The sequence below is a fragment of the Apteryx mantelli genome, chromosome 2 (assembly GCF_036417845.1).
Source record: "Apteryx mantelli isolate bAptMan1 chromosome 2, bAptMan1.hap1, whole genome shotgun sequence".
Taxonomy (NCBI): Eukaryota; Metazoa; Chordata; class Aves; order Apterygiformes; family Apterygidae; genus Apteryx; species Apteryx mantelli.
The window spans coordinates 134,794,131-134,866,219 of record NC_089979.1 but is presented as its reverse complement, the minus strand read 5'-3'; the positions used below and the strand labels follow the sequence as shown (position 1 = coordinate 134,866,219).

At 39.2% G+C, this 72,089-nt stretch overlaps 1 protein-coding gene across 3 annotated transcripts; it reads left to right on the top strand.

The window, feature by feature from the left end:
- Positions 1-11,708: 11,708 nt before the first annotated feature.
- On the top strand, positions 11,709-47,928 carry ABCB5 (ATP binding cassette subfamily B member 5). Of its 3 annotated transcripts, XM_067291609.1 has the most exons (29): positions 11,729-11,768; positions 12,915-12,983; positions 14,148-14,235; positions 14,330-14,378; positions 15,404-15,557; positions 15,986-16,052; positions 16,280-16,471; positions 17,573-17,744; positions 18,925-19,049; positions 21,451-21,628; positions 22,652-22,765; positions 23,731-23,841; positions 25,402-25,527; positions 26,861-27,064; positions 28,486-28,656; positions 30,735-30,896; positions 31,397-31,636; positions 33,680-33,826; positions 34,833-34,937; positions 35,759-35,836; positions 37,013-37,096; positions 39,105-39,308; positions 40,093-40,193; positions 41,562-41,702; positions 42,182-42,338; positions 44,005-44,202; positions 45,121-45,327; positions 46,365-46,511; positions 47,050-47,928. In XM_067291609.1, the coding sequence occupies exons 2-29, from the start codon at positions 12,935-12,937 to the stop codon at positions 47,245-47,247; spliced, it is 3,969 nt and encodes a 1,322-aa protein (XP_067147710.1). In that variant the 5' UTR covers positions 11,729-11,768; positions 12,915-12,934; the 3' UTR covers positions 47,248-47,928. The 3 variants fall into 3 exon arrangements, with proteins under 3 accessions (XP_067147711.1, XP_067147712.1, XP_067147710.1); XM_067291610.1 differs by lacking the exons at positions 44,005-44,202; positions 45,121-45,327; positions 46,365-46,511; positions 47,050-47,928 and adding an exon at positions 41,783-41,862 and having other exon boundaries at positions 11,709-11,768; positions 42,182-42,308; XM_067291611.1 differs by lacking the exons at positions 41,562-41,702; positions 44,005-44,202; positions 45,121-45,327; positions 46,365-46,511; positions 47,050-47,928 and adding an exon at positions 41,772-41,862 and having other exon boundaries at positions 11,709-11,768; positions 42,182-42,332.
- The last annotated feature ends 24,161 nt before the right edge of the window (positions 47,929-72,089 follow it).

The window sequence follows — 72,089 nt, the reverse complement described above, 5'->3', positions numbered from 1 at the left end:
CTTTTCTGTCTGTAAAACTTCAGGAATTTCACACTTTCTTTTTATTCTCAAACAGCTTCTATGGATCACGAAAGCTAATTTCATAAATCCTATTTCATAAATAGAGAAATACTAAATAAGTTCAATAAAATACTTTTTTACATGCCGGAAAAAAATCAAGATTGGTTTGACCAAGATCATTCAAGTCAATGGTAACAGAGTTAAAACAAACAAATCCTAGCTTTCTAGATCATCTCACCTTTAATAATTTTTTTCTAAGTAGAACACTAGTCCAAAGATTCAGAGTAAAGTCCCCATTGTTATAAGCCCAGGAGAGTGATATAATTACAGGAATAAGAGATAACAAAATGAAGGTTTCATGTGGAATATCAGTATAATTCTCCACTTTCCAGAATCAAGGTTGAATCAATCTCTTCAGTGCTTGATTTGCCCCTCACATGAATCCAGTGGCTCCTGGTGCAAGAATTTCACTCTAGTTTAGTTCAGGGTATGCACAAAAGAGCGGCTGATAATGTAATATCACTATTTAATTTTCACAGTCATGTTATAGCCTCTTCTGTACACAAGACTTCAAATGCTATGCTTAAGGAAGCTATTTTGAATCTCCATTCTGCAATATTTTTAGGTAATAGGTAATACTTTTGGAAGGTAATATCCTAAAGAGTATGAAATTATTATAGCCATTCTGAGAATATTATTTAATACAAAAATATATTTGAAAAGTCCTTGCCTTGTCATAGCTACAAAAAAATTAATCTGCCTGCAAACAAATATTTTAAACACCCTTTGAAAACTTTCCTGAAAGCAATGTTCAACACCAGGTGCTCTTCCTATTGAAATTCATGGGACAGATTCCTTCTTCAGGGAGATGACAACCACAGGGAAATAACCTGGGCTCTATCCAATGCCATAGAAATATTGAGGCTGTCAGGGTAGCAGTGTTTTAGAAATACTTTCTGACTTTTCCCTACTACTTCTCATGAATAAGGAATTTTGAAACTAAAACACTTACCACTTATCATTTCCACCATCACTGGGATACTTAGGAACAAAGCTAAGGAAACCAAGATATCTGTCTCTCCTTGACTCTCTACTCAACTTGTAATCCTTTCTTGCCAGTTACTGTGGCAGTATTATGCTATGTTGGCGTAGATAAAGTAGTTCACTATTATTTTTGTTGTCTCATATTAAATGGGTGTTAAGGCGTAAGTTAAGTCTTGCCCCTAATACTGCAGTCTTGCTTCTCCACAGAAGGCATTTTAATGAGGATATCAGTAAGAGCAGAACTGTACTGAACATGGTAACATTCCTGGCTTTAAAAATATATAAAATAGATCATCGAAGCAGGAAATGTAATAAATATGATTAAAAATGTGTATTCTAAGTAGTCTCTTTTCATGTGTATGACCACAAACAAACTACATGACTTTTCTGTATGTAAATACTCAAATCACTAAATGCAAGTCCCTAGTGTTTACCAAATAGTCAGTCACCACATTTTTCCATGTTATTCTTTACTGTAAACTCTTAAAATATTTTTAAAACATATGTTGGCAAACAAGGTGAAAAATCAGAGGGAAACAATCACAGTATCACAGCTTTTTACAATGCAAGGTTTAAGCAAGTCAGATGTTCTTTTTTGAATGAGTGAGCCTTGTAGAGAGTCTCAAGAAGCAAGAAGCACACAGCTATCCTAAGGTCAACCTAATTTTTAGGTCGCCAGAAAAATGTCAGCCAAGACTATTGTGATTCCAGTACACCATTTTGAGAGGACACTAGAGCTGAATGGATTCCGAATTTGGTTTAACAAATAACATGCTTACTGAAAGTTTTGATTATCCTTTCACCTGGAAAAAAAATGGGTTGATATTTGCAAACGTGTTGTGATGCTTCCCTTACACTCAAGGTGGGATATAGTTCCCAGATGCAGACAGATCATTTTGGGTGTCTGCATGTAAAGAAGGTGTCTAAGCTCCCATTACAGTCAATTAAGACCTAGTCACTGTAGTCAGTGAAATACTAGGAGTGAAGATACTGGGCCAACCCACCCTAAAGTTGAGGCCTACAGTATTGACTAGATTCCTATGGACTGTAACAAGAATTTGGACACATAGTTTATACTCAGGCATCAACACGAAGTCTTGTAAACATAGGTATCTGAGTCTGTCAGCTGAATCCCATTTCCAATGTCAGGCTGCAGAAAAGCCAAGTGCAGTCCCTTAATTCTTCTGAGATAATTTTAATCCCTTTCCATTAGCAAGGAGATTTTGCTATCACCAGGTGTTTAATCTTGCTTGTAAAACTGCTTCATGCCATGTAGATAATTAAGCACTAATTGGACGAAAAACTGGAACCGAAGAGCCTGCTGGCTACTGGAATGTCCCACCAGCAAGACTGCGTTCCCTCTCCCCTGCTGTAACATTGCCTGTGTCCTGGCGCTTGTGTACTCACCTTTTCTGTAAGAGACTCAGAGACAAACCCATGATGCAAATCCAGCAGAACATGAATTTAAACATTGTGTGTCCCACAGTGTCAAAGTGCTTTGACTTCTGAGCTGCCAGTGGAGAAGGCCTTTTCTTCCTCTCTCTCTCTGAAGTTTTTGCCACTTCAGTAAGTTTTGGCTTTGTCCTGTTCTATGGCAGAATTTTTATGCACTTTGGGGGATGGGAGGATTCTTCCCTGTTGGACTTTAGTTAAAGGTATCATAAGCTCATGCTGGAGAACTGGGCCAGAAGAGAGAGGATAATAGCTTTCCTGATTAAGAAAAAAATCTCCCAACTATCAGGAGAAATAACTGGGGTTCTGAGCCCTAGATTCATTTTCTACCAGATTTAGAGGTAGGGAAATGTTGCTATTCCACAGCACTATGGTAGAAATGGGCCTAGAGGTAGAAGAGTGAAGGATAAATATTCAGATTGTGCCTTCTTATTGGGTATAGGGTAGCATCCAACAGGTTAAAAAAAATCCTGACACATTCACATTCATACTGTCTGTATGCTCCACCCAATTGCTGTTTTGGACATACGGTATGATTTTTTGGGTAATTCTTTAAAAGATTTGTGAATGACATCACAAGAGGAAGTGCACAGTGCATATTGACTTCAAGGATATTTAGTAATGAGTTGTGCAGTTGGGTTCTTCCAATTATTTACATAAGTATCTAAGTATCTGTTCATCAAAACAGCACAAATAGATCCCAGTGAATGACATAGATTGTTATAAGGACCAATAGGACGGAAAAATACCATTTTTTCCCTTTTGTTGACCTAAACAATTTGTATCCATTAATAAATCAAAATGTTTGAATAACATCAGTTTTAAAATATAAGTGCTTATTTTTCTTTGAGTACACTTTTGGTATAACTGATCTCAGATAGTCACTTTTAAAAAATGTCTATTTTACTATCATTCTGCAATGAAGCTAAAGACCCTTAAAAACAAAATATTGCTTCTCTGAATATAAAAGTTGATTATAGGCCAGTTAATTAATTGACATGCTACCTGAATTCATGCCTGTACTAAGTCATTCATTAGAAAATTATGAGACTGTTCAGGAGCTCCAGATAGTTTTGGCAGTATAGCCCAGATCATTTGTCATGCTTTTGAAAAGGATAAAGAAGAATTGAAAAATACATGGCACCAGTTCCAGTTATTCCTCAGTGTTCCTACCCTTTCTTTCATAGTCACAGGCACAGTAGAGGAAGGTTAATATATTTCCAAAGTTACTGTGTTATAGACTAATCTCTACTGGCAGGTTGTCACTAAGTAGAAAAACCTAGTACTTTCCTGAATCTTTAAGAGCTACTCAGGAATATTCTTTTGTGTTCCTTGGAGTTACTATTACCTTCTTAAAAGGAAATATCTTTCCATTGACCTTGCTGATGTCCACATTAATTCAGATCCAATCAGAATTTCATTAGATTCTGGTTATCTGTTTAAAAAGTAGTACAACAGCAGCAAAGTTTGGTGAAAGCCTAAGCATGGTTGTGCAGTGATGCATATAAAAGTGTAAAGTTACGTAACTTGTTTAATAGTGCAATTACAGTTAGAGCTAAAAGTTCAGCACTTCATTAAAATAGTACAGACAATTCTAATCTAGGGTTATGTCAACAGGATGTAAAACAGGGTGGAAACAATAAAATGATCTTTGTCTCAGTAGCCCCTTTAGTTGCCCAAGCACTCTACAGTCCACGCGCAGGGTTTCTCTCACTCTTGCAAGAGTAAATCGTTACTGGTACATTAAAGATGCCACTGGACAATGCTCCTTATCTGTCAGCTGAAGGACTGGCCCAGGAGCTTAAGGAAAAAGGTGGTAGTTTTAGATCCCAATCTGCAGAGTACACAGATAACATTAGTAACTAAGGTCTGCGAATACTAACGCTTCTCATATGGAAGGAGCAAGAAGTAGGAAAAAGAGACTACAGTGATAACTGTGGTGCTGAGCATCTACTGCATGGTATGCAAAGGAGTGCATATTTCAAAGATGCTAGTGTCTTCCTTTTAAACGCTGGGGTTTGACTAAGTCTGTTTTGGGACAAGGAGTTCTTGTTCTGTCTCTGATCACAAGCTATCTATAAATCAGACAAATATAATACTTTGTTCTTCCTCTTGCCGTGTCAATCTGTTCCATTTCATCTGAATTTGGTTCCATGGAAACTAACATAAGGATTAGCAACCATAAACACAGCAGTCTAAAAAAACAGTAACCAAACTTTGGCAGGAATCCTACTGTTGTCTGAAGTGCCAAAACATTTTTCCTCAGCAGAGAGAAAGGCCAAGGACATGTGAATAGGCTATCACGAAAAAAAAGCCAGCTATCCCAAGGGAAAACAATACTGTGATGACATAATGCAACTTTATGAACAGAGGTAACATCTTCCCTGACCCGAGATTTAACCCAGGTTTACAATCAGGCTAATTTCTTCTGGTGATTGACAGTAGTTTGTGCACCATTGCACTAGGCAGCTGCCTTCATAAGTTTACCCCATCTCCCCTATTTCAAGCTAATTCATCTTTAATCCTAGGATGTCCTTTCCTATTCATGCTTTCTTGCTTAGGTACCACATAACTTAGAGGTGACTATGAGGTATAATGTCAGGGGACAGCTAGGATTTTCCACACTCAAGGCATGGAAGAAGGATTGGGAACGTCTAAGGAAGGGGTCAATGTGGATTTGGAGAGAGAAAAGTGATGATATCTGTTGCATGAACAGATTCTGCAGCTCTCAGGAGAGGGGGCAACCACAGCGTGGAGCAGAGCACAGTGAAGGAGTTTGTAGCAAGAGATTTAGGAGTGGCTATGACTGTGACCTGCATGGTGTCAGCTCCAGCTCAGTCCTGTGATAGCCAACGCCTTCGTCAGTCAGTAGCCATCATATATATTATCAAAATAGAGGGCTCATTTTTTATTAGTCTGAAGAGTTTTATTTTAATTAAGGTTAAATTTCTTACATGCATCTTTAAATGATACAGAGAGCTTCTGTTGTGAAGCACTTGGGGTATGTAATGTAAATTTACCTTCTGTCCCTGCTTTTTGAACATTCCTTTTTCTAGATTAGATAGTATCAAAGGAAGGTCATTGTCCAGGAGCATCTTTACAAGATAAGGAACTCAAAAAATGATCTAATCTTTCACCAAGCCTCAGGGGAAAATCATTGATACAAAACCTTTCCTTGTAGATGATTGCTTGATTTGACTTGGAAGAAAATCAATAATCTAGACTCCAACAACCTCTCTCAGTAATCTGCTCCAATGCTTAAATGCTAATAACATTTTCCTAATATCTACCTTTTTTCTTTCTTACTGCAGTTCAGCACCACAGCAGATATGTAAGACACTGTATTATATTGTTTTTGCAGCAATCTCTTATTTTTTTAAAAACCATTTGCATGTTTTCCTCCACACCCAGTTCCTTCAGTCTTTTCTTGTAGCTCATATCTTCTACTCCTTTTTAATTTTGTTTTCTTCCATAGTTCCTTTCACCCACATCTTCCTTGAAATAAAACAACCAAAACCAGACATAGCACTCCAGCTGAGGACTTAAAAATGCTGTGCAGAGCAAACATTACTCCCTGTTTCACATATGACTTGATTTTGCTTTTGTGCTTTTGTGAATTTTGCTTTTTTTCACAGCAGTTTGATACTGCTGGCTCCTGTTTAGTTTGCCATTCAGTGCATCTCCTAGATGCTCTTCTCAGAAAAGCTGCCTAGAAAGTCATTCCCAACCTCTACTTATTGATTGTTTATTTCTACACAAGAGTAGTATCCTGTGCTTCTGTGTGAAAGAATGGCGTCTTATCTGAGTTTGTCAATATTCCTGTCCCATTGACCACAGTGTCACTATGTCCTTAGGTCAAATTACTAAGGATAATAAGAACATTTCTTACACTTTTAGAACATTTTCCTCTCCAGTTTCAGGTCACTAAAGAGTTTCTTACTTTGCAGAGCTGGTCTTTTTACCATACTTATCTTTTTTTTATACTGGGGTAATTTGCGTTTCACTCCATAACAAGTTTGTATGAACTGCCAACTCTTTATTTCCTTTTGCCCTTGGAGTGCTTTTCTATGAATAACAATAATCTTCCCATATTCAAATCTCTTTTCTTTATTCTGCTGTTGTTCCCCTCTCTTTTCTAAATCATTAACTCTATAATTTCACTCTCTTTCATCAAAGTTTTCTTCCTTTATCACATTCTACTTCTCAGGATGAAATGTAGAAAGCTAGTCTCTAGCTAACTAGATCTCTTGAAACAAGATATTGTCCCTAGCACAGTCCAAGAATTAAAGAGACATTTTTTCCTCGTGTCTTTTGCCCAACAGATGTCTAGTCTAGGCAGTTATGGTCTCTCTAGTCCTTTCTTTTAGCTAGCATCATCTTCCTAATACTCCTGATCTGAGGAAGCAAATACAGCTGGTTTGTCTGTCTCCTTCTACACTGTGGGCCTCAGGACAAATAACTTTCTTATACAAGGCATTTCCTCCTCCCTTTCTCTGCTCCCTGTCTTCCCAAGGAAGGTGTATAACTTGACATTCCAGCACAGTGAATTATCTCTATAGGTCTTTATCAGGCCAAGTAAGTGACATCATTTTGATAATGCATGAAGTCTTCCTGTTTATTTAGGTATATAAAGTGTTCATCAGAATGACTAGCTTCTGTGTTTCCTATGATTTTACTACTTATATCACTTAATTAATTTAAAAAGTGATTTTTTTTTATAGAAAGCAACAAACCACATCAACTTGATTTTTTTTTCCTGAGGAAAGAAGAATTATCATAATTACCTGAGAAATCTGTAAATTCTCTGTATTTATCTGTTAAGTCCCTCCTAAAACAGACCTACAAACTTTACAAGAAAGAATAAAGTGCACTTCCGTGTTTTTCCTCTTTTGAGCAAGCATGAAATACAGATAACCTGTTAAACCATTTCAGCCTCAATAAATTCTTGCAAGCTGTTCTAGCTGGAAGAAATTATGCTGAAATAGATCTCTGTGATATAACTCTGTTTAGTTAAAAGAATCAGGTATGTTCCCACTCCCTGATTTCAGGAAAACCACAAATAGCTGGTTTTGTTGGTCACAGCATCGTGACTTTTGGACAACATAACTAAAACTCAAGTCTCAAGTCTCTCCCAGAAAGTTCAAGATGAACTGCAACCTATTTATTGCCTCTATCTACTTTATTTTTTCTGCCTCCAATCTTCACTTCTACCCAGACTTTCCATGCCCCCTCGCCATCCATTGCATCCAATCCCTGACAGCTTTGCAGTTGTCAGTGCTGTAGTGGCATATATGACTTTGTCTTGGTTTGGAGAATTACAGCCTTTAGGTAGCTGCTCCCCATAAAGAAACTAGAAAATTTCTTTACTTCTAGTTTGCAAGTGTGATGAATATCCCCAAACCTTTCAGCTTAGTACTTCGAAGCAACTTAGGAGCACATGCGCTTACAGCTCTGCCTCACGCAGTGCTTCTCTGCATGAAGCAAAGCAAAAGGCGTCACAATCTTTTCTCAAGCCTGATAGACAAGTGCATATAGTCCTCTTTAATAGGCATTGCAGAACCTTTTATAGGGATGCAAACAGCCTGAAGTAATTGAAGTGAAGAATACATCAGCAGGTGAGCCTTTCCTTTTGTATTTAAAATCAGTCAACTGACCTAACCAAGGGTGTTATCAAGCTTACCTTAGTAAATAGAATTTACCCCACTCTTGTTCCCCCAGCTGGCCCCAAGTAATCAATATAACTTCTTAGTGTATTCAGTAAGAACTTAGGATGATAATGAGCTACCAAAACATGACCCTATTTTACAGTGGGGCTGCACATACTATCACATGACTCCAACTACTACAGATAGTTAATAATATTACTATTGAGCTTGAGTACAATACCTGTGTTGCTGTACTGTCATAGAGATGCAGGAGCTGACTGTAACAACAAGTGAATGAGTCTACAGGGTTAGAGTCCTGTAAGTATCAATATTGCATTTTTGGTCTGACTTCTGACAGAAAAATGTTGAAACAAAGGTTGTTTTTTTTTCAAGTAGTTCTGACAAGCATTTTCTGGCTGAATGACAGTTGTGACAAGGATACAAAAGTTGCAAAGCAACTAACACACCAAATAAGAGTAAGGGAAGATACAGCTCTTTTATAGCTCCTTCCTGTTAGCTAGCCCTCAGCTGCATGGGGAGGTACATGATTTCCACTGATCAGCTGCAATTAGGGTAATGAGCCAAGCATTACACTGGACTCCCCAGGTGTGATTCACTGGTGTAGGCTGGCTGTCTCACCCACGTTCTTCAGTTCTGTTGTGACAGTCAAAAAGCAATAAATGGCTATGACACTGGTAAAATACAATACATCTTTATATTCGACTGTTATCTTGAGGTGATGTTCCAGTAAAACTGGGTGTTTACTACTTTCACATACCACACAAGGTATTCTCTTCAGTGCTAATGCTTTGTAGGGGAAAGGGGTTCTCCCCATCTCCAGATTTTTTTTTTTTAATTACACTGGTTATGACTAATACTTCTTTTAAGTAGGTATCTTTTCTAGTTTGGTCAGCTACGGCTGCTGTTAATTAATCCAACTTGACTGTGTTTAATTAATTTTGCCTTTCCAGTCACTGTCTGGTTCTGGGAAGATCAAGCAAATACATGAAGGTATGTGTGAATATTGTCTATTTGGAATAAAAAATATATTTTTCAGATGCAGCATTTTCCTAAGTTAAGAAAATATTTTTGGATAAAACAGGAAATAACACTGCATCTCCAAATCATGCCTATTTTACCATAATGGCCTCCAAAAAATTTTAAGGGCACTACTGCAAGCTATCATTTCTTCTATTGTTCCTGTACCTTTTGGCTATTGTTTGGAGTCCTCCTTGTTTGACATGTACATGTTTTAGTCCACAGCTTGCCACTTCTGCAAAAATGTTAGATCATGCTAATTTGTTATTTTTGATTTAAGTACAGCACAGTTAGCAGTAATTAGACTTCAGTGGTGGGAAGGAGGGGCTTTATATTTTTTCAGTAGGCTGGGTCAGGTATCTTTTCTAGAAAATTCCTTCTTTCTCCTTCCCTTTCTTTAGTTTTTTGTTTGCTTTTTGGTGGGGAGATGCTCATTAACCTGCATTTAGTTTAACATGTCATCCAAAGGAACAAAAGGAAGAAATGGACGGGAAGGGGGGAAGTAGAAAACAACTTTCTTCTCAGGACTCCATTCTTTTCTCTTCTGTGTTATCAGGTGCGATTGCCCTACCCATCTCGTATATCCTTTTTGGACTGCCTTTTCTATGCAGAGGAACTCAGAGGCTGTTTCTTACCCGGTGTGCAGTGACTATAGCGATGATCTGCATCTTATTTGCATTTTAGTGCTACAGCGTGAATGAATGATAATGACACTGTGAAAAGTGGAACTGCCTGCATTTCAGGGGTATCAGTAGCTGCTAGTGATCCCGAGACAGGCTTCTGGGTACCCAGCAGCTCTGAAAATTGGCCCAAGAGAGTTTCAGGTTCGTTCTACTTTCCTCCTTCCATTCTGCTATCTATGTGCTCCCTCAACCCCACACCTATCAAAAAATCCATGTCAGGCATTTAATGTCTTTTTTAGGGGGATGACCATAAAACTTGTCAATTATTTTAGATGAGGTGGTACATTCTTCTGAAACCTACAGCTAATAATGTATTTTAACAAAAATTGAGATATGGTGAAGGTTTGCTCTTTCTCCCATTGAAATGGATTTAAAAAAAAGCTCTCGTCTTCAGGGAAGAAAATACCGCATGCCACTGTGACTTTTGGGATTGGGCCAGCTAATTATTGCATCTCACCATTCTTTCCCTTCTGCTAAAATCTGTATATGTGGATTTGTCACATGTGCAGAAGCTGAAGCTTTTCATAAATGCTCTGGAACAGAGAACGCACCTACTAATGTGCATTATGCAGGCTTTAAGATAATGGAGCTTAACTCTCTGAATCTGTAATATAAACAGTAATGGATAATGAGACAAGAAAGTACTAAAAAAGTAATAACAGGCCTGACATGCAAAAGTTTGGATTCAGGTGAACGTAAAGGGTCCCAGTGGGCAGAAGACGATGATGGTGAATCCTGTAAATTGTTTTCAAGGGACTGTAACCAATATATAAAATGTAACCTGAATCTTGTAGAGAATAAAGGAAAAGCTTAAATTAGACTCAGTCCTGAGCTTGTTACTCAAGAAAAACTTGAGCTATTCAACTGACTAGTTTAATTGACTGGGATTCAGCTTTTGGTAAAAGAATGGCATTTGGGTGAATGGGAAAATAAGTAGGAGCTTATTTTTCACAAACAGTAAAGCATTGTTAGAAACAAATGATACAGATTCCAATATGTGCAGGTGGGCAAGCTGCAGGTAAGGTGGGAGAAGTGTTATTTTTAGAGCCGTGGAGAAAATCTGATTTGTTTACCTGATTTCTTTTGGGAGGGGGGAGGAGGGACCCTTTGAGCTCACTCAAAAAAAAGAAACATTCTTATTTTTGTCAAAATGAACCCCCCCACAAATGGCCAGGAGGGGTGGGAATTAAATAAATGTGTTGTTTAGCTGTTATGCAGTACTTTCTCTTAAAAAAATAAATAAATAAATTCAGCGAGCTTTGATTTCAATGTCATTTAGAAGTGAGAACTGAAAACACTTCTTTTTAAAAAAATCTTAGTTCGTAGCTGAAATTCACCAAATTCGGTGTGTCCTTGCAGATAGCTCTCACCAACTTGAACTTTTCACTGGACAACTGACTCTTCTTTAAACATCGCCTCACCGCTGTTTATTGGAATAAACGGTTCCCTTTGCGAGTTCCCCTGCGAGGGGCGAACCTTCAGGTGCTTTTCCAAACTAAAAATTCCTCTAGCTTCACTAACGGTGAGAATCACCTTGGAAAAAAGCTGCTTTCTGATAACTGAGCCGAGTGGTTCCCGGCGTGGGGTTTGCCAGGCCGGGCACCTGCAGGCTGCTCCTCAGGAGGCTGCACAGCCCAAGGGTGTGCCGACACCACGACCCACCTCCGCGGGCCCCTTCTCGGAAGGGAGCCCCCGAGCGGGGACTGCGCGGCTCCGGGGGCGGCGGCCGCGCGGGGCAAGGTGCGGAGCGGGCGGCGCCGTGAAACCCTGCCCGCGGGGCGGCGGAGGCAGGCGCCGGCGCTGCCGCGCAGGTGGCGGCCGCGGGGCTGCGGAGGGAGGCGCCGGCGCTGCCGCGCAGGTGGCGGCCGCGGAGCTGCGGGAGCCGCGCTGCGCCGCGGAGGCGGCCGTGAGTAAGGGCCGCGCGGGGCCGGGGCGGGCCGGGACCCTCCGCGCCCCTCCGCGCCCCTCCGCGCCCCGGGCTCCGCCGATGTCGCAAGTTGTGCGGAACCCTTTGCCTTTTCTCTCGCTGCTTGCTTTGGGCTGTTCCCGCTTTGCTGCTGCCCCTCACTCTAGCAAACCTGAACGCGCGCTTTTGGGGAGTGACGGTGGGCAGAGAGGGAAGGGTTATGACTTAAACTTCTCCCCTTTATTTTTCTATTAAGGGTAATGAGGTGTCTTGTAATAAGGCTGCGGCAAATGACAGCAGGTGAATTTTAGCCTCATAAGGGTTGCCCTTCTACCAATATATCCATCATGTCCCACATGTCCTAAATCCCACAGTTTCCTAAATTTATGGGCACAGCATACATTTTAAAGATAAAATGGAATAATAAGAGAAAAACACAATAGAAATATATCAAAAAGGATGACGGAAAAAAAAATACAGATTTTTCAGGCATGTGTTCACTTGCTTAGAAGTTATGTCAGGCTGATTATATATCTCGTTGTAATTATTATTTTAGCCTACCTCAGTGACTCAAATTCATTTTTTAAAAAACTTATATACGTGGTATATCAAGGAGCAAAGCCTAGGGAAACTTGGAATGTCAGTCATTTACTGTCTCAGAATATCACTTAGTTGGCGCATGGCATAATGCGTATGTGTATCTTTAGTCTTTATCTTGATCATGATCACATTATAACTGCTCAGTAAGTTTTAATCAAACACAGATGACTGAGGGAAATCTTCTATTCTGTATTGTACAGATTATCCAGGATGATCTATTATGAATGATCTAGATGATTTAATATTTATGATATAACATAAAAGACTACTTAAGTAGGTAACTGCGTTAGGTGGTAGTGTTCTAGTTTGTATTGTATTTAATATCTCCATACAAAAGTAGTGTTTTACCATGCTGTTCTAAATTTCTTTTAGTCATTCTATGTCAGTAGGGACAATATTGATACTAAAATGTACTGAGTTATGAAAAAATAATTTTCACGTGAACTCTTTACTTATCAACCATTTCCAAAAGTGGTGTTGTGGGAGTTTTTGTTATTTTGTATGCAGGTTTTGCCTAACGTGACTTTCATCTTTATATCTTATAAGTATACAACAAAGGAAAAACAATGAGGAATGATTTTGTAAATCATGCAGAAAAGGACCTCTCTGATGCTGGTAAGCTACGTGCATGAAAATGGTGTGTGTGTTTGAGGAATATATTTCACAGCTTCCAATCTAAAGGTGCATTATAAATCCTGCTTGATTGCTGTAGTGATTTTATAGGAGACAGCACATTAGCAGGGTCTGAATATGTGTATTCTATAGCAATTTGCTGGGCGCATCCTATTTTTTCCTTCATATTCTTCCAGTTCAGTACGTTTCTAGTGAGTTTAAAATAACTAAAGCCACCACCCAGAAAATGTGCGTGCATAAGAGTCATTCCACTGAGTTCAACTACACTGATTCACATGAGTAATGTTATGTAGGTGGTACTGACCTGGGCATGCAAATAAGTTGAGCCCAATAAGGTAGACACACATTATCGCCTTTGAATGGTTATTTAAACAAATCTTTATAGACTGCCTGACAAAGGTACATAAAAACAGTATATGGAAAATTCTATTCACAGTGAGTCAGTAGTTACAGTTAAGGTCAAAGCAGATTGGGAATGGCTACTGTGTTGAGACCATTTCTCCCTGTGTGATTCGCAGCTGGCTCCCTGTTGTGATTTTGTTCATCAGTTTCTTTATCCACTTGTTACATCTCATCTTATGCTGTTATAATCATAAGCTATTTTGGTTGAGATTCCTCTTTTGTACAGATTTCTAAAGCCTTTAGTACAAAGGAGCTGGGCTCTGTGGCAGCTACTGCAATACAAAGAGATAATAAAGATGGCCATTACAGGCAAAGACACAATTCTGCAGTTAACTCACATGCATTTAGTGTTACCTACAGCAATTATAATCTTTACTATAAGCAATTCCACTTACATGGGTAGGGCTTCTCCTCTTGTTTGCATTGAATTTTGTAGGTCTTTGTAGAAATATTGTTTAATTCTTGCTTTTAGTCTTTGATACCTTTTCTGTACAAATGTATTTTAATGGTGAAAATGAAGGTTGTTTTCATCACAAAAATGGGACTGGGCACTTTTTCTGGAGAGGAGCAGATGAACTGAAGAGAAAGGAATTTTCAAGAAAAATTAACTGGGCTGTTTCAAGAATATGAGAAAAAACAGTCTTTAAGCTTTAAACTGCAAAAGAACAAGCAGGGAAAGATGTAAGAAAATGGTACAAAAGACTGGATGTTATGTTAAAACAAAGTCTGCTTTTTGTTCCACAGAACCTGCAAGCAAGGGATATGACAACCCTTCTTTCCAACATGATGAAAATCTTCAACAAAGTGACCAGTTAAAGACCAAGAAAAAAAAGTAGGGGTTCTCTGAACTTAACGGATCGGCTGCTGGTTTTTATTGCTTTGCTAAAAGGAGCTTATCTTAATTTAGTCTTTTGTATTTCCTTTAGGAAGGAAAATGAGAAGTCAGAGAGAAAGGTGGTTGGCATTTTTGAACTGGTTAGTGTCCAGTTTGATGGTCTGCTTTACATTTCCTTTTCTTTATCTGTCATTGTGAATTGTTTATGTATGTATAACAGTTAATAGGCAGTCAAAAACTGGAGAAGTCACCTGGGACCCATGAAATGCTAGGTCCTCTTTAAAATTTGGACTGTTATGTCAAGTTCCCACCAGAGTGTATTGGTAGTACTTGAAGCAGTTCAGTGTTAGTGCTGTTGCAGAATGAAGCTCACCCATGTTGAGCTTGATCTAGGATATATACACTGCACAGGCCCTTGCCTTAGCTCCATTTATAAAGGATTTATCCTGTGCTTGATCTCTGAGAGATTTACTGTCTGTGGTATGTTTTTATGTCAGTTTTCTACAACAGCTATTCCCCAATAACTATGTGTGGACATGCTTATTGTGGACTGAGAGAACTTTTATTCCTTTCTGGTTTATTCTATGACCATTACACTTTGGAAGTGGGTTAGGACGCTTAGGAATAACATGTTCTGATTTCAGATTAGCCACATCCAGGAATAGCTATTGCACTTCAAATTCACATCATTTTTTAAATCAAACAAATGTTCAAAGATAGACAAGTCTTAAGAAACAATCGCTGATGCAAACAATTTCTACTGATAGATATAAGCGAGGTGCTGGTTGATAACTCTTGTTTACATTTCAAAAGCATTATCTTAGTAAATATGTAACTTGGTGGAATGCAATATGTAATAAATTGTACAGAGAAGATCATCACTTAAAAACATATAGGACACACACTTTTCTTTTCCTGTTAAGTGAGGAAATAACCATGTGTCCTGTCAAAATCCCACAACAACCTTACTGAATATTGATTTAAAGATGTATGTGACCTATTACAAAATTCTTCTTATGTTCTGTTTACCTACAGTTTTAGTATTGTTGCTTCTTAGAACATATATGTAAAAACAAAGTGTGTCCTGGAAATATGCTGTACTGTACCAAGTATGTGAATTGTCAGACATAACTTCGCTCTATTTTTTTCTTTAATGTTCACATAGTTTTGCTATGCTGATTGGGTGGATATACTTTTGATGATAGTTGGTTTGATAGCAGCTGCTGCAAATGGTACTGGATTACCACTTATGATCGTTGTCTTTGGAGACATGACAAATAGTTTTGTGCTAAGCGGCCTGCAATCAAGTGCATCAGAAAGTAAGTGAATAGACTTCTCTACACATCAGTTATGTTTTACTACAGGGGCTAAGATATTCCCCAGACTGAGTGATGGTGCGCTTCTGAAAAAGTGTGTGATGAGCAAAATTCATCCCTGTGCAAATTACTAGATCATTTAAATCAACTTTTGATGTCTTGGACAGGACAGAAGCAGTCCTTTGTCTGTGGTCTTTATGAAAGAATTTCAGCATTGGTGGGATAGTAGGGAGCATGGCCACCTTTTGTATTATCAGTTATTGGGCAGTGCTGTGCCCTTATAGCAATAAGGTCAGGAAAGATGAATCTGTATTTGCCTAGTGTCTGACCCCATTTGCTAAATACAGAACATTCAAAAAATGATGACCCTAGACTGCCGTGATTTATTTTCTACGTATATTGTATAATTAATAGTTAATTTTTTTTTGCAGATACTTCAGTAAATGGGTCCAGTTGTCCATCAATTCCAGGGGTAGATATAGAAGTTGAAATGGCAAAGTAAGAATTTTTGTAATTATTCTGTTAACAATAGAATGTTTTTTTTCTTTATTATCCTTTTGAGCAGAAGCCAAATTTTGCCTTCTCAGAAGGGCTTCACAATAATGCATCACAGGCTTTGGTATTTACCTTAGTGGAGTAAATAAAGACTAACTGCAGCTTTGTAGAGGTCACTTCTCTCACAGGATACAGAGTGATTATAAGGCCTTTTTGTTCCCTTATCTCAGATTTGCTTACTACTATGTTGGAATTGGCTGTGCTGTGTTGATACTGAGCACCATCCAAGTGTGGACATTTTTGATTGCTGCTACAAGGCAGACAGCAAGGATCCGGCAAAAGTTCTTTTTTGCAGTACTTCATCAGGAGATGGCTTGGTTCGATACTACCCAGATTGGAACGCTGAACACCAGACTGACAGAGTGAGGGCTCTATTTATTTTTGGCCCCCTAAATGTGATGTCTAAAAGAAAATTGCCATTTGTCTTCTGTGGAATTACCTATAGAGAGTTTTGAAGAAAACTTTGAACTGAAGTGTGAAATACTGCAGCTCTCTGAGGGAGGAATTCATTATCCTTTTCCACTTCATTTGTGCAGTTTCTGTGATATATGCGTTGGAAGGGTTTATGCTGTGAAACGCTATATTCTACCTGTCTGACATTGGCTTTGCAATATTTATGAAGTACGTGGCAGATAGTACTAGATAAACAGCTCTGCTGTCTCCAACTAGTTTACAAACACTGAAAACTCTGACACTTTATTGAATGGGTATGAACTCACATTTATATCCAGCCAGATCTCAGTCTGGACTCAATCCAAAGTCAGTTGAAGACTTTTGGAGCTTTTCCATAGACTTCAATGAGTTTGGGGGTGAGGACTGCATACCCCAGGATGCAGTAGAGACTACATAGATGAACACAGATTTTTCTGGGTTTTAAGACAGCTTTGGACAGAACTGTAGCCTGAAAGCTGTAAGAGAGGCTTAAATGAAACCACTCACAACTCTAATATCTGCAGTTCCTGGGGAGAGACAAAGGGGAAGGAAAATGGTATGAAAAACAGAGGTTCTTCCAAATAACAATCTTCTGATAGAATAGAGATAAGCCTTTACCTGAGGATGTGAGCAAAATTAAGCATATAAAATGCATCAGAGAGCAGAGGAAGAAGCCGTTTAGAGGGGGTCATGGGAGGTGAGAGGGTTGTTTGGCTGTTTACTTGTATTATTCCATTTGGATACTGGATAAGGAAACTAGGTCATTTGTGACCTAGTGACAGGACATAGAAACAGCAGAGAATGATGGAAAGTACAGAAAATGAGTCCCAGAAAATAGGAGGTTTCCACTGTACTTTGGCCACACAAGAGACTAATGGTACCATTCAGTAGCTGTGGTTAGAAATTTTCTGTGCCAGTTATGAAATGGCAAAACTTCTTACATTAGGCCACACATCATGAAACCGGAGAATGGGGGAAGGTTTAAAATAAGAAGCGCTCCAATTAACAAATCTTTTTTTTTTCTTTTTAAGTGACATCAACACCATCCATGAAGGCATCGGAGACAAAATCTGTATATTTGTACAATTTTTTGCCACATTTCTGGCAGGGATTATTATAGGATTCATCCACGGCTGGAAGCTGACATTAGTTATTTTGTCAGTCAGCCCTCTGCTTGCTGCATCAGCAGCAGTTTGGTCAACTGTAAGTGTGCGGGACTAATAAAGAAAGCAAACCAGAAAAACATCACAATTCTTCTCATACATAGGAAAGGGGAAGAGAAAGGAAAAAACTTAGCATGGGCTCTAAGTTGGGAGGCTGGTCCCGTGGTTACTTTATCGTTTCTTCCCCTCCCCCTGTCGCTTTGTTGCACAAAAAAAACCCATGAACATGTCCTTGCTCATGTTCCTGTTCCTTCAGTCCACCTACTCTACCTTTGTGCCATGTAGCAGGAGGATAACCTGCATTAGAGCATCTTCCTCATGCAGAGTATTGCCTGAGGAAGGCCAGACATGCGCTCATACCCCTCACCCTTCCCTGTTAACACAAATGCATTTCAAGCTCTTTCTGCCAGTGTGTGCATGATACTATATTTCTTGCAAATAATTTACCAAGTTTCATGCCATGTACAGAGTTGACACTGGGACATATATACAGCTACCACAGAATGGAGTAATACAAATCAGTGAAATAGCTGGAGAGGTTTCCTTTACAGATAGGGAGAGATTTTTCTCTTGTCGATCTGTTGTAGTCACACTAATGGGCACTGCTTGTATTCCTTATCTATAATATTGTTTTTTTTCCCCTTGAAGCATTGCAAATATGTAAGGAAAAAGAGAATTAGAAGCCATAATGTAATGAGCTTGCTTACTTTAATGTCTATTATTGTTCTAGTTTATGAGCACCTCAGCTTGCAATATTTCTATGTTCTGAGCACCATTATGTAAAAAAGTACTGTTTATCCTATTGTATGGAGAACAGAACTACTTAAACTGCCTGTTAAAGTCATCTCTAAAGAGCAGTTTCCTAACGCCTTCATGGGGAGCCCAAGGGGCAGCCCCCAGAGCAGCTATGGCACACCTCCCTGACCATGCAAAATGCTACGTCTGACACGTATCACGGTGTAGTTCAGAGGCTGTCCTCAGCCTGGGGGGAAAGTGGGTAAGTCATGAAGCTGCTTTTATATTTGTGTAGTCTTTCACTGTGATTTGGACACAATCAAAAAAGCTAGAGAGTTTGGGGAAGTTCATGGCAGATGGAGGAGTTGATCCCAACTTTCCTAAAATTTATTCTTGTGCCTTGACCATTGATCACTCTTCTTCACTGGTGCAGTGTGCATATCCTTTTGATAGGCTGCAATAAAATCTGTTTTCCAACTTTCCAGCTCCTGGCGTCACTTACCGCTAAAGAGCTGTCTGCTTATGCTAAAGCAGGGGCTGTGGCAGAAGAAATCTTGACAGCTGTGAAGACTGTTGTGGCTTTCAATGGACAAAAAAAGGCAATAGCAAAGTAAGTTTTTGAATTAATAATAATTCTGCTTAATATATGCAAAAGAAGTTTGGGTGTAGGGTATCGGAGGGGGGTGGGAGAAGGGGGTGACAGATTCTCCTTGGAGTCAGTTTATTCTTCTTTAAGTGAACAGCTCACCTGAAAATAAAGATGTGTAAATAGACCAAGTCCATGAACATAAACTATTCAGTTTTATCACTGCAGCATAATCCCAAATTTCTCTTCTGAAAGAGATTTGGAGTTGAATTCAGAAATCAAAACTATGGAAGGGTTACTTTTCTCTAGTACTCGAGTACAGCAAAACGTGATTAATTGCTTAACTTCTAGAACATGTGCACTGCTGTTCTGATCTTTGATTAATGAGCTTATATTTAAGCTTCACTGGATAAAGGCCTTAAGTAAAATCGCATCATTGGCTTTTATTACTTTAATGCTTTGCAAATAACACTTGTAGTTGACCTAATCCAGTGTTGGCCCTAGTCACATGTAGAAGGTGAGTCACCTGGTGTGAGTTGGATATGGCAGGCCAGAACTTCGTTCACATATTTGCCAAATAACCCAACAAGCAAGCAAAGGAAAACATTCGGTGCATAGATACAGGGCATCACTAGTGCCATCCAGATGGGGAATACAAAGACCTGGTCTACAGGATCCATAAATCTCTTCTCTCTTTTTCAGCTGTCATGTTTGCTCTGCCCTTGTGCAAATTTTCTTAAATGATGTTAGCTCTAGCGCCAGGTCCTACAGTCTGCTTCTGTATTTTTCTGCTTCTAAGAACTGAGGTCTGGCTATCTTATGGTACTGGACTCAGCTTACTGGGTTTTGTCCTTAAATTGCAACAGTTTTGAGACCCTCTTTTTTTTTCCAGAGTCTAAACCCTTTCCTCTTACATGATGAAGGCAAAAACCCCTAAGCTGGCCTAGATCAGTTATGCCCCCACCAACACTAGGGTCTAAGTGTCCTATGATAGGATCTCCTTCAAACTACTTTTCTCTTTTCTTGAGTTCTAGAGACAAAATAACTGATATCCAGGTAACTTCATACCATTAAGACATTTTCCTTCCTCCACTGTTGACCAGTCAGACTCTTCCACAGCTCTGCTTCCTTCTAATGTGGAACAGGTGGCTCTCCTGGGTGGCTTTCCTGGGAACATCACTACCCAGGGACTGAGTAGGGCATTTTGCAAACTGTGGGTTGTGAATCTTACGTAGCTCTTGAAAGGTGGTCTCAAGGAGTTAGGAAAAGCAACCATAGTGATTCATTGTACAGTGTCCCCACTGGCTGCAAATGTTTACACTTGCCAGAGACCTTAAGTCATCTGTTTCTTGGAGAGGCTCGGTGCTTCCACTGTAGCTGAGTGATCAATTATACTTGTAACCCATGCTTAAATCCAATTCTCATTCCCCATTCTTGAAGGATCTATGATGCTGCTGATTTGGGGTAGGGGTTGGTCTTAAGAAGACAACCAAGCCAAAACATTTCAATATATTTGAGTAGCAAATACAGTATCAGTAGAATGCAGCAACTTACATAACCAAAATTAGTTTGCATCATTTTAAGATTCCTTCCCAGCTGACTAAACTTGACCCTTCACTTCAGGTCTTCCTCCTATGGGGAATTTGTGTGCATAAAATGTGCGTTAGGAAGAAACTACAAGTTGCTGAGTCGTGCCACTGACAAGTAAAATGATATATATGATCCCTAGGTTATACTTGCCATAAAGAGCTCGAGAAAGTGAAAGCTATTAGCTGGAAACTAGAGATGAATTAACTTGAACTATCCTTAGAAAAAATAATTCTTTCACTGAACTCATCAGTCTTTATACTGGTCTTATGTGTCCACTTACTTGCTATATTGTCATGCTAATCAGTAAATTAACCTAAGAAAGACTTATTACTTCCAGAATGGTCAGCAAGAGAACAACTCTGGTAGTCAGCAGGAGCTCTGGCTTCTATTCATTTATCTGGTTTCATCCATAGTGCCTTTCTCTTTTTTTTTTCAAAAATTTGGAGGACTAAATCTTACATTTCATAGGTGATGTTGATAAACCCTTTTCAAGATTTCCTTTCAGAACTAAGAAAAACAAATTACTCAACGGTGGTGTCTTGTCTTTCATTATGAAAATAAAGTCATTGTACTCAGTTGTTTTCTAACTTTGTCCTTCACAGTGGCAATTCAGTTGTAAATGACAGCTTTAGATGTTTTCAGAATAGGACAGAGCAGATTTATTCAAAAGAATTATATTACTGCTAGCCTTCTGTCAAAAATATTCTGAATGCTAGGTTAGAATCTGGTTAATTGCTTTTATGGCAGAAAAACCTTTTAATTAAAAAAGGTATTGGGAAATGTCAGAGTGGCATGTGGTACCTGACAAATTAATGGTTTCCTCATCCATTTTCAGATATGATGCTAACCTGGAGTTGGCTAAAAGTGTTGGAGTGAAAAAATCTATTACCACCAACACATCTCTGGGTGTTTCACAATTTCTGATCTTTGGATCCTATGCTCTTGCATTTTGGTATGGAACCAAACTCACTGTGGAGGAGAAAGAAAATTATGACATTGGTCGTGTGTTAATTGTAAGTACAGCAGTGCAGCCTTGAAAAATGCTCTGTAATTTCAAGCAAATACTATGTTATACAAGCAGTCTATATAATTATCCCTACTTTCCCCTCAGCCACAAAGTGCATACTAAACTAGCTGTTAGAGACTTGCTTGGTATAAAAGAACTGAGAGGAGGGCATTTGTCTTACCTAACTTTTGCTATTAAAAGTTAGGCATCTAGTTTGAACAGGGCACCTGAATTTCCACTATAATCAATATCAAGACAAAAGTACCTGCAGAGTAGGACTTTTCCCACTTCTCTTAGACACTATTGTAGGGCAGGATGAACAACCTAGAGCTTCTGTCTAGGCAACAAAGACAACTAATTTGGACTGCTGACAAAATTCTAGTGAGCTCATAAGATTAAATGAATCCCACTGGTGGGATGAGTGTGTACTCTGAAGTCCTCAAGAACTCATTTGGCCATGATGTCTTTTTTGTGAGTGTTGTTGTTCTTCACTTGCAAGTAACATTACATTGCAATGTTAGCAATGTGTCTAGGTTGCTGTAGGTTTGGAGGTGTTTGGCTGTCTTCTTCAAAAGTTTGGCTACATGCTTAACTTTCAGGCTTTGAGTGACTTCTGATGAGTTCTCCTCAGTGCGGTTCCTCACAGCAAATGAAGCTAATTGCGTACGTTGGTCCCACAGTTGGGATTTCAGTTAGGAAACTCTGGACTATGTTTTGGGAGCCTTGTACCTTTGGGAACATCTGGAAAGCAACAGAGAAAGATATTTGTTCTTATTCCAGATGATACAGAAAGCAAAAGCATCAAAAGGAAAAACCATTCATGCCACAAAAACACGTATCAGTAGTTACTATTCATGGCTGAAAAACCTGGAGTGGGCAGGAGCTACTATAAAATTCACCTTTCACTTTTACATTTGGTTTTCTTGGAAAAGGTGCACTAGAATGTCGTGGGCATTGACTTGGAAATGACTGAGGCACTGGCAGATCTGTAATCACCACTAATCTCATGGCTTCTCTCTGTCTGATGCAGGTCTTCTTCTCTGTGCTCGTCGGTGCCTTCTCGCTGGGACAGGCGGCTCCCAATCTGGAGAGTGTGGCTAATGCGCGTGGGGCTGCCTATGAAGTGTACAGAATTATCAGTAAGGTACTTAGAAATGAAGCTTTTCAACTAGGTTTACATTTTCCACCTTTGTTCTTGAGGGATGTAACAAAAAAATCCCCCAGCTCCCCAAACCATGAACCCTAAAGATGCCTACCGCTGAAACCAATAGTAAGATATCTCCATTCATATCATGGAAACTGCTTCTTTTTTTGTTATAATAAATTTTGGGAATCCTGGGATGTGTATCTGAGACTTGTGAATGAGGTCTTTCCCTAATATTAGATGTGCAGCTATATAGGGAAAGTAGTAAGGCCCTGCACCATTTTTTTTTAATGTATATATGTACAATTTCAGCTGAGCTGTTCTTTTTTTTATTTGAGCATTAATAGTGCTATAGAAAGCCATAATAATACAAAGTTACAGTGATGATGTTGCTATGAAAGAATATTTCCACATTATTATTGTCTTGGCCTTACTGTTTTATGTAGCAATTGGTTATCTATGTATATGAAATGTTTTAAACAAATAGTACTAGAAAGCTAATATAGAAATGGCTCCATTTTTCCCCTTGCTCTGAGTATGGAACCCTCCTATATGTGTAACTGAGGTCCACATGGGATAGTACAGTTACTTAAGTTATACACTTCCAGATTTTCTTCTAAAAATTTTGTTGCATTTGAGAATGTGCTGTATTTGTAAAATTAGAATTCACACATTTAATTGTTCCCCTGTATTCATCTTCAAAAAAAACATAAATCCTTAGGTCAGCTGGATATGCCTAATAATTCCATGCCATTTTTATTATGTTTTTAAAGCCAAAAGGCTTTGTAAGAACAACACTTCAATGACATGCAGCATCCCCCAAGTAAAATGCAACAGCTCTGCAACGATGTGCTGCAATGTAAACCAGCAGCTAAGAGTGTAAAGTAGAGAACAGTGTATCCAGCTGAAATAGCAGTTCCAAAAGTAGTAATGAGCAATTCATTTAAAAAAAAATCTCTTTCCAGAAACGGCTTATAGATAGCAGCTCTCAGGAAGGCTACAAACCAGACAAGCTCGTAGGAGAAATTGAGTTCAGAAACATCCATTTCAATTACCCATCCAGACCTGATGTTAAAGTAAGTGTTCATTGTATTTGTATCTAGTGTAATGAAATTCTGCAGCCTATGTCTGTTTTCTTTCTTTAATCCTTTTGTTATTGTTGCTCTTCAATGCTTTCTCAGCTCAGAAATCAGAGGTGACAGGGCAGAGCTCTTCTTCCTTCCTCTTAAAGAGCTCTCCAGGAGATGAGCTATGTTGTGGGTCTGCAGGCCAAATGGGAGGGAAATAAGAAATATTTTGTCATCCCTCCCAAATCTACTGAGTCAGCAGCTCTCCCTGCTAATAGTATCAAATAATATTAATAAAGCCATAAAGAATCAGCAAAAATGTGTGGAAGTTATCCACAATCTCCCAAGCAATTAATGCAATACAGTGTAATCTCCACTGCCTAAACTACACCAGATCAAATATAGCTACTGTCAGTGTTAATCTTTCAACACCTTTCCTGATAACAGAGAGTTAGAAACAGCCTATAGGTGGGTGTGACTATTGGCATGTGAAGAATTTATGGTATCCGGAACATAGTTCTTGTCTGATATGTGGACGCCAGGATATCAGCATCCTGGAGATGTGAAGCTCACTGGATGTAACATAGGGAGAGAAGCGCAATATTGCAACTATTTTAATCTCTCATTGCGAAAACATGTGTAGGCAAAATTGTAAATCAGCCTGGTATAAACAAAAAGAGTTCCCATAGCAGCAAAATATTTTGGCAACTGCACAGTATTACTCGTATATGAAAAGGATGTCTTTTGAGGTAAAATGTTCCTAAATGTGAAAATGGCAACAAAAATACTGTTATCTGTAACTATTATTCCCAAGGTTGCTCAGGCTGTTAACAATAAGGGTTGGGATTTCTTAAGGACCTTCAGCAGGTCCTTTAAGCAGGTAAGGACAAGCAGTTACCTTGTCAAAACAACCATTTGTAGACTAAAGATGGAACAAACCAAGCTTGTTTCTCTGCAATAATGTTTAACACCTTTGAAATATTTTTTTCTGTGAGATTCATAACTGTTATGTCATTTTCTAAGCATTGAAAAACAAATGAGGATGGCAGCAGAACATATGACCCTGAGTCTGCTACAGTATCACACAAATAGGAGAAAATGAACCATCAAGTTTAGAGTACTGTGGCTGTGTCTATATTCGTTGATTTGAGTGTTCTGGGGAATTTTCCCAGGCACTGGAATGCAACGGTCTATGCAGGGAAGCTGTTAAAATGTTTCTTGGCATGAACTTGGCCTGTTCCAGCCATCAATCTTCTCAAATAATTCCCAGGCTTGGTTTGGTAGCCAGAATGATCCAGGTACCATTCCCAAAAGGCAGGTTGCCTACTGCCATCCTGTTTTGGAGGCTAATACACTTCACAAGCATAGTGTAGGCTGTTCCATATCAGTGCCCCAGAATATTTCCAAGTACATTTAATTTATTACTATTGCCATATCCTGTCAGATGACACCCCACACTACTGTCTTGCTTATTGCTACAATTATCTTGACAGACTGTTTTTTAATCAGTCTACCTATTTAAGTAACTTCAAATTTGTCAAACTGAAATATAAATATTTTTTTTTCCAGATTCTCAAAGGTCTAAACTTGAAAGTTCAAACCGGGAAGACCATTGCTCTAGTTGGTGCCAGTGGTTGTGGAAAAAGCACTGCCATTCAGTTGCTACAGAGATTCTATGATCCCGTCCAAGGAGAAGTAAGTTCCTACAAATTAATTATAAAAACTGAGAGCTATTAGGATAAGCCTGAATTTCCCATGTTGACTGAACTTTGATTATTGATTGAATTCGAGCACATCTCTGCATAGTTTTGTAATTCCACCATTTAAACTTCAAATGAACTGTCTTTTTCTGATGATCTGACTTTTTCTTTATTATGCTCCTCCTCCTTGCAGTAGCTTGCCAGAAGTAGTAAATACCACAAATCTTTCAATAGATGTAAAGATATGAAATTAAAGTTCTTCTTATTAACAACTGGCTTCTAATAGTCTGTAAACTTTGACTTACCTTCTCTCTCTCTCGCTCTCTCTCTCGCTCGCTCTCTCTCTCGCTCTCTCTCTCTCTTAAAAAAAAAAAAAAAAGCATAATCCAACAGTGCTCTGCTACGTTTTTCTTCCTTTTCATTGAACATAAACAAAAATCTAGAGTTTTTCCTATTTTAAATAATTGCTTTCTTGGCTCATTTTTCTGAACCTGCTAGCCCACAGCAAAACTTTGCATCATTATACATTGTATGTCTGCTTTATTGCCACTAAACACTAGATCTCATCAGTAAATGGTGAGTGTTTCTCATGAGAAATTTTCAAAGGAAAATATATATATTTAAGGAAAATGTTATTTTTGTATTAAACGATATCTAAAGAATGCTACTTAATAATTATTACTCTTTGTTGGAACTAGGTAAGTATTTCAAGTATTAGAGAATAAACTACTACTATATAATGTATCTAGGTAGCTATCAATTATCAACGCAGTTGTTTCTTAGTTATTGTTTCCATGGCTGTACGTGCTTCAGTTTGCTGTTTTTCTGCTGTGCCAATATAAATGTTCATAGGACCATGTGGCAAATGATCTGGCTTAAAAATAATCTCCCTCATTCTTTTTGGTGGACTTGGACTGTTTCTTCAATCTGATGTAAAGCGCAGCCACAGAGTGTGTAGCCACAACTGAGAGGACAGTGAGCTGTGGCACAGGGGCATGAAAATAGGGAGAAAAGTAATCAGGAAAGAAGATGGAAATCTCTTAATCCAGCTTTGTTTTCAGACAACATGTTTATTGAACAAACCTTGATGTCTTCCCTGTTTATACTGCTCCTGTCTATTTTCTAGTTCATGCAGTAGATGGAAAAACTACAAAAACTTCTCCTTCAATTTAGTTTTCTACTAAAGAGAACAATAAAAAAAAATACTTATCATTTTTGTCCTTGCAGCTGATACCTAAGTCAGGTAATAATCATTTATCTATTTCAATTGATTTATTATAAATAGAATTCATTTCCTCATCATCTTTGACATATGCTTTTTCTCTCAGGTTACCTTAGATGGACAGGATATTCGGACACTTAATGTAAAGTGGCTAAGAGAAAATATTGGTATTGTGAGCCAGGAGCCCGTTTTGTTTGCAACAACAATAGCTGAGAATATTCGCTATGGCAGAGAAGATATTTCTGATGTTGAAATTGAGCAAGCAGCTAAAGAAGCCAATGCTTTTGATTTTATATCAAGACTGCCTGATGTGAGTTCATAAACTTTTTTAGTATAAGAACCAAAGGTCTGTTTAGGCCAGTGTCCTTTTTATGACAGAGAGAGCATGGGAAATCAAGCTATAGTGTAACTTCCCAAAATATTCTTATAGCCTCCAGCAGCTTTCGGTTCAGGCACTTTCTGGGCCAGATATCATGCCTTTGTGTGGCTGACCTCAATGGATTTGTTCCTATGTCTGGAAGAAATGTAGATGCTTTAACTCGGGAGAACAAAAGCTGCATGGCTGTATTAGCATTCCCGCTGAACTCGCAGTGTGGGAAGAGTCAGGCTTTTAACGAGAAGATCCAGAAATCCAAAGCTCTGCATGGGGAGCCATCTGTGCAGTTCGATAGGAAATGGGGAAATAGGGAAGTATGCCCTGAACCCAGGCTATTTCTGGGAACCTAATCTAGATTGAAGAGAGTCATCTCCTTCCACCTGGGACTCACTGCTATGAATACTCTCCTAGTAGTAGATGCATTAACTCCTTTCTTTCAGGGAAAAAAAAAAACAAAAAAAAACAAGATCAGTCACTCAAAACACATCATCAAGAATGAATGATGGTATGTCTCTCCCTTTTGTTCCTTCAGTTAAAAAAAGGTGAAAAAGTGCCCACTGTGGTTTTGATTTCAAATTCTTCCGCTATCGGAGAGAACTCAACCCCTATCTCTCAGGAGTATGCCGTTTCTAGCACAAAAAAAGCCTATTCCAAGATGGGGAAAGTTCACGATATCCTTTTCTAAAGCCATTGTGCTTGCATGGAGACATGACAAGATTTTCCTGGATTAGAGGGAGACACAGGAAAGTGGGATTGGACTCCATAGACTGAAGGATGAGAGCCAGGAATTCAAGTCTTTCCTCTCAGGAGTGGTTATTAGATCACATTTGCTGCTTAAACAGCTGTAATATAGTGTAGCTTGGGACTTGCTCCTTTGGACTAGTGACCAGGTCAGCAGGATCCAAGTTGTGTTACCAGGGAGGTGTCCTGGGATCAGAGGAGGCAATATTAGAGGTCCTGGTGCAACAGGATATGACTTGGATCCCTATAGTCTCAGTCCTGTTGAAAAGCTAGGTAGTCTTGAGCAAATGTAGAGATGCCTTTTACAGGATTGGCTTCAGAATACCCAGGGTTTGGAGCACTCTGAGAGCAAACAGTAGTGATCAAGACTATAAAGTTCAAATTTAGGCATGTAAAGTATGTAATGGGGGTAGGAGAGCTTAGCTAATGGCTAGCTGGACAGGTGTAATTGCATGTTTGCTCTGCCCATGCTTAGATCAGCCAGATAAACTACCTCTTGTCTAGAAGCTGAGTATGCGCACAGCATTGTACACATTGTCTGTCACATTGGCAGAGAAGTGTGGAGTTTGTTTGAGACATTCCACAACTTTTATTTTATTTTCTCTTTTTCTCAGAAATTTAACACCATGGTAGGGGAAAGAGGGGCTCAGCTGAGTGGAGGACAGAAACAGCGAATAGCTATTGCCCGTGCCCTGGCAAGGAATCCTAAGATTCTTCTTCTGGATGAAGCTACATCTGCATTAGATACTCAGAGTGAATCCATAGTGCAAGCAGCTCTTGATAAGGTATGAATTTTGTTATTAAAGCTACCAATCACCATGAAAAAGCACATCGCAACAGCACTTGAGAAAAATTAACATGCAGTTTTCAGTGCAGCTTTCTGTTAGGATCAAGGACACTGGAAAATAAAATTTGGATGGATGTTTCAATTTCAGTGTTATAATAGTAAATTTATAATAATCAAACAAAATTCCACTTGGGAATCACATCTATTTCTCTTTAAGCATCATTACTAATTATCAAGACATTTACACTCATATGTAAGTATAACTTAGGTCTCCTGCTCTTCTTTCCTCAAATCACAATTGTTCATTTGCTGGTGAAGTATGGGTAGCACATCATCAAGGCAAGGCATGAGGACTGAATGGCCTTTCAAGATAAATTAATAGAAACATACAGTATGTATGATATTCCTCGTACTGGTTCTTCATTGAACAGTCACTTCATAATCTTCAGGCAGCTCTTGGAAATTAGCCATTTTCTTTTTCACAAATAGAGACTGAATGTAACTCAGACCCTTCACTGAACTAAAAGCTAAGTTAGTTACCCACACTAAGTCTCTGCCTCCCGTTTATTACCAGCACCACAGCTTTAGGGTGGATGCTACTGTGGAGCAGAGCTGTCAGAGCTCATACCAGTGCTTCTGTCCCTCCAGCTCATGGTTTCTTCCTTAGCATGGTCCTCCTACATCAGCAGTTTCCACTCAGATGAAGTGGAGCCTGGAGCCTTTGATTAACCAAGAACTACACGATTGGTCTGGAGTGTTGTATCACATATCTAATCTGTATTTTAATGTATTTTTTAAAAAGCTTAGTGAAAAATCCTACCTTTAATTTCAGTAGTCATGAATACAGATTTATGAGTCACAAGTATGTCTCAAGGGAAATATATAGCTTATCACCTTCATCACCAGTCAGTTTAAATCTATGAGGCCAAATGTAGCTGTCAGTTATACTCACAGGACTACACTGATATTTTTAGTATTGAGGTAACATGGATCCAAAGATAATATTCTTCTAATTTGTATATAAATGATATATTATTGCTGCAAAGTAAGGCACTAAAAAGGTTGCCACTTCAACCATAATTTAGACTTTGTCTGCATGTACCCTATCCTTTAATCCCATGATCAAATAATAACTTTTTCCAGAAGTTTATTGTTTCATTTAGTGCATAACATAGAGGGAGAGCACTGCACAGGGACTGTTCTGTATGCTCTATCCTCATCCTGCAGGCTCCTGGACTGCAGAACTCTCATTTATTGCAAGGGATTTCAGTTTTCTCTTCCTGCTCCCAAGCCAATGTCTGCTCCAGGCTTCAGGGAGGAGGGCAGTCATGATTTTTTCCAGCAGTCACAAGCTGGCGCATGCTCAGTCACTCAGTGAGGCCTGTGTGTGTCACTGGTCTGTATGTGGGAACTGGCAAGGGATGGAGCATGTAACCTGCTGACTGAGACTTTGGAGGCTCTAGCTGCCAAATACTGGCAAAGCCCTACTGAGAGCATATCAGCTGATGATTTGAGACACGGTTAATTTAGAAGAACTTGGAGAGAGTTTTAGGGTCACATTTCTGACCCAGATGTGCTCCACTCCTTTACACCTTCCTGCTAAGTCTTATCAGAAGTCATGCTAATGTTATGCTACCAAAAATGTGCACAGAAATTATGTAAATAACATGTATTTTTAGCCTTATTTTGAGAAATATCTAAGAATTTTCATTGCATTTCCCTCCCACACGTGTAGATGTACAAACACTTTATGCACAACTTTAGCTTGAAGAGTTCAAGTTCAGTTAAAAAAAAAGTCAAGTAACCTTAATTATGGGCTTTAATATCTTCATTGCCTATCTAATAAGATTAATCTGATTTTCTCTTCCTGAATTCAGTAATTGGAAGTGTCCTTAGACTGATAAGAAAGAGACATGAAACCAGGGAAAAGAGTGGTGATTTTTAGAAGGGAGGGTTTTATTTTTATATATATCTCTCTCTATATATATAAAATAAATACCTAAAAATAACTTTGTTTTGGTTTTGTTATTTACATGCACATTTTAATGTAAATTGCTTTCATTATTTTTCTAAAAGGCTCGGAATGGGCGTACCACCATTGTGATTGCTCACAGACTGTCTACTGTCAGGACTGCTGACACTATTGCTGCGCTTGAGAAAGGTGTTGTGGTTGAACAAGGTACACATAGTGAACTCATGTTGCAGAAGGGAGTCTACTATTCTCTTGTAATGCAGCAGGTAATGACAAACAATTGATTTTTTTACCATTGCTTAATGAAGTTATATGTGTAATATCTTAAGGCACAGGCTGACATGTGTTACATGCTGACATGTGCTTTCTTTCTGTAGTTCCTGCATGTTGTCCAGCTGAAAGCTGGTCGATCCGTCTAGTCTAAGACATGGGCACAGGCTTGGATACTTGTTTTTCAGCTGCAATAGTTTCATGTTGACATGATCTAATATGTCAAAAACATAATTGACTAGCAGACACAGACTACAGAATTATGACATAATCACAGAATTAATAGATTCCAGATCCCACTTACACAGAGTACTTAAAAAAAAAGGAAGATTTAAAAAAAGAAAGAGCCAAATTCTCCACAACTTCTACCATTTCAGAACTAATGAAGCAACTGTACTCACATGATTGAAGTAGCAATATTCATGAGAAACAAGTTTCATTCTTCCTTCTCTCCACTCAAAATGTCTTGCGATTTTGTATCCTGAATTGTCACTAGGGTTGTAGCATCAATGTTCAAGATGATGGGACATCAGAAGAAGATGAAGAGACAGGAGTCGAGGAATATGAGAAAAATGACAGAAATGATCTTGTGCAGGAATTGACTGGTCAAGTTGACTTTGAGGATCTGGGGATCTTTAAGAAAGGCAGCATTCGTAGAAGATTCAGCAGATATAAGAGCAGGAGGTGCTCTTCTAAGAAGAAATCCTCTGAAAAAAAGAAAAAAAAGGACCTGGAGGTTGGTACTAAAATTTTACTTCTGAGGTTTAGTGATAGCTTGTAAGCATAATCACAAAGCACATTATTTTAATTATTTTTAGATAGCTGACAGCCATGCATGTAACCTTTACTCTGGTGCTATTATAGGGAGTACAAGCTATGGTGAGTATTTACCCTCAGGAATATAGGGGAAATATGTACATTTTACATATCAAAAATCACATTTGGACACTATTGACACAAAATGTGGGAAAATATGTGCTGTTGGAGATTTATTATAATCAGTTAAATAAATGCTAAGTCTCAAGTTCTGTCATACCTTATAAAATTAGGTGTATTAATTTCAGTGTCCTTGGCAAGTTCTAATTCTGTCTAGTTAAAATAATAATTGTGAGATTTCATTTGCAGTATTCTTTACTTCCTGATGTGAAGTGTTGCACAAACTTGTGGATAATATAATCCCCAGGGTGTGCACACCAAGTTTTAAGTCACTTTGGGATATCAAATTTCATATACAAGAAATGGAAAAAAAGGTACCAAAAACCCTGAATTTTTGAAGTGTAACCTAAATAAAAGAACCACCTCTCTCTGTCTCAATGTACATATCAATATATCTATATCTCTACAGTTCTGGAAATTCTTATTTATTCAAATAAAACACTTTCACTGAACAGAAGGACGAAAAAGTCAGGTTTTAGAGGTAGAACTTTGTTTTTTCAAAGTTGAGCAAAACTTGTTCAGTGCAATCAATAGGAGAACACTCCTAGTGGATTCTGGGTTATGCTTTGTCTAGAAAGCTCAGCATAACTTAGTTTTGATTTATCACATTTTGTACTATTTGAACTGCATGTAACAATTCCTAGCATTTTTTTTGTATCAAATGTATTGGAAAAAGAGTTGCCAATTTTTTTTATTATTATTATTTTTTTAACCTGACTTCAGGACCTTCAATTTGAAGAAACAAAATGCATATTCTGAAGTAAAAACTTGGATCTTTTGAAATCTATGGAAATTAGGATTTCATCTGTAATACAGCATCTGCTTATTTAGCATACTTTTGGAAGCCATGGTGTCCTTTGTATCTATCTATGTTTCTTTTCACTAGAATATGGTTTCCAGCTAATATGTGATGCAAACAGTACACAGGAATTGGGTGCATTTGTATTATCACAAAAAAAGTGTGACTTTAAAACATACTTTTTGTCCATTTATTATTACTGTGTTCAAACTTAAGGCCTTAGAGGAAGTGAGTGTACATACTCATGGCTTAGTATTCATCACATTGGCAGAAAAATTAAGAAATCGAGCATCTAGCTGTTGTAATTTTTTATTCAAAAAGTTCAACCCACTTTTATGGTTGAAGCTCAATGACCTGATGCATCTGAAGCACCGGGTAAGATAACCAGGAGTCAAGAGCAATAATCCCATCTAATATTTTGTCTCTTTTCCAATGTTTTCATTTTTTGCTTTTCCAGATCTTACCCAGTGGAGGCATAGACATATGAGTAAATCAGTAAAACACAACAGAGTATTTGTGTATCTTCAAAGGAGATGCAGGCTAAATCACTGTTACATATGCCTCTTTCATGCTTCTGATAATGATGCATAGGCTGTATTTTGTAAAAGAAAAAGACATCTATACCCAGTTGTATTACTGCCAACCCACTAGCATTTAGCTGAAGCTGAACCAGAGGGATCTTTTCTGCACTCTAGACAGTGAGACTTTTAGTTCTTTATAATGATTCAAGTGTTAAAGTTGCCATTCATGGTGACCAGTCCTATCTGACTTTCAATGAACTGTACTGACCCTTCTCCCCTCATGACTTAGCCTTTTGTTAAATTTTTGTCTCCAGATTTATACAGTGCAATTGAAGTCCTAGGACATGAAACAGCAAAGCTGCAGATCTCCAGCATGTTTGCTCATTCAGAGAGTGCACATAGAGGGCTTTCAGTAGTTTACTAAGACAGTTCACTATTCAATGCCCAATTAACTCCTCCTCTGTGGGGATTTTCGTGTTCTGCAGCTTTCTGAGGAAAACTTGCAAACTTCCTTTTCTTCTAGGAAGAAAATCTCCCTGCTGTGTCATACTTCAGAATCCTGGCTCTAAACAAACCTGAATGGCTGTATGTAGTACTGGGAGTGATTGCTGCTGCCATTTCAGGTGGGGTCCATCCTGCATTTGCTGTTATATTTGGAAAAATCATTGGGGTAAGTTCTGCAAATGGACATTGGATTCCTGAGCTTCCTTCATCCCAGCCAGTTCCCTCCATGGGAGACTCTGGGTGGGATCCACTCATGTAAACTGGCCCCCTTCAGGTGTCTCAGACATCCAACAGCATATAGAAGGCCACCAGATGCCTATGTTTAGACAACAGAATTACATGGGGATGGGGAAAGGTGTCGAAGGTTACCATCTCTGCAGTCTAAAGGCTGGGTTTTTTCCATCAGTCCAGGCAGTCTGGATCAGAACTTCTCTTCAGTTGTAATATTTTGTTTATTTTCCATCCCCATACTTCATGTAAAGCAAATATCTTTCTTCTAGTCCTCAGGTTAGTCTTAAAAATACACCACTGAAACAAACCAAGTGAATGTGCCACTTGCCTGTACTTGCCCTAGACCTTTTGTGTATTAAACCTTAAAGTCTTTCAAGATGCCTTATGTTGTCAGTGCCATTCAGAACCATTGGACTTCATAAACGATTTCTCCTTTGTTTTCCGCATCATTACAAGGAGCAAGGAGTCTCCTGTGGGATTCCTATACCAAACTGTTCCTATACCATACTGCGCAATGCTGAAGTAGGATGATGGGGTATCATCTGGGAGAAGAAAGGAGACTGGAGGGAAAGCTTGAAGGAAGATGACAGGATTTCCAGGCAGCTCAAAGGGATATGGCTTTGTCTGGTGGAGAGACAGATTCCAAAGAAAAAGAGATAAAAGCTGTTGAACTGACTGTCTAGAGGCAGAGCCCCGTGGAATTGCAGCTGATCAGCAGAGGAAATGACAAATAGTTGGAGGTGGGGGAATGAGCTAACACGATGTAGGTTAAATGGAAAGCTGGACTTCCTTCTGGCCCACAACAGTGAGCTGAGTGCAGACTGAGCTCAGGATCCTGGAGACTGCTACAAGAAACTGCAGTAGAGTAGTTTCATGAGATGAAGATTGGTTGTCTGACAGTCATTGTCTATGTGCTAATTCTTGTGTTTTTTCTTACATAGGCTTTCCAAGAAACAGATCCAGAAAAAAGAAATAAGAACACTTTGGTGCTTTCTCTAATGTTTCTTTTACTTGGAGTGATCACCTTAGCAACATACGTAGTCCAAGTAAGTGTCACTACACTGAAATGCCAGAAGCCCTTAACTTCCCACCAGGCTGCAGGTATAACTGCTATCAGTTTGGCATAAGGAGCAAGACAGAGCTTGCAAAACCATGTGTAAGTGCCAGGGTTCTTTCTGACATATGTGATTTTTATCCATGTGTTTACTTAAACACATATGCTCATATTCTCTGTAAATTTAAATAAGCATGCCTCCATTGAAGACAATGATGGGTTCAACATGACTGAAATCAAAGTTGAGGGCCTGGCCATAAAAGGTATAATTAAAACTTACATGTCCCATTGACAGTCTATAGACTTTTCCCAAGGAGAGTTACTGAATGGCTAGTATAGAATAGAGACTTGTAGATGGTCTTTTTCATACCTTCCAACAAAGTCCACAATTTTCTGTCCTCTTATTAATGTTCTGTGGCTTGCAGGAAATGATTACTGTACATTGATGGCCATATCCCCAAATCCATTGGTATGATTGATGCTGGTGGACACCTCTGGTAGTAGTATGAGTAGGGAGGCCAACAGCTGATTGGGTCTTGTGGTTGATTTATCTTTTGACGTTGTTGAGGCATGTCGAAAAAAAGGCATTACAATGAAGCTCCTACTTTCTTTGTCATGTTGCTCCTTTTCTGTTGGAAAACAGAGTTTCGGGTTCCAGGAACTTGAATGGTATGTTCCCAAGTTTTACAAATGCACAGAGGGTTGCAAGAGACTTCTTGGTGTCATTGCTTTTATTGTGTGTTTTTTCTAATCTGATGCTTTAGCTCAGTGTATAAAATGTGACTGTTACTCCCTGCTCCTCTCCACCCACAGGGATTCATGTTTGGAAAGTCTGGGGAAATACTAACAATGAGACTGCGCTCTTTGTCCTTCAGAGCATTGCTGCAGCAGGTATGAGTTATGCAGCTAGGATATCATGAGAGCCAGATGGCTTTTTCAGACTGTTACAAGATATATATTTGGTTTCAGTTGTGTGGTCTGGAGAAAAGACAAACAAAAAGCTGTCTTTTCTACTAGTGGCTTAGAAAAGAATACTGCTTTTCTGGAAGTCTCCTATCCCATGTGCAATTTAGCTCAATGCTGCCACTGAAAATAGTCTAATTTTGAAGGAGTATCATTGCACATGTGCACATTTCTGACATGCTAACATGCACATGGTTGACAAGAATCTGGGTGAGCAAAAACAGCTGCAAGGAGGACCAAATAAATTTAATCTGCACTTGCTTGGGTGGTCATGATGCAGGTATGTAATACATAGATTTAAGTCTAATCTGTTTAGCTGTTCAGGTTTAAATCTATATATTACAGTCCATAGCAAACAGACTATCTGGTAACTTTTTTAAAGAAATCAAATTGCGCTACTACATTAAGAATTACTTGTGAGAAGAGAAAAGTTCTTAAATTCAACCCTTTCTGTTAATGGATTCGTGAGATTTCACACAATTGATTGTTACTTGCATAGGAGTTTTGAGGGTGAATCACTTGGCACCCCCCCACACACACTGAGAACAACTGACAAGGACCTGTATGTTCATGGAAACATCTGAAAGGCCTAGAAGAGGGAAAATTATAAGCGATTGAAAAAAACAACTCCCATAAACTTTGGAGGTAAAAGGGCCTGATTCCATTCTGTATGGACAAATATAGATCAGAAATTCCTCCTCTGTAGTTAATGGAGCAGATAACTGCTGTGAGAAGAAAAGAGTTACCTCTCTTCAGGCCCAAGGAAGGACTGGATAAAAGGGGTTTATAACAAAAATTTTTAAATAGATACATTCTAAAGTACATTACAGCTGATAGCACCTTGTTTGTGAACAATTACATGTTCAGAACAGAATACCACTCTTTAAGCTTTTTCTTTTAGTTTACTTGGAAGATATTTACTACAGAGGAAGACTATTGTAGTTTATTGTAGTTAGTGCTGTCATTGACTTGCACTTCCATTTCCTCGTGTGCTAGATGAGCTGGAAGTATTTGTTCATTTTGCTAATGATCCTGATACTGAAATATAAGAAGAACATGTAATTTTTTGAAACAAAAAATTAGTAACTGCATCTTCTCTTGCAGGAGGTTGGATGGTACGATGATCAAAAAAATGCTATTGGTGTTCTGTTAACCCGGCTTGCTACAGATGCTTCCCAAGTCAAAGGGGTATGAAGATTCTTTTTTGTATGTTTATTTTTTTCATATTTTTCCTACAAATATTAATTGAAATTTGCAAGGGACACTGAGATTATTTCAGAAAACAAGGTAGTAAATCTACCCCACAGACTGGCAGATGCATTTAAATAGCATGCTGTTGACATCTTAGAAATGGCTTCCCAGCTGATAATTTATGAGGACTATCAAAAATTCAGCAGATGTTCGTATACCTTTCATTCCCTTGCTGCAAGTCTTTAAGCTAAGTATATAATAACAACTGTGAACTCTTTCACCACGCAAAATAAAATCTGTATACGTGCTGGGGAACACATTCAGTAGAGCCCACAATTTTACACCCTACAATGGGGTAAAGACTTTGGTGCCTCGAGAGCCTCCCCTGAGAGACGTGAAGAGGTTACAACTGCAGATGATGCAGCCCCTTACCAGCCTTAATGAACAGAATTCTTCTTCCCATCCCCATCAAATGTGCTTCTCACACAAGCAGGCCAAACAGGAAGAAATGACTTGTCATTAATAAAGAGCACTAGGGAGGATGATGCCCAAGGGATGGGATGACTCAAGGCACTGGCATGGGAGAGGCGGCCAGTGGAAACCCAGCAGGAGAATATGGCAAATTCTGCAGAATTCCACCTACTCCTCACCTCATCAGCAGTCCTTGAAAATCTGCCAGGCTGCGAAAAGAAAAAAAAAAAGCCTCTCTGTTCTTTCCCTTCTCCCTGCAAAAAAAATCACTGCAGGATTCATAGGGGAAAAAAAAAGTTTACTAGTTTTAAGAAGACTTTCAGTTTCCTTCAAACTTGTAAACCAAAAATTTACATTTTTCAGCCTCAGTAGATTTTGTTCCTCACTCCTCCTTATGCACCAATACTGGGAGAATAATCTTTGCCCGAACTTAGTCATTTGCATCTTTTAAAATTCCAGTTTGTTTCAGTGTTACTGAACTATATCACCCTGTCAGCACAGAAGTAGAAAGGAGGGGTACAGAGAAGGTCCCCTATTTGTAAAGGCAAACTAAGGGCAGGAATTGCTTTCCAAAGCTGTTCCATTCTCTGCAGCTCTACAAAGTGTCAGTAGGTAGGTGCCCTGCCACGTGCTGGCTGAAGTTTCCAGATCATGTTTATGTGCAGCCCCTAGAACATATGGCAGCAATTCACCTTGGCATTGGTTTAGTTATTACTATTTTAAGTTGTGTTGAACAAGAAAAGTTTTTTCAGGACAGGAAAATCTTTGGCAAAAAAGGGAAGAATTTTACATTGCACCCAGGGATTTTCATTTTTTCCACCAAACCAGATTTTGGAAGATGGACTATTTCCACAGGGCTTTTTGCACGCCTTTTCTTCTGCAGTCCTGAGAGCCCACCTGCATCCTGGATGCCAATCATCTCTAGTTAGAAGTTCTTGATGAAAAGTTTATACAAGCAGGGAGGAGACAGTTCTTTTTAATGCGCTCACCTTTCCCACATGGTAGCCCTGCTGAGATGAAGCATTTCTGCAGGGTGGAACCAAGGTTCTTCCAAGCATTCAGTCCCAGAGGCAGCTGTGTGAGGACCTGAGGATGAGTAGTTTCCATTACGGTTAGTGGGAAAGGTCGGTGGATGGCTGTTGTTAGAATGAAGCCCTCCTCATCTGCTGCTGGGCTCCCGACAGCCAAGCTGCCCCAGAACAAAGGGCCCCAGAACAGTATTGCCAGCCAGCATGGCCACAGGCTTCTTCCTGTGCTTTACGTAGCAAAGGAAGTCCAGGTATATATTTAATTAAACATCTGCTGTTACTGACCTTTTAGACTTCTTTAACCTCGCTTGAAGGTCTGAATGCTGGCAGATAAGAGAAATGTCTAAGAACAGTTACTTAAATATATGCCTATTGTCATGACCATACATGATTATGTTTTCCAGCTGAAATTCTGGCCTTCAGTAAGCAGTGATTTCAAATGATGATATAATTAACAAAAAGAAAATCTAATGATGGATGTTTTTGTGTTTCTGGGATTTTTTTAGGCAACTGGAACTCGACTTGGACTGATGACTATGACTGTCTGTACCCTTCTGACTGCCATCGTTATTGCTTTTGTATATGGCTGGCACTTAACTTTGCTTATCCTGGCCTGCATTCCTTTCGTTATTGCTGCAAATGCAGTAAATGTTAGCTCTGTCTCTGGTCATGCAGCAAAAGATCAAAAAGCTTTGGAAGAGGCTGGAAGAGTAAGTTCTCCAATTTTAACTACAGGGTTATGGTGTGAGATCATTTTTAAGGACAACATTGTAGCTTTTTTACAGCTGACTCAATTATCCAAGATAAATGAAAGGGGGAGAGGAAAGGACAGGGTGGGGGAAGAAGGGAATGTTTATATATCCCCAAGAAAAGCAAAACATAGATAACACAAAACATCTGTAAATTGGACTATAAAAATGCATTTGAAAGCTTCCATACCAGGTTTCTGTAGAGGAAAGGGACAGCTAAAACAGCAGCAGCTCAAGTGCTGGTGCACTTTAGGCCTAGTGCAAGCGGTGTAGCTCTGCACTGCTCCATGCTGCAGCCAGGCGTGTAGCTGGGCTGAGTCCTGACAGCTATTTTCTGCTTCCATCATAACATGCAAAGCAGTAGCATGCTCGGGAGCTGTAGGGTGCTGCCTTCATTTACTTGATAGTGCTCTTCTGGGACACAGGGATAGTCCATGCCATTAATCCGGGCTTAATTCATAGGGACCGCAACCTATGGGACAGGGTGTGATGTTCCCTGTGTCCGAACCCAAGGTTCAGAACTGGAATACATTGTCAGCTTCACCCTCACCTTGCTTTGTGACCTTGGGGTGAATAATTTCATTGTTCTGTGCAACTTACCTGATAATAGACCTCAGTCTCTTTTCTGAAGTAAAGACTTTCCAGTTCAAAATAGTAAATGTTAGAGAAGAGAAGCATTTAGGAGTGATTTTGTAGATTTCAGTTATAAGGGGTTACCTCTTATCTGTTTTATCTCCCAATTTAGATTTCAACAGAATCAGTTGAAAATATAAGAACCATAGCTTCACTGACCAGAGAAGATGTGTTTTATGAAAGATACGTTACAAGTTTGACCAGTCCATATAGGTGGGATTTTTTTCTTTAATAATTCTTTTTTGTACTTATTGAATATCCCAGATTTATTATAAATATAATTCCTTTAAATTATCCAATACCTGTATGACTGTGAAGGATATCGATAGCCTTTTAAATAGGTTTGAAATTTGTTTACTTGGTGTGTTTTAGTGCACTTGCTGAGATGTTTGTAGAATGAAAAAATGTCATTTGCATGACTTGCCTTTTCATTATACAAGCACTTCATATACTGTATTCTCCATGTATGTTACAGAATATTGTGTTTGCTTGTGTATATACATAAAATATGGGACTTCAGTTCACTCTGTTTTAGTATAGTGGAATAATGTGATATAACTCAGGAACTGACAGTAAATCCTGTACCACACCCTTCATAACATAAACCAGTTTTATTCCAAAAATATGAATTTTGTTTCAAGGTCATGTTTACCTTGTTTGGCCTGCTACATCTCAACTGACATCTTTGTCTCAGGTGAACCTCACTCTAATAACCATAAATGTCAGGTTTTTCTGGTCCCATTTTGTTTAAATAAAATAGTCTAAAATCTGATTTGTTTCTTTCCTCCCTAGTGGGAGGAAACAGAAGGGCTTGAAAATAAGGCATTGTATAATCTGTTCTCAGCCAAAACAGTGTTAAAAATTAATATTGGGTGAACTAGCAATATCCAGGATATGACCTGGATGCTTCCTGGATGTCAAAGGCTCCTGATTTACAGCTTGGACTAGTAAGGAGACTTCTGTTTCCTCAGAGCATCCTAAACCATGAGGGCAGAGTCAGTTCTCTTAAGTCTGATTCAGTGTGTAGACAATTATCTACACAAAATGAAATTTCTCCAGAAGGATGGATTGAGAAATAGAGGCTAATTCTAAATCCCAGTGGGAATACCCAGCATAATGTCCCTGCTCCAGTTCGGGGATGAGAAGGCTCTGCTCGGACAAGAAGACGAAGACCTGGCAGAAGCCCTCAGGCAGCTCTTAGGCTGGGCTGAAGCTTGTCTGTTTTCTTAGTCAGCTGGGTCATATGTGGTAGTTATTAAAATGTTTTTTTAACTGCTCCAGTGACCTGTCCTAGCTTAGAACAGACGGAGGAAGAGATTCAAGATGACATAACAGAGGATGAAGGTTCTCACTGCTGTAATTTTCTGTCCTAAGGGCAGTTCCAGGTCACCATGCAGGGTGCTTTTAGGGTCAGGCAGTGTTTTTTCTGCGAGTGCATGCATGTTTTAGGTTGTTTTGTGTTTTGGTGGGTGAGCGGTATTGCTTGAAATCTTTAACCCAGAAATCTGGCCATCCCTCAGCCAGTGTCTGCTGTTTCTGTTTTACAAGTTATTATTTATAGAAAGTCTCTTCTTTTATCAGAGGTTCTCTGACAAAAGCCCCTTTCTATGGATTTACGTATGGAGTAGCTCAGTGTGCAAACTACTTTATTAACGCAGCAATCTTCAGATTTGGGGCATGGCTCATTGCCCATTGTATGACCAGCTTTGAAAATATGTTCATGTGAGTATATTTTATGAAGGTAAAGATTGATACATGGGAGAGTGGCTTCAATGCATGCTAATTGTTTAGTCTAATTACAGAACTAATGGAGCACAGAGATTCAGGAATTCGCAGTCTGGTTGGGAGTTCAGTTTGGGCAGAAGGGCTGTTTCTGGGACAGGTGCGTATTCAGGCAGTGAAGCAGCGAGCGTGTTGCCATGCTCAGTGCATTTATTGTGGAGAAACTTTCACTATTTGGCATTTCTTCCAGGCTGAGGATTTTGCACAGAGAAGTGACGTGACATTACTTATCTATAAAGTACTCATAGGAATAAACAGCAAGTTCTAATCCTGTATGAAATATTTCTGGGAGAGGAGCATTAGAAATGTCACAGTCTGAAGATGAAGGAAACTTATTATTTTGAGGGTTTGTTTTATAATTGAGGAGAATAATATATTGTTTCACCTGAAGTGAGTGATGCTCTTTCTTTCACTTTTAGAGTTTTTTCTTCAGTCATATTTGCAGCTATGAATGTTGGTCAGTCTGCTTCCCTGGCACCAGATTATGGCAAAGCTAAAATTTCAGCTCAAAGAATCTTTCAGCTTTTGGACAGAAAACCTCCAATTGACAGTTATAGTGAAGAAGGTGAAAAACTGGTAAGGTTTTTCAGAAAAACCTTAAAGCAAATTAATTAGTAATGTTTTATTGCCCATAACTGTATTCACATAGTTTCATATTTTTTTAGGTGTCACAAAAGACAAACACTATAAAATACTGGTACTGCCTTGTTAATTTCTTTTAATGGACCATTTTATTATTTCAGCATTTCAGTCAGAAGTGAATAATTCTGCTCTGAATGAGCTAAAAAAAATGATATTTCATTCAACTGACCAGCATCTTAAATGGCTTCAGGATAACACAAACAATGTCAGTTCCACTCGCAGTCATATTGGCTTTGAAAGGGTATACAAGAGATAAACAAACAAACAAACAAAAAAACAGTGATAAAAGTGCCCTAGTATAAGAAATATAGACTAGTTCCTTCAGAGACAGAATAGTTCTGTCAAAATCCATTGTCTTACAACAGTGGAAACTCATTCAAGTAAAAATGTGCTCTTGTGGAGTCAAAACTAGCCTGATGAATAATCAGTCTGTTTAAAAACAAAAAAAAATCCAAGCCAAAAAAAACAAGCAATCCTCTCCACCCCAAAAAAATTCACCTCTAAGTCAATTTTTTCAGTAAGGAACTGATCTTGGCACTTGTAAACTGAAAGCATTTCATATAGAAATTTGACAGATTAGAAGGATTACATTTGCACATCCATTTCAAAATGAACCTTCCCTTTAAGGTTTTTAGGTAGTAGCCCCAACTCAGGAAGCTGTAATACAGTTTCTATAACTTTAAGCTCATACGCAAGATATTCAGCCTTTAAAATTACAAGCATGCTTGTGTATTTTCTTGAACCAGGGCCCGCAGGCACAGACTTTGAAAGATTTGGTAGAATGTCCTTTGATAAAATAAGATTTGAATTAAAATACTTGTAGTGTAGGCCAGCTCGAATACCAGTGATGCCTGTGATGTCAGTGGAGCAAAGATTTAAGTCCATTAAATTAGATCTTTAGCTGCTGTGATAGCACTGTACTAGCAGTGCTGCTAGTATGTACGTGGGGTGGCTCATACCCCAAACAATAGGACACACAGTTGTCTTAATGCATTTCTTCCAATCATGCTGATGCAGAATGGCTAAGCAACATCTATAATTGCTCTTTAAAACACAACTTGTCCTAGCTGCATCTAAATTACTAACCACAGGACTTTGCTCTGTTATTCTAAAATCTGATCTTGAGTTTGTGCTATATTCATTCTGTGTATTAGATACTCAAATTGTGCTATCTGAAATGTGAAATCAATAAAGCAAAAGCCATAGATTATACCAAGAGTAAAAGTGCCTCAATTTCAAATATAAGGAGCATAAATGAAAAATATTAAGATCATTGACCTTTCTAAAGTGAAGATTCTCCTGTCAAAGATGAAGTGAAATGAAGTAGAAGAGAGACAGAGATGTAGAAAGTGATTTCTCCAGAAGGTTCTAGCAATTCACATCTGCAGATCATTCCATAAATAACGATATTCCACTTAATCCAATCTGTAATTGCAAAGGAGAAAAACATCAACAACAGTTTTGGAAACACCATCCCAAACTTCATTGTCAATTCTCTCACTTAAACAAGGCTTACAGTATTTGCTTTAACTTAAAAAAAAAAAAAAAAAAAAAAAAAAAAAAAGTTAATGTAAGCATATGAACTTTCTATTGCTTCCAGAGTAATTTTGAAGGCAACATTGAATTCAGAAACATCCATTTTATATATCCGTCAAGACCAGAAGTTCAGGTTTTGCAAGGACTCAGCTTGAAGGTTAATAAAGGACAGACTCTGGCCTTAGTAGGAAGCAGTGGCTGTGGCAAAAGCACATCCATTCAGCTCTTGGAGAGATTTTATGACCCTGTGGAAGGACAAGTGGTAAGCAAGATGTGTATGGCTATTAATAACAGTTAAATCTATAGAGCTCTTTATCTTTTAGGTATTTCAGAGGCCTTCAATGATCCTGGCAATATCTCTGGAGAGATGCCTCTGCATTAGAGGTGTGGATTACTGAGGCTGCAGCCCCCCCGGAGCTAAGATTAAGACCCTTGTCACTGCCTGCCCACATGCATTTGCCATGCGTGCCAGCACTGGCACATGTGTTTGCATGGTAACCTGGCTTAAGGAGCCGATCCGTCCAGGGGAAAGAACGAAGGGGGCAGACAGCATTGCCTCCCTAAAGCTGTTCACAGCCTGCTCGAACAGGACTATAACACTTATGTTACTTACTTGTCAGTAAATCATCTCATTAATGTGAATTCACATATTAGAGACATCAATATATGCTTAAGGTAATATGAACATAATCCCACGGGGATGTTACAGTGTCAGTGTCAGAGGGATGCAATGGAATCTGTCTTGCAGTCCCCAGTAGTGGTTATAGGAGGTCCAGGGACATTTCCTTGGAGGTTTTAAGGCTGAGTGTTTAAATCACAGCAGAGAATATTTGTTGGTATGTTCAGCTTCTAGGGAATATGCTTTCCCCCAAGGTTCCTGGTACTTCTTGTGTTCAGTGAGGTTGGGAGGACTGCAGGAACGGCCTGTGATTTGCACTCTACATTTCTGTCTGCTGGGAAATAGAAGTGAAAACATGCACAAAATTAAAAACTAATGAAAGGAAATATTTATTCATAGCGTTAGTTCAGTTCCCCTTTTTCTGAGAAATTTACTTTATTTCAGCTGGGAATCTAATACGTACCAGGTTTCCTGTTACAATTGGTGTTTCCTGTTTATACTGTGTATGTGTGGATGAGCTCTCTGCTCAACTTGGCATCATTTTTCTGTTGCTTTTCCTAGTTTGCAGATGGATTTGATACCAAGACTTTGCATTTACAATGGCTAAGGTCCAGACTGGGTCTGGTGTCACAGGAGCCCATTTTGTTTGACTGCAGCATTGCTGAAAATATTCAGTACGGAGACAACAGTAGGGCTGTAAGTCAGGAGGAAATTGAAGAAGCAGCTAAAGCAGCAAATATTCATACCTTCATTGAAAAACTGCCAGAGGTAAGAGATGGTGATCTTTCATTCACAGTGACAGTGGATACTTGAAATGACATGGAGAAATCACTTACAAAGATAAAATGAAAAAGAACATTTTTGTTTCCTTTAAGGAGAACAATATGGAATTGATGTTTAAACATGTCAGTCAGTGTGTTTAAGTTTAAAATATTTGTAAAGTCATTCAAAAAAGGCACCAGTTAACATTGTGGTAGACAAAGCAGAATATGAGGAAAAAATAAGTAGGAGGACATTCTATTATTTACATGTAGTACCTTATGTTTTTTTTTTTTTTCTCTTTTTCTGGCTGCAGCTTCTCAAGTTACTCTCAAAGAAAGGTGAATTATACTAAAATATTTCAGTAAAACTAATTTTAATTGGATGGGCAGGCATAGAGAGTGTTTCTTAAAAGAAAGATGTGCAGATAAATGAATGACATGGCATTTTAACCTTCATGCTTGCCAAGAATTTGTTCTAACAAGGAAAAATGCTTTAATATTTGGTTTTCACTATAGTTCCCAGTAACTGAAAATGATGCAATGATGCTGAAAAATTTTTCACTTTCACTACTACTGATATTTGAAAATACATTGAAAAGAGGGTTTGGGATTTTGTTTTTGTTTTTTTTTTATTTATTTCTTTTTTTACTATACACAAGAAACTTGGGATCAAGTCCTTTGTGTAGACTTCAGAAAACATTAAATCTATAGTTACTCTAGTGATCATATGGTCATGGACAGATGTCTCTATCAAACTGTATCACTAGCGGTACCATTCAAGAACTACTCTACCCTTCAGGGAAGTAAATTTTCAGACCAGGTATCATATGCATGGCTGTGTATATATAAGCATTTACATAGGAGGTGTTTATAAAAGCTTAGCTTTATTAAAAATGCTTGTGCTCTTCTTTTTTTTTTTTTTTGCCTATCTTTCAAGGTGGAAATACCTAATTATCTTTATAGCCAAGTATTAAGCTTTACTCTTCTAACCTTCCTTCATAGAGAGTATTCACAGGCTTTCTTTTTTTTCATATTAATACCCAGAAATATAATACCCGAGTGGGTGAGAAAGGAACACAGCTTTCTGGAGGTCAAAAACAAAGAATAGCAATTGCCCGTGCTCTGGTTCGTAAGCCTGCCGTTCTGCTTCTGGATGAAGCTACTTCTGCACTTGACACAGAAAGTGAAAAGGTGAGTAATGATCATTATGCAGAGTATTTATGGCTATGTGCATTGTTAGTTGCTTTCTCTAAAATAAAATTTAGGATCAATTGAAACATAGTGAAATCTGTGAAACAACCAGGCAGGTATATCACTGTAGCTTTTCCAATTACAAGCTGTGAATTTAAAAACACTAGGAAGCAGTGTGTATGTATTAAGTATTTAAAAACAAACAAACAAAAACTACCACTTTAAGTAATACACACCGTGGAGAGCTGATGCTCTTCAGCTGTCTTTTTATTAGCCGTATTTGATGATAAATACTGAACTGGTGTTCTGACCCAAACTGGATGCCCAAGAACCCAATTCTCAACTGACTCATGCTCATATGATCAGTCTTATTGACCTCAGTGAGCCACCTTGTTGAGTAATGGTGTTTCATATATGTATTGACTCATATACCTATGGGAGACATACAAATGATAACAGAGTATGAAATCAAGTATTGTTCCTATGACAAGTGAGACTTTCTAGGTGATAACAGCATTTTCTTTACATCTGTGTGCAGATTGTCCAGAAAGCTCTGGATAACGCCCGGCAAGGTCGAACCTGCATCATTATTGCTCACCGCCTGACAACCGTACAGACAGCGGACGTCATTGCGGTGATTCAGAACGGCAGGGTGGTGGAGCAGGGCACTCACAGCCAGTTGCTGGCAAAGGAAGGACATTACTATGCACTTGTAAATGCACAAGTCTCTAATTAGCTCTGTTTGAAGAAATGTTTATGGGAAGAGAGGAAAAGCTTATAATGAAGTAACATTGGCTGTGTCTATGCTGATGAATAGAGCAGGAGCCAGGGACTTTTTTCTAGCTCTGAGACCATGCATCACAGCCTGGCCACGTGGCATAGTCCTTGGCCTGCGTACCTGTGAGGACAAGTGTCACGCACCTCAGGGTGGGTTGTGAAAGCACACAGGACAGTCTGAGGAGCAAAATCTGCTGGGAGAGTTGCGGGGGATCGTGTAAGCTGGTGGGAGTCAAACCTGTAGTGGTTGCATCCATGCTATGACTTGGGTAGGGCACCCGCCTCTTGCTGTGACCAGATCATGGCCCACGCCCGCTGGCACAGGCTAAACAGGGAGTACAACAGTGGTTAATCACCATGGATAAGCAACGGCCCGGTGCTCTTGCTTGGCCCTGTGGTGTTTCTCACCAGCTAGATGCAGCCATAAAGTCTCCTTGATTTGATAATGATGACTGTTGTTTCTCACTGCTGAGGTTCAAAATAAAGGCATTTATACTAAATTTAGAGAGAAGGGTGGGTTTTTTCCACTTTATGGCACATTTTTGATACTACACACACTTCTTGGAGATTCAGTGTTCTATTTCAGACAATAATTGTAATAATTGTATGCCTTCCATGTCAATAAATTGACATAAAAGATGCCATTGTTTTGTTTAGTGTTTTTCAGTTGTTGACCTAACAAAGTTTAATCACTCTTTGCAGTCATCAGGGTCATTTCAAATAAAGTCTTCTGTGGGCTAGGATAGTTCCTTTGGAGCTGATTCATGTTAACCATGTAAATAGCTGCTTTTTTTTAAGCGTTTTTCAACATGTGATCCTTTATTTTGAATGCTTTTGAAGATTGTTTGAAGTATTACAAAATTGATAGTTTGTTTACACAAATTTTCTTTAATAATTAGTTATTCCTCTGATATAGTCTTCAGGATGCCTTAATGCATCCTTCAGTAGTTGAAAAATACATATAACCAGACAGAGTGGCTCAACAGCCATGTTTTTGGCTGACTAAACCCAGCTGCAGTATTTTAATTTTCCAAGGCTTTGCATGTGGTTTTGGTTTAGGACTTATGGCCTGGACCAATATGGAGTATTTATAATTTCCAGATAACCCTGCTCAATTTGTGGCAAACAAAATCTAAAGTATCGACCATCTCCTTTGCTCATTTTAGTTGTTTTCGGGCATCAAAATCTATGAGGGGAATAAAATTAAAAAAAAAAAAAATCTGGTCTCAGCTTTACCAAAATAAATACAGTCACTCTCCCCCACACAGTCTTTCCCAGAGACCATTACCAGGAAGAGTTATCACTCATTCAGGCACCCCTGTTGGGTGACCTTTTCACTTTCTCATTATAGGAAAATACCACAAGAGCTGCTGTCCTCATTACATTCCCCATTATCCAAAGTGGAATCCAATTAAATTCCCTTTTCCCTGTTTTGTTTCTGCACTGGAGTTAAAATTACAAGCAGTAGAGTTTGATTCTCAATTTTGAAAATAAAATATCTTCTTTCCTACACCAGAAATCCTTTGGGGAAGAAAAGAATGATTGATTTTGTATTTTGGTTTTGATATATATTTGCCTTTCATCACAAAACCAACTATTCCTTGTTACAATTGTTAAATCTATTACAGTAAAAAAATCAAGTAAAAATGGGAAATTAAAACAAATATTATATAAATAGAGATAGCAAACGTTATGTTACATGGCTTATTTAATGAATCAAGTAACATCTGTGCCTAGTTAATGGAAGATCTTTGTGGAAAATATCACAATTATATCCATGCAGATGACAGAGAAGAATCCAAAATGCAGGATTACGCAGCATGCTTCCTACCCTGGAATCATTTAGTACTGCAGTGGCAAGATGGGTGAGGAAATATGCACTGTTTGACCGGAACCGTGGCATGGTCAGCCTAAAAAAATAAGTTCAGGGACTACTGGGACTTGTGTGTTTCCTTGTTTGCTCTTTCAGGGGCCAGCATTACCCACAAGGGATAGAAAAGGGACTACACTTGCATCATTTTGGGCATGTTCCTCACTCCCTGTTTACATAGAGCAGTCTCATGCCACAATAGCCGGATAGTTTCAATACCATCTACGTATGTTAAGGATGAATAATGGTCTTGAAGTAAAACACCTACCAGCAATGTGTCACATCATTCCTGATGGAAAAGTGGGCTTGGATTTATGTCGGGGTCAGAACAAGCAGGTGCTGTGAAGTTGCAGTCGAGGGACTGCATGTGCTGCTCTGGGCTGTGAGAGCAGAGCTGGGGAAAGATCAGCGACCTATGGGTGCTTCTTAGAAATGTCTCTTCTCTTCTGTGACTAAAAAATAGAAAATACAGTTGAAGTAAATAGGATTCATTTACTTCAGTTTACAAATGAGATGTTACAAAACATAAGCACATATTTTTCTGATTTATCTCAATATAAACATTAAAAAAAACACTAATATCACAGCCTAGTTAAAAAGATCAGCTGCAGAACTGAAAAAAACAACAAACAAAAGCAAATCCTACCCAGCACAAACAAGATGGTCATCATGGAAATAGAACAAAATCATAATCATTTATAAGAACAACAGAAGAGCATACTATTGAATGCTTGTTAAAACGAAAACTGAGTTGGATGATTTTACTGTCTCCATGAGATATAAATAGGTTAATATACTCAGTCTGTAAGCACTAGTTACAAACTCCATGCCCTGACAGTTTATTTCAGCTCATCCAAGTCACCTTCCACATCTGGCTATGCCCATACAGCTTGCAGACTGGCTGTGCTCCAATTAAAAGCAGACCTAAGTTCAGAGCCAAATGCATGTTAAAAGCAGCTTTTCAGCAGCAAAATCCATTCTGGTGTTGAGATCAAAAGAATTAGCCTGACCAAAAAGAAATGCCTACAAGGACACATTTTAAGAGCATTTACAAGCAAGTATTTGTTGGCCCCATAACTCTTTGTCCTGTGCTGCCATGTATCCCTGGTGCCACCATTAAAGCCACTTCCCTTATCCCTGCCCAAGCAGAGGCAATTAGTTTCCAAATGTGCCCAAAATATGGTTAGTATCTGCAAGTGTCACCAGGGACCTCACCCCTAACATGGGCTGCCATGAGCATTGCAAAGAAGAAAACCTATCAGGCCATCCCCATTAACTAGCACTAACAGCCTCAGTCCCAACTAGATGAGAAGCGCTTAGCCCATACACTTGCACTATGCCAGCGCTGATCTAAGCCTGCAAAGGAATTACTAATGTATGATGTTCTGAAGAAGAGAGCCAAGGCTTCAGAGAAAGCATTCATAAGGGACTTTGGAGAAAGAGTTGACAGTGTCTTAACCACTCAACCTTGCTGGAGTGTCATACATAGTGGTTACATTTAATTAAAACTTTGCAGTCAGGAATCTAGTTTAAACTGCTAATTACTAACGCAAACTGAAACCCCAGAGATGGGATAAGTCGTTGACAGAAATGTGTGAACTATAGGTCACAGGAACGGATTATCCTTAGGCTTCAAAGTGTTATTTGTCTTCTTATTTGTGCAGGCACTAAAGTGCAACAGCCCTGATGGGTGTGGACATTTCCCATTCCTGGATGTCTTACTTCAGTTTGGAATACCTGTCAGTAGATCAGGAACAACGCTCTTTGTAAAGCAGTAAATGAATGTAGTGTTTATCATCATGTGTTTTCCCCAAATGTCTGCTTTTCTCTGCAAACTATAAAATTTCTATTTATATTCATCTAAAAATGATAAAAAGTGCACAGCCCCATAAAGTTTTTACTTGATAATGCTGGTTGTATGGCAAGAAGGAAAACTTTCATCAAAATTGCAATTCACAATCCTTGTACTTCTAGAAACTATCTTCTTTTTTGAAAAGTGCAGAGAAAAGAACAATTGGAGTTTATTTAGGTCAACTGAAATACTAAATCAATATGTCCTTTCATCTATTTTTGTACTGGGATTAGATTTATGAGTTTAATTACAATTCTGAAAGTTTGTAAAATTCTATTAAACCATCTGTGACAGGCAATAACTAACTGTCCTCTCTTAGCTATAATCAACACACATTGTACCGATGACTTTTCACTTATGTGTTTTCAAGTGTAAATGTGTCTGGCTAGCAGAGAGCTCACAGGGCTCTTGTCATACTAAGCTATAGGAAAATTCCTGTCACATTTGGGAGCAGGCCTGCTTAAATGTTAATGGTAGGCAATTTCACCTAATTAGTAAGGGAAATGTTAAGAAACTATGCAGGACCATTAAGGTCTGTTCACCTGACATTGCTGGAGGGTTTGAAGTGAAACTGCTCTCCTCCACTCTACTCCAGGAAACTAGCTACCCTTGTGACGCTGTTTTAAAAAAAACACACGTGTGCATGCATGCGCGTGCACCCCCCCCACACACACACACACACACCAGATCTGCACAAGGTCTTACTACATACATATCAATAGAACAGTTGCAACTACGCCGACAACCTAGCATGGTAACCTGTAGCAAATTGGTTTGCACACATCCAACAGCAAGAGTTTGTGCATCTGTCCAAGGGTTAAGTGTCATTTCTGGATGAGTCTCAGGCCTTCCCTTCCACAAAGCAGAATTTCATAGCATTTTCGTAGCAATGCTTGAGCCATGTCTCAGTTTAGAGACTGCTACCAAGGGAGCTCTACCTAGGTAACTAATTTTTCTAAGGAGAAAGAGCCAAAAGCAAAAGAGTTCATATAGATTATTGGAAGACATGGTCATATGTCTTGCTGGAGAAGGAAGTAGAGTGACAGCTTTTCTGAGGAAAAGAGTTTCTGCTTGGAAATGGACTTGTATTATAATAGAGAAATGTGGCTTGGCAATCACTACTGCTATATCCACACATTCTACATGAACTGGCCAAGCCAAGGAGTGAGTAAAAGCCAGTACATTACTTGACCTATTTCCATGTATTCATACTGCTGAATGTAGGACAAACTTGAGTTCTGTAAAATATATGATCTCTATCTGTATAAGTTCTGAGAAGATGTCAAGGTATTTCCAAGACATAGGGCACAGCTGGGCAAAAAGAGATATAGTTAGGCAATGAGACCATCAAACTTGAGAGGCTTATTTTGTTAAGTCCTGATCCTTACGTGTTCACAAAACACTGACAGTTTCATGCAATGGTAGGAGAATCCGTTTGCCCTGCTACTCTTTAACAGCCTCCAGCTTCCTTTTAAATGTTATCTCAGACTGCTTATCCACTTATAGGTCTCCCTGGACTGTTCCCTTCCAGTTGCATGGGTTGCTTTTCCTCTATAAGCACCTGCCTAGCTCACGCAACAGATGCTGTACCGTGCGATCAGACCCAAAATGATAGATGGAGACAAGAGGGAAATGCCAAAAGCAATAGAGATGCAAAAGGGTTATTTTCTAAAATTAAGAAAACTTTCTCAGCAGGAGACTGGTTATTGCACTCAGTAAGTGGATTCTTTCTCCCTGACGTAGCACAACATCAAGACCACAGGCAGCTCTCATCCACCTGAGAACTTAGCAGTCGTCTTTTCATTTTAACATTTATTTCCTACTTGGCTCACCAGCAGTTATAGCCAGAAACTATTTTATGAAGCATGCCTTTCTGTCTGGAAATAATAGTTTGCTGTGTCCCTAGGGAAGATAACACATCCATTCTAGTTATCACCAAGCTGTCCAACATCAGTATCACATGCTCCAAAGCAAGCTCACTAAGCTTTCCTGAAGTTCTCATGAAGATGTCAGTCTTTATTTTACTGATTCCTTTTATAGAAAGATACATTTAAATCTTGTCAGCCTAATATATAGTTTTTGTTGATATGCTTGAATTGACCATCATATATTTCCTTGCTCTCTGGTTTCCATAGACGTAACCTCCTCATTTCTTTTTAATCATTGGAAAAGTCATTGTGACATTTAGGTGCCATAATCCAAGAGAAAAAAAGTCTTGCAGTTAATCACCACTAGAATAGTTCCTTTTGGTACTATCCTCACTATCCGAAGGAATGACTTGAATGTTGCTATTTTTGTGAAAATAATGGTTTAAGTTGACTCCTGATTGCAAAAGGACATCCACAGTATTTGATCCACTAAGGGTAGCAGTTCTGGAGAAAGTACATGGCGTTCTAGGAAGAGGGAAACAAGCAGCAAGCAGGCACTGAAATGGGACACATCTCACTCAACTTTAGACATCTAGATCTAAAGCAATCACTTAGATTACTTTTAAAATATCTCTAGGATATGAGTCACATATTTTCAGATGTCTGCATTAGAACACGATAAACAGCACCAAAGACGTGCCTATTTCTTACCATAAATCTAAATGAGGAGTCTCAATTTTCATTCATAGATGTCTACACTAGGTGAAGGGTGTTCCACCTTGAATGCTTGATTTCTCTGAAAGGATCTGCTAGGTTAGCTTAACAGTCCTACAAATATTATTTGGAGGTCCTGATCACAAAGGCAATGGGGATGGTATTCTTATAGACAAGGAGCGCTTTGGTGGAGAAGTGGTGCTTCTGCAGCGCTGGGAGGTGAAGTTTCTCAGTCTAGGTACAAGGAGTGCAAGAAGGTTGAAGTGAAGGACAGAAATTCAGGAAACAGGAATTATTTATGCTGAATGTGCAAAATGGAAGAGAAAGTTAGAGATTACAGAAGCTGCAGCATCCAAAAGGGTTTATAATGAGTGAACTAGCAGAATGTCCCCCCCCCCCTTTTTTTCCCCTCTCTTCTTCTGGATGGGATAAGGGGAGTTTTAAATAAGGAGTTAACTTAAAATTTTCAGTGATCAAAATAAATGGCCTCTTTGACAATCCCACATTTTGGGGGGGGGGGGGAGGGAATTGGGGGGGGGAGGTGTTCCCCTGCCTCCAAAGAAACTACACTAAAAAGCATAAGTGGAGTTCTCATTTTCACATCTGCTGTTCATAGGAACATACACCTGGCAGTGTAGTGTGTGTTGCTTCAGACAAAAACTCAACCAAGTAAGTATCACTTTATACAGCACTAATGGGCTCTGTTATAAACCTAGTACATGTGTTTATTTACTGTAAATGATGTGTACATCAGCAACAGTGAATATGAAAACTAAGTTTTAATGGGTCACTTTTATGATGCTAGAGCAATGTGAAGAAACATCTGTAATATGATTTACTTTTTAATACTTAGTAAAGGAATTTTAGCTGGAATAAACAGGCCCTATAAAGACTCACATGACTTATTTTCTTCAATTTATTTCATACATACTTCAAGACCTGGAGCACTTTTTTCCATGAATTTATGCCAACCCTTTTGGGGCATATCCAGTGTTATGTTTTAAGTTTTCTGTCTTTCTGTTAAATCTTTGTACCTTGCCATAATTATTTTACATTTATATATCAAGTTTCATAACATGATAGTGCATATTGATTCTGATAAAGATTGTCTGTGTCCACCATCTTTATAAGTTCTTTGCATCTATTACTTAATTGTTTCTTGCAAATAATCTCAGTTATAGATGTGTTTTTCCTCAGAGAAAATGTCTAAATTAGCCCTTTTAAGGAAAGGAGGAAAGCATGCACATTGCAATATATATGAATATACTTAAATATATATTTAATATATAAATATATTTATATGTATTCAAATACTATTAAATATTGTTTCATATGAGAAGTTTGGAAAGAATCTAAATGAAAATTCAGATGAAACACAGTAAAATCCCATTTGCTTTCAGCATTTTAGTTCAATCTTGCAGAGAGTCAATAGTAGCTTTTTTTGACAGACATCAAGCTTTGATGATGCAATTTACCTATTCAGCTTAGTCAGACACATAAGCCACCACTCTTGACTCACATACTGCATTTGCCCACATGGTATTAGTTACTCATGCAGATTTATTCCATTTTTCAGCAGATAAGCCTCTGTTAGCTTTTATGTCTAAGCCTTTTAGCCATACCTCCTGGGAAAGCAATTAAACTCCTTGCACTTGAAAAGCCCAGACAGGTCACTTTATGAAAACGGCACCAGATCTGTCAGGACCCCAGAAATTGTCCCTTGGCTTTCATGAGAGTCAGCGTAATGAAAAGCTGCAGAATCCAAATGAGCCTTTCTGAAAACATTTCTCACAGCGAAAAAAATCAAACCTCTTGCGGTCTCACTGCCTTGCCACAGGCTTGCTTTCTTCCAGAAAGTATAACTTTCCTGTGAAGCTTCATATTTTCATTCTCCCTCCAACCATCCCACAAATAGCCATTGTTTTCTGCAAAACACTGGGGCCACACTGACCCCCTGCTGCTCAGCTGGGACCTTTGAAGAACCTCAAGAAGAGCAAGGAAAGGGCCCAGCACAGAAGTAGCCTAGAACTGCCGCACGCCACAGGCCAAAACCTGAAAAATTGAATGTCCTTAAAAAGCAGCACACACTACCAGGAGCACAGCTCTCATACCACCCTAGTTGTAATTACATAGTTATTGCCAAGTGTCAGTAAAGAACTCTATTATGTGAGTGACATTTAAAATGCATTTCATTAAAGTTCAACATTTGCCATGACTTCTTCAGTTTGTTTTCATCTTTATGGCGAATATAGTACATCCAAAAATGTATTTTACCCTCCTTTCCTGTTAATTACATTCAAACATAATGCTCCCAGGATGGCACATTCACATAAACATTCACATATGTTTATAATAAACTTGTGCTAAAACAAATCATATTTAATCCAAGTCTCAGTTTTTCAGTATATCACAAGCAAAGGAAAATAGGAATTGATAAGTGATTTCTTTAACACTGCATGTGTTATTTGATTGTGTGATCTGTAAACAGACTTTTGTTCAAAACTGTCTGCTGCATTTTATATATTTTTTTTAAATACATACAGTAGTTCTATTTTTTTCCTCTAATTTGATGAAGTTTCCTTCAGTCCCCTCATTCCATCTCAGATTACCACACATGGCAATGCCTCAGCTACAACCACTGCCATGAATGAAGAAACTAAGCTACTCTGATAGCGAAAGACTGAGCTGAGCTAAGACCAGCAAGGGCGCACTTGGTATCACACCAGAGCACAGCAATGCAGCCCAAAGGACAATCCTTAAAATTAGACATTTGCTGCTGTCTCTGGGTAGGTCCAGGTCTAAGACATCATTACTTGGGATAATGCTTCCCTGGAAACAGAGGCACACAAAAAAAGACTTGCTAAGTTTCATTTGCTTGGAAAAGATAAATATGGCCACTCCAAATAGATGTCTAGAACTTCAAGTATTGAGGCAGAAGCTATACATAACCTCAGTTTGATGGCATGTCAAAGTAAGAATGGGCTCTAATTGCTATCATATTTATTTAGATGATGACCTCTGAATTGTGTTAGCCACTTTCTGAAGAATCAGGAACAATTTTGTCCACAGACAAAAAAAGCACACACACGCAAAAAAAAAAAAAAAAAAAAAAAAAAAAAACACCACGCAAACCCAAAACTCAAACACTTAGAATACATGGATGAATACATGCACACAAGCAGAAACATCTCAAATTCTTTCCTCAGGACTCTGCACTATCTTAGCCTTCCAAAAAACTTGGCAACCATTAAATGCCAAATTCAATGACAGTCAAACGTGCATTTTTTGGAGATATTTCATGAGGCTTGAGGGGTAGATTACGTGCTACAAGGATATTAGCCATATATCTTTCATATGGCCTTCCCTCCTTCAGCTCATCACATTCACTTGTTATATCTTGCTTCAGATTAAATGGCAAACCTGTCAGAAAAGAGGTATTTCCCCAAGTGTTTACAAAATGACAAGCACAGTTCAACTTTAGTCCAGCCTGAATACTTTCAAACACATGGAACACAAAATAAGTGTCTCAAAGTCCTTCAAATAAAAAAAAAAAAAGAAAAAAAGAAACCAAACTCCAAAAGTGCTGAATAATGATGCTACAGAAAACTAACAAATAAAATATCTGTCAGGTGTTGTCGCTCTCTGAATGATTAGTAGCAGAGATTTCAAAAGGTCATATATGAAGAAGCCTTGTTATGCTTAGATCACAAGACAGGGGATTTTCTGCATCCAGTGACAGCCGAGATAATCAATCTGTTCGTCCAGCTCCAGGTTTTGGAGAACGAGAGCCTGTCAGCCGCTCTCATACCATTCTCCCTGACCCCCTGTGGCCCCAGCAGGAAATTGTAGGAGTGCTGCACCAAGAGAGCCTTGAGGAAAGAAACAACTCTGTCTGCAGGACTGGTTATTCTGTTAGATATGTCACAGTCAGTAGTGGACTATGTATCAGAAGGTTTCCAAAAGCAGCTTAGGGTCTTATCTAACAATGTTAGTTCTGCCACAGCAAGTTCTTACCGTAACAAATTACAATTGCAAAACCATTACAAAGAAATTCCCACATGAATTGTTTGGGGGGAAATACAGATTGAAAATACATTCACTAAAAAATTACTAAGGATGTAATACTTGGCTAAGCCAAGTATTTTGAAGATTTTGTTCAAGCAAAAACTGAATATTCCATTTCTGTTTTTTTATTATTTTTATTGGAAAATATTTTTCCAGGTGAAAAATCATTTTTCTTGTTTAGAAAATTTGAGATGAGAAGCTTCAACCTTCTCTAATTTTCCCCATCTAAAAATATTTTCCAAATTTAGCTGTGAATAGTTTTAATCTCTGCTGACTTTTTACTGAGTTAACAGTACATCCAAAGCTGATCACCCAGTCCTGGTGCTAACAGACTGCAGATGCAATTATGACAGGTGACTGCTGTGAAAAGAGGAATCTGCTGGAGAAGAAAGGCTAAGGAGAGGAACAGCAGTTAAGAAAGAGGTCTTCGTGTTTGGTTATGCTCTGCAGTGCATCTCATAGCATCATCTTATTTCCTGTAGAGCAGTGGGGCTGGCATCCAGGCAGCTCTGATCAGCTGGAAAGAGTATATATGAAAGTGTGTCCTGTAAAAGCTGAGTGTGCTCAGCTGAGAGGAGCATTTGCAGAAGAAGGACCTGACTCCTGCAGGAAGGTCTGAACTTGAGAATGTTGTGCAGAGGAAACCCATTACATCCCTAACCGGGCCTGTCTCATTCAGGGGAATGGTTCAACTTAATAAAGCAGGCCTAGGAGGAAAGTGCTTGAAGAGTCCTTGGGGACACAGGGCCAATAGGCTACAGGTATGGAAACAGCATGAGAAGTATATAGAGCAGAAGCTTGTGCACCTTGCAGAGCCCTTCTTGTGAAACCAAGATGCATAGCACTTGTCATGGTGATAGTAGCCCCATGTATATTCTCCTGGTTGTGAAGATAGAAGTGAAAATGGAGAATATGGAAAATGGATGGAATCTGGGGTTAGAATGAAAAATATGTTGAAGAGAAAACAGAGGTCAGTGACAAGAAATCATAGCTTCTTTTCTCCAAGTGCTTTGTCCAGTGCTACCATGACCTCTGGTCATATGGGCTAACAGTTTTTACTAGGTCTCCTACTACATGATTCAGAGCATTTGCAGCACAGACACTCATTACTGCATCACAAGGATGGGCCAGGCTGTTCTGTACCTGTCCACCACAGGGACTGCCTGCATCCACTTCAGGTGACCTGTCTAAAGCGCTACAGGGTTTTTCAGCCCCAGGTGGGAGGTATCTTCCATTCCCAGCCTCCCACAGTAAATAACTGTTTTGGGGGCTGCTAGTAGTGTCCTGTATGCACCTACTAGGCCCTATCAGCATGAGTTCTTCTCTTTTGAGGTACTCACTCATGGTACAAATCGGGTCCAGAGAAGAAAGGAGAGGTGCATCACCTGTGTTTTTACTTGGGTTTGGTTTGATTCCACAGTTTTAAAATTATTAAAAAGGAAGAGAAAACTTGCTAATATTAAATAAGTCAAGAATGAGAAGCTTCCTCCTTCCTTTAAAAATGTCCACAAATCTCACAATGTATTGCAATGTTTCAACAGATAGTTGAAAATATTTATGTCACCATAAAATCAAGATGTCTTTAGCCAAAGTAGATCTTGAGCAATGTTTTCATGAGAAATTCTCTGAATCCCTAATACAGGAAATGTCTGAGATTCCTGAGGAAAAGCAGTATTAGCAGGGCAAGGTGATGATAGTAGTTTTGGACCTCCAGCTTTTGTTACTGGGATGACAAAGGTTTGAAGGCAGTTTTCAAGTTTGAGACATTCTGGCTTTTGACGTAAAATTAGTAGTTCACATATTTCAAGGATTAACTTCCATAATCATTTACCAGAAGTTTTTTTTTTAATTAGGAAAAAGTGAAGGGGAAGTGGAAATAGTAGTAACCTCGATTTAATTCCTCATTTTTCCCTTTTGTTTTTAAATATACCTTGCATGTCACACATCATTTGAAATGATGGGGGGGAGAAGAGGGATTGAAAAAAAGTGCAGGAGGACAAAACAAAAGCTTCATAACAGTTGGACTCTTCTGTGTAATTTACAAGGCAAATTCCTAATGTCGAAGTCTCATCCATGGGGATTTTCCACATCCCCACTCATCAGAGGTGCAGAGGCTATTGCACATCTGCATACGCTAACCTCCACAGAGAGCCAAACTGTCCAGTATTGCTTTTGTCTCCCTCAAGCTCCCATGAAGGCACTCAGTGCATAGACCAGTATTTGTATTATGCTGCAAAGGGAAGGATTTCAGCCAAAAGAAGCTGGCAGTCAGGGGGGGTTTTAATGAGCCATGTGCTGACAGGCCTGGTTGTGAGCTATTACAGATGTGGAATGGAGATGTGGAATGTCTAATGAGACACAGGAAATTCAGAGGCCAAAAAAATCTCTTCAAATTTTCTGGTTATGCTGGCAGGATCAAAACCACTCGTGTTCTACCTGGCATCCCTGAGCAAGGGATGTTTGATGTCCCTAATAAAAACATTACCATTTGGGGTAGAAGCGCTGATGCACGTTGTTTGCCTTAAGGGGAAGAAAAGAAGGGACAAGTCATTATCCAAGAATGAGAGCAAGTAGGACAGGACTCTGAAGTGGTACATTAATTATAGTAACATTGTGTCTGGGATTCCCCTGCTACCTAACCAGAGATGCAGCAGCATGGAAGGGGGATACCATGGGAAATGAGATGGCCAGAATGAATGATCTTGCAAGTAAAGGAAAGCAAACCTCTAGGGAGAGAATAACCACCACCCAAAAAAAGTCTCTTCTCAGTAAAGTGAAGTTTCCAGCTGATAACTCCAATGGGGAAGATGCGAGTTTCCTAGTGCTTTAACAGAGAAGTGTTCTGGTAGTTTTGTCTGAGCATGAGTCAGATACAGCAGTTGCCAAAGGGTTCAGTGCCAAGCATTGCTCTCAGCTACATGTGCCCACAACAACATAGCATGTGAGCAGATATTATCTCAGTGCTAACTGAGACACTGGAGTGGCTGTCGGCTGTTACGTGCTGTTCTGTATCTATCTCATTTGTTTCACCTTTATTATCTCTGTGAAATCTAATTTTCAACGGTATTAGAAATGATATTATTAATTGCTAAGCCTGTAAATTCAAATAGATCAATGGTAAAGGCCTATTTTTATCACTATGCCACAGGTAAAACTCATTTTAACATTCTTAAGCAGCATACAGCAAATGCCCCAGTTTACTTGCTGCTTGTCATATGGAGAGGCTTATAGATATGTATTTAAAAAAAAAAAAAAACCCTTGACAAGAGTCTAGGGAATGGGACACTTATATACAGACCTTTTCTAGCATAGCTAGGTCTGTTTGCCAGAATAAGACTGCATAATGCACGCAACAGTGACATCTATCGGCACAGAAACTTTGCACAAATTAGCTGTTTGTTTATTCTGCTGGAGTATTTTTAGCTGCATTAGCAATAATACAAATGCGTGTTGCATGCTGTTGCGATAGCATGCTGCTACTCGCTCAGATCCACCCTCTGCAAACTAGCGAAGTTGCTAGACAAAGAAGTTCTTGGATAACTTGCCCTTAAACAAGTTTACAGTATCACCTGTGGCTTATTTTCTTTGCACAGTAAAAACTGCAGAGAAACCATGCTTCTGCAATAAACCCACTTGAAGACACACATCACTTTTTTTTTTTAAAGAGAGATTTCCATTTGTATAAACTATCAATTGTAACAAAAACACTCCTTTGTGACAGGTTCTCGGATTAGTTGTACTGAACTCGAGAGATCATAATTTGTCAAGTATGAGAATTTATGAGAGATAAGAGATTATAACAAAGCTAAAAGTATAGTATAGCTAGAAATATAACAGAACTTAAAATATATATACATATCAGAGCTCTACGGTTAAATCACGGGTGTATGGTACAATGACCACTCTCTTCCTTTATGGGCCACCCCTCCAGTATAGTTTTCCCCCGATTCTCTAACAACGGATGCACAGTATAGCAACTGCTCTCGCCCCTTATGGGCCACTCTTCTGATCTAATTTTCCCCAGTTTCTCCTCACCACACTGTTGACATCAGGGGCGTCCCCGCTGGCAGGTGGGTCCTCAGGTCCACAGGCCAGCTGACCGCAGGTCCAAGTCCACAACAAACGTGTGTGGCTGACTCTCTTTTATAGCCAGGCAGAACAACACCAGCCCACAGTTGCACAAAAGCTGCACGACTCTAGTCAATACCAGCGTGCACATCAGCAGGTGACCTGGTGCTCAGACCACAGCACTGCTCGGCTGGTAAGAATGCACCCATGAACTGGTTGTGCTGTGGGGAATGGCTCCACGGCACCTAGATATTTACAGTGTGGGTCTGCGGTCTCACTTCTCCTTTGTCTGGACTTGTCAATCATGGGGTTGGAGCAACCCCACAGTGTGGTGGCGCCAGCCATGGTGCACCCGGGGTTCATTAACTCTTGGGGAGCACCCCAGAGCAAACCCCTCTTCTATGGGCTACACCATCCGCAGTCCCACACTTGCCAGTGTGGCGCCTGTCAGCTGTACATAGCCTACCCAGCTCAGGGACACACGGTTTCCCCAGGCGTTCTTCTTCTGATTTTAAAGAACAGAGAGAGAGTTAAAGTGAGAAGGATTTAGGAATTCAGAATAATTATCAGCTTGACACGCCTCCCAGATAAAAGCCTGGAAAAAGCCAACTACATTGCATTATATCCCCACGCCCCAACTAAATTGGCTGAGGTAACAGGACTTCAAAGGGAGAAAAGACCACAAACAGATACCCCAACAACCAACTACTATTTTCTTGAAGTCTAGTATTTACCACTTAAAGTCCTTCTCTCTAATTTCTTGGAGGGGTAACTGTAAAGGCAGCTACCTTCCTTACAGCTCCTGTCCCTTGTCTTGGTAAGCTGCAAGGCCTCCCCCAGGCAGCAGTGGCTTTAGCAGGCCATCCCAGAGCTTACCTTGCTGCTCAACCAGCTGCTCGCAGAAGGCAGTCTTGCTCCAGAGTGAAAGTAAATAAAGCACACACGTCTATACACAATACCAACTGTTGGCAGCACTTCTTAACCACATTCACCTCTTCCTTCCTTTAAGCCACAACTCTTTGCCTCACAGCTGCAAACTCTCACCTTACATTAGGGTCACCATGTGCCCCTTGTATACTTCAGTATATTTTGCAAGGCAGACTCTTACCCCTAACTGCAACTGTATAATATTTTTTACTTGCCTATTTTTAATAGAAAGGCCCCAGAGTATGGTCATTTATAAAATATAAAGCAAACATGCTTCAGGCTGGCTTTTAGTTTTCTGTTTTTTCTCTCACAGGATGACAGCATTGCTGTGTATGCCTCCCCCTCCTTCCAACAATCTTTTAACTCAGACCACAGGCATCCAGCTTACATGTATTTTTTTCCCTGAAGAACAAGGTGATCTCTAATATTAAACTTATGTCTCCTGTATGAAAAAATCCTGTCATCTTCAAATCTCCTTTGCAGAAGCACTCCCATTTTTACAAAATCTCTCAAAATAGATATTTCAGTAGTCAAAGGAATGACGCTTTTTTTTCATTATCTTTGGTTTGCAGATGATGGAAGGAAAACAAACACAGAAATGTCACAGGCTCCAGATTTCTTAGCCTGTGAGGTAGTAGAGGAGTTAGCAATTTTGAAAGTTATACCTTAGGCCACTTCTTATCTTAGGCACCACTGATCACGTGGTGCTTTTAGATCACTTGATTTGCCAGACCCGTTTCTTTCAATATGACAAAATTTACACCACACAAGTAACTTTACTGAGGAAAATAACTAATTCTTCTCAAAGCCTTTGAGAGTTTGGGAGTCCATTTCTCTGCTACATCTATTTCTTCAATAAGCCTGTGCATTGGGACGGTAAGTGAGATGCTGTGAAGGAAATAGTTAACACTTGGGCTTGTGGACAGAATAGACCTCAGTAAGTTGCCCTGACATGTCCCCGTAAATCACATTGTGTGTTGGAAGCAACTTCAGAAAGGGTCTTAGGAGTGCTTTTGTGGCAATCAAGACAAATGTGAACTAATTAGTTCTTGGCTTCTCATTGAGAGAAGAGTGTGAAAAGCTGGCACGCAGCGGGTTGAGCAAATGAGCTGCCATAAGGGCATGTTGGGCATTTCATGTGTGTGCATATAATGGATGAATTTCCCTGCAAGGGAATTGAGGTTGCTGTGATTATTCTCCCAGTAAGAGCTCACTTACTGGTGACGTAGCTGAAAGTAAATGCAGACAAATGGCATCTAGCTACTTCTAATGTGGACATTAGAGAATTTATCTGCTTCTTGTTGCCTGGATGTGAACAATAAACAGGTGATTTTACTTCTTTTTTTATTTGCCATTACATTTCTCTCTCATCTTTTCTGATTTGGTGTGGCATGGTTTAAGTGTTTTAAGGTTTGCTTCTAACTAAAGCTGCCTGCCTACTGCATGGCCAAAATAATGATTCTAGCTGAGTATTTGGTTCAATAACTATTATTAACTCCCAGTGATCTTTTCCTATTTCCATAATTGTACCTGAAACTGTGCAGTTCAATGCAAGAGGATAAATTGAGTTCCTGAAATACAGTGTGCTCAAGTATTTCAGAGGCACTGTTAAGTCAAGTTCAATCTCCAATTTTGATAGTCCTAAAGGTAATTTTAAGCCTTCTTTCAGTGAAACTATTTCTGATTATTTCAGTTCCACTGGAAGCGGTTTCTGTGAACAAGAAAAGCAATTTAACTAGCACCATGTGGCCCTATAGAAATGTAGCAAAAAGCTTATAAGATTAGGTGTTGTAACCAGAAGACACTGGTTTGCTTTCTTGTCCCATCAGAGAAGCCTGGGAAGAAAAGAGAAGAGATCATCAGAGATCATCTAAACTTTTTTTTTTTTTTTTTTTTGCTTTCTAATATTTTACCTCTTTCTTGGAATAAAGCGGTGTCTATTCAAGTTTAATTGTATTGATGAATTTTAACTACGTAGCATCTAAATCAGCCATCTATAAAGAAACCTAATCTAAATAAGATCACACATCATAAATATCCTATGTCACAGAGGCAGAGGAGCAAAAGACTGTGAGGAGACTGGATTTCCGATGTGGTCACAGTCATTATTGTCTTGGGAGAAGCAGTAGCTGATGCATTCACTAGTATTGACTAAGAAAATAGAGCTCGAGCTGAGGCAGATGTTGTCTCTAGAAGGAGTAGCTTTTCCACATAGCAATGCAAAAAAATCCCAGTGAGGAGATTCTCCTCCAGAAAGATAGTGTTTTCTTAAATAAATAAGTAAATCACTCAAACATGATTTTTTTTTTTTTTTTTAAACAGGCAGAAGACTTCAGCGAATCAGTGACTGCTACTGTTTAAACTGTATATCAGTACACCTGTGGCATCAGGTTTTCTTTCTAAAAATCAAATTACTGCTTTTAACTGAGTGATTTCTACAGCCCTCGCATATTGGTTGTTTTTATAAATCCAGATATGCAGGTTTAAATGCCCTATCCAAACTGGAGGTGCTTGATCCTGATGATAAACTGAATCACTATTTTAGGAACTAGTGATGCATACAGCTTAGTTGACCAACCATCATGAAGCAAAGACAGGTTAGAAGGGTATATTGCAAATGGCCTATATTTCTGTATAAAATGTTAGTCAACTTGCAATACTTCCTTCATAAATTCTGCAGATAATCTTGTCTTTTTTAAGTCTTCATGATTTTCTGGATACAGTGACAAATTGATGTGGCTCCAGAGAAACACATAATGTCTCCTCCTTTGTTTCTTTCTGATGCATGTGTCCTTTCTTGATAAAAACTGGCCATCACAGCATTACATGGGAAGCCATCAACTAACACACCCAATCACCAGCCTGTAGGCTAGGGGGACAAGCCAGCAAAATAAGCACTGGGGGGAAGGAGAGAATGACCGAAGGTCAAGTAAGGAAGTGGTGGACAGGGTCGGCATTCAGAGGGTGATGTAAATGGAAGGGACCTCTTAATCAACAAAATAGGGCTGAAACATACACAGGTAAGTAAGGAAGTGCCTACAGGACCACATTATGGGGAAAGCTCTCGTGTCCTTTCTATGCTGGGGTGCCTCTCTGAAGTGCCTGTATGCTAACACACACGACATGAGGAACAAACAGGAGGAATTAAAAGTCCATGTGCAGTTACAGGGCTACGATCTCATTGGGATCATGTTGCAGGACAGTTCACACAACTAGAGTGCTGCAGGCTCTTTAGGAAGGACAGGCTGGGAAGGCGAGGAGGGAGAGTTGCCCTTTGTGTGAGAGAGCAACTGGAATGTATGGACCTCTGCCTGGGGATGGGTGACAGGTTAGCTGACAGCTTGAGGGTCAGGATTAGTGGGCAGACGAGCACAGGTGACGTTGTAGTGCTATAGACTGCCTGATCAGGAAGAAGAAGGCCTTCTTCAAAGAATGGGAAGAAGCTTCACACTTGCAGGCTCTGATCCTCATGGGGGACTTTAACTACCCCAATAGCTACTAGAAGGACAACACAGCAGGGCACAAGCAATCCAGGAGGTTTCTGGAGTGCATTGATGACAACTTTCTGACACAGGTGATTGAGAAACCAACTAGAAGAGGTGCTCTGCTGAACCTCACACCTACAAGCAAGGAAGAACTGGTTGGGGAATGTGGAAGTCGGGGCAACCTCAGCTGCAGAGGCTACAAGGTGGTGGAGTTCAGGATCCTGTGAGGAGGGAGCAGGCAAAAAGTGAAATCACACCCCTGGACTTCAGGAGAGCAGTCTTCAGCCTGTTCAGGGACCTGCTTGGCAGAATCCTATGGGATACAGCCTGGGAGGGAACATATGACCCCTCCGTCCAGGAGAGTTAGCTGATGTTCAGGGATCATCTCCTCCAAGCTTAAGAACGATCCATTTCAACAAGCAGGAAAACAAGCAAAGGCAGCAGGGGGCCTGCATGGATGAACAAAGAGCTTCTGCCTAAACTCAGACATAAAAAGGAAGTGTACAAGAAGTACAAGCAGGAACAGAAGATCCAGGAGGAATATAGAGGCAGTGTCCAAGCATGCAGGGATGGAGTTAGGAGAGCTAAAGCTCACCTGAAGTTGAATCTGTCAAGGGATGTGAAGGGCAACAAGAAAGGCTTCTACATCAGCAGCAAAAGGAAGGCTGGGGAAAATGTGTGCCCACTGCTAAATGGTGCAGGGGCCCTGGTGACAAAGGACACAGAAAAGGCAGGGGTGCTGAATGCCTTCGTCATCTCAGGCTTTAATGGAAAGACTGGCCTTGAGGAGTCCCAAGCCTCTGGGACCAGTGGGGAAGTCTGGATCAAGGAAGACTTACGCTTCATGGAGGAGGACCAGGTTAGGGAATACTTAAACCAATTGGACTTACAGAAGTCAGTGGGCCTTAATGAGATGCACCCATGAGTGCTGAGGGAGCTAGTCATTGTCATTGCAAAGCCACTCTTGATTATCTTTGAAAGGTCATGGTGATGACCTCAAGGAGAGGCTCCTGAGGACTGGAAAAAAACAAATGTCACCCCTATGTTTAAGAAGGGCAAGAAGGAGGATCCATGGAACCAGGCCAGTCAGCCTCACCTCAATCCCTGGGAAGATGATGGAGCGACTAATCCTGTAAACTATCTCTAGACACATGAAGGACAGGAAGGTGATCCGGAGTAGTCAGCGGGATTTATGAGGGGGAAATCATGCTTAACCAAACTGATAGCCTTCTGTGATGAGCTGACTGGCTTGGTGGGGGAGAGGAGAGCAGTGGATGCTGTTCACCTTAATTTAAGTAAAGCTTTTGACACCATCTCCCATAATGTCCTCATAGACAAGCTGATGTACAAGCTAGATAAGTGGTCAGTGAGGTGGACTGAAAAGTGCCTGAACTGCCAGGCTCAGAGGGTTGTGATCAGTTGCACAAAGTCCAGCTGAAGGCCAGTCACTAGTGGTGTCCCTCAGGAGTCAATATTGGGGCCAATATTGTTTAATATCTTCATTAATGACCTGGATGATGGGACTGAATGCACCCTCAGCAAGTTTGCAGATGTTACAAGACTGGGAGGAGCAGCTGATACACCAGAGGGCTGTGCTGCCATTCAGAGGGACCTTGACATGCTGGAGGAATGGGCAGAGAGGAACCTCATGAAGTTCAACAATGGGAAGTACAAAGACCTGCACCTAGAGAGGAATAACCCTATGCACCAGTACATGATACAGCCTGCTGGAAACAGCAAGGACAGGAACAACCTGCTGGAGCAGTTTTGCAGAGAGGGTCCAGGGGGGTCCTTGTGGACAAGAAGTTGAGCATGGCCCAGCAATTCACTCTCGTGGCAAAGAGGGCCAATGGTATCCTGGGCTGCATTAGGCAGAGTGCCTCCAGCAGGACAAGGGAGCTGATCTTTTCCCTCTACTCAGTACTAGAGAGGCCAGATCTGGAGTGCTGTGTTCAATTCTGGGCTCCCCAGTACATGAGAGGCATGGATTTGCTGGAGCGAGTCTAGTGAAGGGCCACAAAGATGATTAAGGGATTGGAGCATCTCTCATACAAGAAGAGGATGAGAGAGCTGGGACTGTTTAGCCTGGAGAAATTCCATCTGAACATAAGAAGACAATTCTTCACTGTGATGGTGGTTTAACGCTGGACCGGCCTGCCCAGAGAGGTTGTGGAGTCTCCATCCCAACTAGACATGATACTGGGCAGCCTGCTCTTGTTGTCCCTGCTTGAGCAGGAGAGTTGGCTCAGATGATCTCCAGAGGTCCCTTCCAACCCCAGCTGTTCTGTGATTCTATAAAGCACCATTAACTCCCTCAATTAACCATTAAGGTAGACAAGCATGAGAAAGAAAATGTGAAAGAAGAATTGTCCAATAGCATTCTGACTTTGCTCCAAACTCAAAATGATGTAATTTCCTGGAGTGTCAAAAGCTAGTTTGAGTTTGGACTTGGGAAGGAGTCCTTATCAGTGGTTTTGTCCCTGGAATAAAGTCCTGACAGATACTTATGATAGATTTGGAGAGTTGGTATTGGCACCAATGGCATGAAGATGGACAAGATTATCACAAGAAGACATGGACATGTGCAGCTTCTTCTGAATTCCTTAGTCTTTTCCAAAATGTTCTGCAAAGAAAGTGCTTTGATAAAATTGGAGTTAATGGTCTCCCTCTAGTAATGCTCATCCATATGTTTTGGTGAGATTGAAACACATCTCTTCATTAATCAAATTGCCAAGGACAATTGTCCTTGTTCCAAAATGCCCTCAACAAAAAGCTTATTCCAAAATATGGAATGTCTTTCCATCATCTAAGTATAGCAACTATCCTAATTCTGGAGCGAAAAAGGCTTATCATTTAAAAATAAGTGATTATATAATTTCAGAAAAATATGTTCCTATTCTAAGCTCCATACTGTCTGTAAGCACATTTTCCCCATGCTCTAAAATTTTCTGTTAAAGTGGGAAACTGATTTTTATGGTTCATGGGCCTTAAGTTTTATATTCACTTTTAGCAGTAGTGGAATGTTTGTTTCCATCAGAATCCTCTTGTAAATGCACTAAGCCATAGAAATTCTCAGAAAAAAAAAAGGATGTGAATCCAGAAAAGCCTCTGTAAAAAACTGAGAAGCTGTCCCACTGAACTTATATTTTGGCAAAGTATTGATGTTTGGCTGGGGGTCAAGCATCTCACCAGCAAACAGAAATCAGATGCTAATAAGAAAATCTTTTAAACATATTGATTGGAGAGTTGCCAGCACTTTCAAATGCTGTATGATTCAAGAGCATTAATCTTGGGGAAAAGGAAGGGCAGGGTGGAATCTGTTCAGAAAATGAAAACAGTTTGTTGGTATTTTAACAGAAAAATATAAAAAGGCAAACAATGTTCATAAGCCTAAGGTATGTCTGTAAGCATGCAATTACACAATATGGAAAATGTAGTCACAGCTCTAGTGTCAAATAGCAGTTATACTGTTAAGCAAGGCTTTAATAAATTCATAAAGAAAATACCTTATAATAGCCCAAATTTCCATACTCATTGTTTCTGCAGAAAGATATATATATTTAGCTGAAAGAAAATATGTATTTTATAATATATACAGTGTACAGCATATGCAGTGTGAATATTATGTATTTAATATATTTAATATATTAAATGTGGTGTATAATATATAAATGTACTATAAATATGTAGTTATTTTTATTATATTACTGATATCTAGAAATGTGTAAGTAAATCCATCACTTCAATTTAAAAGTAAATTTTTAAAAAGCAATTTACAAAATATTGTTCCCTGTGACCCACTTTACTCCATGTAAGTCATAACCAGTTCCCAAAAGATTGACCAGAGATTTCAGTCTTGAGTTGTTTTAGTGGAGCAAGTACATCTGGGGAAAAAAAGATTTTTTTTGCTCTCAGTTTTCTTGTTTCTCACTCATCTTTTTAACTGACAGTTTCTCCCTCAGCAGAGGATAAAGATCAATGTTCAGCTATAAAAGAAATTCATGAAAAGCTTCTCTGCTTCAGATGACTCTTGTCTCTTACTGCTTTGGATGGAACAGAGCTTACAGGTTGCATAGCCATTGCTACTTTTATTTGTTGCTTGGAAATCTCTTCATTTCCTCTGTGAATACAGAGATCAACATTTTGCACAAAGGCAGCTTGCCTAACCCCTAACTGAAATAAGAGGAGACATCAACCGTCTTAGCTGAAAGAACCTGAAGAGAGTAATGCAAAAAATATTAACCTTAGAGAAGTATTTATAAAACCTACATGTTATACCAGCTCTTCTGAGTGTAACTACAGCAGAAAATGAAGAAAAGGGTATCTGTCAAATAGGAGCATTTTTCAGAAAAGTGTTTTTCAAATCATAACTGAATCTTTCTTTACAAGTCAGGTTGTGCACTCTACACATCGTGTGTGTTGCGTCACTTATGGTGATGTATTTATATGCGTGTAATTTTTAAATTACTGGTCCTAGAAGAGCTCTAGTATTGTGTAAAGGTAACAGTGAAATAATGATTTCTGGGCTGAACATATGCTTTATATGTAGTGGCAAGATGTATTGGCATATGTAGTAGTGTCATGAATCACCAGTCTTACACAAGAACTGCATATACTGTCAATACACTGCCTGAATTTAAAGAAGTTACAGATTTGATTCTGAAATGTCTGTAAACATACTATGCCAGCAGAGGTGACCCTGCTGCCTTGTATTACATCAGTTAATATGTTTGTTTTCTGGATTTGCAGGTCAAATTCATCCCTGGGGTAAGTCCACTGGCTTCAACAGAACATAGAACAGGGAAAATTTGCTCCAGAAACCTTAAACAAATTCTCATTTATGTATTGAAAGGTTCTCTTTATTTAACCTGGAGATTTAAAATTCAATTCCTGCTGATGTAGGAAGAATTTATTAAATTAAATTACCGATGATCAAATTGAATGCTAATTTCATTTTTCCCTTATTCCTCTTACACATTTCATGAATTCAGTAAAATAAATTTAAGACCACCTCAACTATGCACAAAAGTGTAGAAGATGGAGTCATTTCTGTTATCTAACCAGTTTTTTCACATCCAAAAATATTCATAATTTCTATTTTCTGCCAACTAAACCATATCATATGCTCTCATGCATCCAGAACATCTCAGACTGGCTGCCTCTGGGCAGAATTGCACATGCCATTTCCTTTCTGGAACAGAGATTATCTGAGCTGAAACCACAAGGTCTTTGACTGTTGTCATTTCCATTTCCATGCTTTCTGCCCCTTTGTAACTCTGTCTTTCTTCTATATGTTACATCATCAGCCTTCTAGAAAACTGAGACAAGGTATTGACTTAGTTACTACATTATGCAGTTATGGTGGAGGCAATTATACATAATGGCCATGCTGCTTTTTTCCTTTTTTATCCATATAGCTTAAGAACTGCCTATTATGAGTCTCAGTCTTTTGCAGTATCCAACACAGCTTGATTTGGAGTCATTCTCATTTCATCCTTATGCCTCTTGACATCTAAAATACAGCTGAATTTGGTAATAAATATATTTTTCCCTTTCCGTAGGTTCTTTGCTTTCACCCACCTTTTTTTGATATGAGTATTCATTCTAAGGCTGTTCAGTTCCTGGAAACTTTTGCACTGTTTATATAGAAGAATATTTCAAGTTTCCTCCATATTCAAGTCTCTGAGCTCTTCAGCCCAAATGACTTCGCTGGATATTCAGTCAAGCAGAGTAAAATTCTTACTAAACTTGTTCAGATAATATGCTTATGATCCTAATGAGTATCGAAGCCAATGGAAGAATGGACTGTGATAGCTGTTAAAGGGTTCCATGTGTCTTCTAATTTTAAAAAATTATCCCATCTATTATTAACTATATTTGTTCTCAATCATCCTAAAATTGGTTCAATCACCTTTTTTGAAACTAAAGTCTTTGCTCAGTTGATACTGATCT

Bases quoted from the DNA above. Each gene is read 5' to 3' on its own strand.
- ABCB5 (XM_067291609.1), top strand. From the start codon at position 12,935: ATGAGGAATGATTTTGTAAATCATGCAGAAAAGGACCTCTCTGATGCT. The intron at 28,657-30,734 runs GTATGAATTTTG...TTTTTCTAAAAG, and splicing joins TGCAAGCAGCTCTTGATAAG to GCTCGGAATGGGCGTACCAC. The intron at 45,328-46,364 runs GTAAGAGATGGT...ATTAATACCCAG, and splicing joins TCATTGAAAAACTGCCAGAG to AAATATAATACCCGAGTGGG.